General features: G+C 38.0%; 1 protein-coding gene across 1 annotated transcript; it reads right to left on the bottom strand.

The window, feature by feature from the left end:
- Positions 1-466: 466 nt before the first annotated feature.
- IDO1 (indoleamine 2,3-dioxygenase 1) lies at positions 467-16,394 on the bottom strand. The gene is made up of 13 exons (XM_004606923.1): positions 16,296-16,394; positions 14,259-14,354; positions 13,722-13,841; positions 10,771-10,889; positions 8,504-8,518; positions 6,374-6,473; positions 5,540-5,657; positions 4,490-4,541; positions 3,997-4,145; positions 3,411-3,419; positions 2,604-2,941; positions 1,876-1,913; positions 467-548 (listed from the first exon to the last, which is right to left on the bottom strand). The coding sequence occupies exons 1-13, from the start codon at positions 16,392-16,394 to the stop codon at positions 467-469; spliced, it is 1,335 nt and encodes a 444-aa protein (XP_004606980.1).
- Positions 16,395-60,948: the final 44,554 nt, after the last annotated feature.

Raw genomic sequence — 60,948 nt, 5'->3', positions numbered from 1 at the left:
GGAAGGTGGGTGTGGGTGGGGGAAGCGGCTGGCTCTGGGCTATGCGCTTTCTTTGTGTGTGGCCCTGGCACGTGGGAATGGAGAGCAGGAGGCGAGTTCCTGGCCAGGAGCAATGCAGAAGCATCTCCTAGTTGCACTGTTCATGAAGAGCCGAGGCCTCCGTCCACTGAGGAACAGTGTCGGTTGAGAAAGCTTTATTGGTGGTGAGTAGCGGGAAGAGGGCCCTGGAGTTAGCACACCACTGGCTTTGGCAAAAGAAAAGCTTTATGGCGGGCGGAGAGGTGCAGTGAACCCAGACGCCTGACTTGCACCCAGCCACCGTGTTTGATCACTGGCATCACATGTGTTCTTGAGTCCCGCCAGGAGTCACCCATGAGTCCAGAGCCATGGGAATTAGCCCTGAGCACCACTAGGTGTGGCCTGAAAACAGAACAGAAACTTTACAAGGACAGAAATGAAGCCCATTTTAGAAAGTGGTTTGTGGAATGGTGGGCTCCAGAGAGGTCCACATCGTCTCCGGGCTGGTCCAAGGCACACTTCCATCACATCTGCAAACGAAAGCTGAAGGTTTCAGAGTGTGGACTCAATCTGTCGTTACCTTAGATTTCTGTTTTGTATTCTTTCTGGGGTGTGTGAGACCCTGTAGTGTCGGGAATCGCTGGCCTCTCCACGCGAAGCACAGAGGAGGGAAGGCTCTTACCTTGCATGCAGCTGACTGGTTAGATCTCCAGCACCGCATAACCAGCACCGCCAGGAGTGACCTCTGACCACCACTGAGTATGGCCCCCAAACAACTACAACAACAACAACAAAATAATAACTTCATTTACGTAACAAATCTCTTCCGTCCAACTATGTCACCCAAAAGTTGCTGTTTGCCGCAGATCTCTTGTGATCAGAAATCCATGGTTTGATGCTTTGGGCAGCTGGCAAAGCTATTGTCAGGATGACAGCAAAAGAATCAGGATGAGGGCCTGGGAGAGACAGTGCGAGGATTAAGGCTCCTACTTCGAGAGGACCTTGATTCAATTCACAGCACCACCTGTGATCCCCCAAGTATCACAAGGAGTGATCTCTGAGCACAGAGTCAGGAGTAGCACCAGGGACCCTCTAGTTGTGACCCCAGCTCCCCCAATGTGAACAAACAAAACTCCAGGTTGTGTGTTGGTGATCAAAGCTGTTCTTCTCTGGCGAGATCTCCCTTAGGCACCAGGCGCAGCTTCTGAGTCTGGCTTCATCCTCCTCCTCCAGCTCAGTCTGAACGGCTCATCACCAGGGGATCGGGAGAGCGGTGAATAGGTTCCATTAGTGCCCACAAAGATCCCCCTCATGTCACTCAATTTGTCCTCAATCTCAGGAATGTGACGAACTGGGTGTTTCGGATTTGTTTTGGTTTCGGCCAGGCCGCCCCTGGGGGTATTCAGATGCTACTCCTTTCTTTGTGCTTGGGGACCCTTGCAGAGTGGGGACTCAAACCAGGTCTTCTGCCTTCAGAGCAGCACTCAGCCCACTGGGCTACCCGTCTGGCCTGCCCACCATCATTCTAATGATGAAAATTCATTCTTTTATTGAATCACCATGTGGAAAGTTACAAAGCTTTCAGGTTTAAGTCCCAGTTATACAATGCTCAAACACCCATCCCTTCACCAGTGCACACATTCCACCACCAAGAATCATAGTATACCTTCCCCCATCCCCCCACCACCCCAGCCCCCAACCCCATCTGTGTAACTGATAAATTTCACTTTACTTTCACTTTACTTTGATTACATTCAATATTTCAACCAAAAAAACCTCACTATTATTATTTGGAGTTTCTCCCCCCTAAAGTTGGACCTGCTGAAAAGGAAGCATTTGATAAGGCACTTGACTTACCCAAGCTGGATGTTAATTTCTCTTATTTGCTCCTCTACCTATTTAATTAAATGTTTTCTTTAGCACTTTTGTGTTTTCATGAAATTTTTCTTGTTAACCAGAAAAATCAAGGCAACAGTGTACTGTTCATGTGTGCACTGGACTCCCTCAAATACACTTCAAACATAAGACTGTGGAGATACCACAGGGGGCAATGTGTTTACTTGCATATTGCTGAGCCAGATTCAGTCCATAGTGTTGAAAAATGTATGTTTAATAAATGTGAAGAGAGCCAGGAACTTGAGGTCCTGGGAAACAATGTAGTATATCTGATATCAGAAGTATATCATGTCATAAGAGTACACACAAGTAAATAGCAATCATAAAACAGTGTTGCTGTAGGGAAAGTATAGATAGCTACAAGTGTCTAAAAGTAGCATATTTTTAGTGATTGCATTAAAAATAATACTAAGACTTTTTATTACATATGAATTTTATTAAGCTTAATCATTGATATTATGATATGGATACAGATTTAAATAGTTATAATATGATTGTTCTTCATTGTTTTTTAACAAGGAACAGATATTCAATAGTGATTTTGAAATTTAACACAGTGTTGCATATTTTTATTAGTGAATCTGTTATAACTGTCAGTGGGATTAATATATACAGATAAATACGTAGATATATATTTTTGGTATCGGCAAAAATGTACCATCACTAATGTCACATTAAAATTTCTTCACCTCGAACATCTCAGTTCTACTTTTCACAGTCTTTAAAAAAGTCATGATGTTTGTGCCTCCAGTTCCTTTATTTGTTGGTTCTGCTGACTCTTCAGATGTTTTCTGTGCCTTGGACTGCAGGCGTGCAGGTCCAACAATGTACTTAGCTACAACATTTAAATGGTAGTTTCTCAAAGACACCATAGCTCTCACACACTTATTATAAGTGTTCTGCAAACTGGCGTTATCTACTGAAAGGACAAACTTACGGACTGAGGGGCCTGTCTCTAATGATTGAAGAAAGTTCTGATGAGCTGGAGGCATATATTTTCTCATTTCCTGGAGGAATAGACCAGATTCTAAATAGACAGAACAAAGACAAATGAGTATAAAAGCTTTTTTTTTCCAGTTGGGAGGCTGGGGGAGGCTAAGTTAGGTCAGGGTGAAACAGTCACCAATGCTTAAGGCCAGAATTTACAGCCATTCTATTAGTGCTGAGGCTAATAGTCTTGCTAGTAATAATGGAAACTCCAATGAAATGCATTTGATTCTGAAAAGCAGATGAATTATATCATTCTTTTGTGACTATTTTAAAAACACTTATGTTTCCTTTCTCACTTTTCTTCTATAGTTGTTTCTTCTAGGAAGATGATGATAAAGAGAGTATATGTAATGTTGTCCTGAAAAATCATAGTACTAAGTCTAGAGTTTTTAAGAGACAATTTTGAGATGAGGGAATAAAGTAAGAAATAAGTATTATATCCAGCTCAAAACTATATACTTTGACCAATGAATATAAGTTCAGGAAAACAGAGTAAAGAGAAATACCTTGTGGAACTTGTTTTTTTTATCCCTTTCTAAGTTTCTAATAGTGTCTCATCTTCAAACATTACTTTATATATGTCTCATATTTAAACCTTGATGCATGCATTGTCCCCAACTGCCAATTCAGCAAGAAGACAGAGCCAGTACTCTCAAGGTTCTCTCACTGAGATCTCCCCTTCCTAACTTAAGCTGCCTGTCCTCTCATTTGCCTGTGACTTTCACTTCCAGAATCAAATTCTACATTTTCAGGACATGTGATATTAGCTTCACCACCATAAACTGGGCTTATGCTTGTAATCAAATGCCAAGATTGACAGAGTGATAGACCTCATTGATTCCTAGATGTTTATGGGAAGAAGCCCCTTCTGCTGCTTCATCTGTGAAATGGAAAGAAGGTAATGTAACAAATTCTCTAGTGAATAGCATCAGAAATCATTATTTGAGATGCTGATGGGAAGACTCACTTTAGATATTAAAATGCTACTTTATCAGAGATGGAATATGGCATGCATAAAATTAGAACACAATCCATAGCAATACAAATATGTACTATTGAATAGAAGATAATTATTTGCCTGTTTCTACTCACCTCCATCTGCATCCTGTTTGATGCCCAGCAGAATATCAAAGCACTGAAAGATGCTGCTTTGAGCTGCACTGCCCCCTGAAAACTTCTTTGGTGTATCCCAAACACCTTCATAGAGCAGGCCCTCTGACAGCAAGGGATTTCCTTTCCAGCTACGTCACGAGAAAATAATGTTTTTTATGAATTGTCAAATTTCATATATAAAATCTTACAAGTGATAATTAATAAACTGAAAAATGAATTATATTTTGTTTTTCCACTCTTTTATGCATAAGAATGCATAAAATGGTTTTGAACTCACTTGTAATGAAAATTCTGTGAACCTTCACATTAGCAAGACTTATTCTCCTCTCTTTAAAAGGTCTAACTATGTTCTCTCACTGCAACCACCACTTCCCACATCCCAATGAATGCTTGACTAAGTAGTAAGTCAGGGAATAAGACAAATTCTTAATATTAATTGTATAAAATAAAAATCTCAGAAAATATTACATACCCTGACAAGTATATGCGAAGAACATTGAAAAAGAGGTTTGGGTCCACATAATCTGTAAAAAGATGAGATCGCTTAATTATAAGAGCAACATGAGATACATAATGCTGGGTGGTATGGAATTGGAGGGAGATATAGGAATCAAATGTCAAACCACTAATAGTGAATTTCAATATAAACTTCAGGAAAGATTTTAGGTTGGACTGAAAAGGCAAACTCGAATGCCCTGCTTTCTGCTCGCTGAACCTCCTGTTCCCTTGTGTCTACTGAACAAGTGCTACCGTAAGACTAATCCACTGTTCGGGCTAAGAGCCAGGGTCCACCTGTCACTCATTGTCCGTGACTAACTAAACCATCAACTGTCTTTAAAGCTCCTTCACATACTTATAGACAGAGAAACTGCTTACATAAACAATGCCAAGCAAACAAAAATAAAACCTCAGCAGTTTCATGCACTGGGAATTTTTTTACAAAGTTTGCTCGTATCTTTGATAAAAGGTCAGTCTTCTTGCTCTTAGTAACTCAAATTCCAGTATTAAAGTCATATTTGTTCAAGTAAGGTAAATTTCCTTTTGAAAATTATTGTTCACATATTGTTTGCATTATTCTTTCATTGGTGCTAAGTTTGTAATAAAATTTGAGCTCACTCTTTTCTGTTTCTTGGTCATCTCCTGAAAAGTAGAATTTGTTCAGAATTTCTATCCAGTAGAACTTGAATTTTTCAGAATTTAAAACAAACTGCACATTTGACAATTGTCTCCAAATGGTGTTTTGTGGAGCAAAGGGATATTCACATACTTAAGAATTCTGACTTTCTTATTTACTACCTATTCAATCTTACTTCATTTTTCTCTCCAAATGTAAACACCTATCCATATAAAATGAGAGCACAAGGAAACGTACTACAAAAAAAGTGTAATTATTTACTGTGGTTATATACAGTGAAACTATAGTATCTGAGTTAGTGCCTTTAAGTCCCACAGTATTCCATACCTCACATAATCAGAAACATTCCCCTCTCAAACTAGACGGTTTTTTGGCATAAATACTTGCCATGAATTTGGTGAAATACTTCAAGAGCTTTGTGCAGACAAGAAGCTATTTCACTCAGTGCATTTTTCAAAGTATTCTGATCTTGTTCTTGTACTGCCTTGAATATACTGGGGATTACCTTTAGAAAAAAAGAAAAGTACTCATTTTACATTTCTAACACTTAAAATTGCTATAGAACAAAATTCTCTTATGTCTTTCTCCTTGAATTAAATTTGTTATTTTCATTTCTTTTCCTTTCTTTTTTTTCCTTTTCTTTTTTATTTGAGGGGGGGCGGTGTTTGGCCACACCCTGGGGGTGCTCAGAGTTTACTTCTGGCGGGCTCAGGGACCGTATTGGATGCTGGGGATCAAACCCAGGTTGGCTGCATGCAAGTCAAGTGTTTTACTCCCCATACCATGTCTCCAGTTCCTCCATTTCTTTCTTGTGCTGAGTGCTCTACAATGGTTTAACTAATTTCTTTATAGTTAGTTAAGCTTTGATTGCCTTTATTCATTTCTTATTTAGAGATGTCCACATAGCTTTATAAGTTTCTATCTCTAATATCACAACCATTGGATTTATATCACAATTCGTAATCCAAATATTAAATTGCATTAGAGGTATTTATTATCAGAGTTTCAAATTTGATTCTTAATGTATGTCCCTTACGTTTTACATTTTAGGTGAAGAAAGAAACAAAATATTTATTTACACACAATAATACCCCCTCTAAGAAATTAAGCAATTGAATTCTGTATTCAAGTTTTTTAGAAGTTAATATAGTTTGATTATTAAATGTTTACAACAACAATATGTGAGACAATATACAATGTTTCCAGTAGGGAGGGGCATACTTTGATTGCAGTTGCAGCTGCTATTTCCACCAACAGAGAAACCAAGAAGAATCCTCTGCTGCACTCCCCACCAGGAAACGAGAAGAGAATGTCCATGTTCCTAAGAAAATCAGGACAGGAAGTGAATATATTAACAAAATATATATATATATATTTAAACAAAGCATATTTGTAAAAAGCTTTTTGGTTTTCAAGAATTTCCCCATTTTTCCAAAATCATCTTGTGAGATAAGTTGGCGAGTTTTACTAGTTGTCTACTAGTTGTCTACTAGTTCTATCAAGTATTTGGAGATATTGATGTTAGGTCAGTTGTCTAAGATCAACAATATATTGATCTGAGACTTTAAATCCTATTCTAGAATTCCGAACTAAAAATTTGAAGACTCTTTTCCTCCAACATCTTTTTTACCCCCTCAGACATTAGTGCTGTATATGTTAATTATTTTGTTGCCTTTTTTCTCCAATGCAAGTATATTTACATTTTTCATTTTCTCTATGAACTTGGTTCCGTTTCTCAGTGATTTATCTATCTTGTGAAGTTAAGGAATTCAAATAGCTAATTAGAACCTATTTTTTTATTGTTAGTTTGTGAGCATGGACTCAGTAAATATGAGTTTTATGGTGGGTAAACAAATACATGGTCTCTGATATTAGACAACTTCTGTAGTTAATTTGCCTTGTGAAGATGTTAGACCCCAATATTCCATGTTTCTGCCTCAGTGTTCTCTTCTGCAAAATTAGACACAGTGTATAATTTTCCCATTGGAAAATCTTTAATAACATTTCTTTTATTTTAATGTATTATTTTAAAAATTCTTTCAAGTCACAGGTTAAATATAATTAATTTTGTCAATACCACTGTATCATGCTATTTCTTTAATAATTTAAAATGATAAATTATACTGTTAGCATCCTTCAGTCTTGATAGTATATCAATAGTTTTGTCACTCCCAAACTTTTACAAGTTCTATTTCCTCCACTATGAGCATTCTCGTATTTTCCTTCTCACTTATTCCTCCTCACTCTTTTGATCTATCTTTGGCAGTTAGGGAATTCAAATAACTAATTAGAATCTATTTTTTTATTGCTACTTTGCAAGCATTGACTCAGTAAATATGAGTTTTATAGTTGTAAAAAAATATATTCTCTACCTTAATTTCTTCCTTCATCCCATTTATTTGTTTAGAGCACCCAGTTTTGAAATTTTTAACTTATTTTTTTACTATTGTTGCAATTAAAAATTTTATGTTTCATTTCCTCTCCATTAGTCCAGTTTCACCCAGGCATATTTATCTAAGATATTTACCTTTACTTTCCTAGTGCCTAAGCACTAGGGCTACAAAGTGCTAAAAGCACTCTGTTTAATACAAAGTAAAGAATTATAAGGACTAGATGAAAAAGGACAGAATTGTATTTCTGGTCACTGAAGTTACTAAGTCACAGACATAAAGACATATAACATTTTGTATTTATGTCTATTAATTGTACATTTTTATATCAAGAAATTTTTAGTAAATAATTATAGCTATATTAGACACCCTGCAAATCGAAGATGAATGTGATGACAAGTGATACAAATGATATTAGGCACAGTTATTGCACAATAGTATATATAACTAAAATCCACACTATTTTCTCTTTAAACAATTACTTGTTTTTTTTACTTTGTCTGAATTCAATAAATCTTTACAAATAAACAAAGAATATTGTAAAAAATTTACTTGAAAAGCAAATATCTTGGGGCTGGAGAGATAGCATAGCGGGTAGGGCATTTGCCTTGCACATGGCCAACCTGGGTTAGATTCTCAGCATCCCATATGGTCCCCCGAGCACTGCCAGGAGTTATTTCTGAGTGCAGAGCTAGGAGTAACCCCTGAGCATTGCCAGGTGTGACCCAAAAAGGAAAAAATATATTTATCATTTGTTTTGTTTAGTTTGGAGATCAACCCAATTGTGTTTAGGGCTTATTCCTGGCTCAGGATTCAGGGATCATTCCTGGTGGGGCTCAGCATGTCATAAGTAGTGCCAGGGGCCAAATTGGGTCCGGTTGCATGCAAGGGAAACTTCTTGCCCACTGTGCTATTGCTTTGGCTAAAACAGCTCATAACCCAAATAAGAATCAGTACTTACTCATAAGCCATAGGTCTTATGAAAGCAGCCACAAAACAATGAACCGATTGGAAGGAAAAGAGAAAAACAGTTTAAAAATCAAACAACTAGGTCACTGCTGTTAGAATAAATTCTACTGCAATGCTCCATAAAAAAGGCAAGATGCAATCAGATAAAATATGTGCTTTTTGTATTTCTTAAGTTGGCACCCCAAATGCTTAGCTTATAATTTTTAGATGAATTAAAAATGAAGATATTGGACACAAGACTATAAAATGCATAAAAGAAAACATCAGCAATGAAGTCCATAACATCAACATCAGAGTTGTATTTGGAGACATTTGATAAATGAGAGCAATAATAAGCAATTGCAACAGTATCAAATCAAAAAGCTCTTTCATAGCTAAAAAAACTATCACAAAACCAAAAAGGCAACCTGGGAATGGAGAGAAGATCTTTGCACACCATGCATCTGACAAAGGCTAATTGTCAAAAGTCATCTATACATGGTTTTTTAAAAAATAACAACATGTAAACAGTTTACATACATAAGGAAAAAATGCTGAACGTCACTCAGTATTAAGATAACAAAACTGGAAGTCACAGTGATGTCTCACCTCAGTTCTAAGGTCAAGGCTTATTTTTAACAATTGCTGGAATTTCCAAGTATTAATGAGAATGTGGAAAAAGGAAATCTGATAAACAGTTGCCATGAAAGCTAATTGGTATAGTTATTATGGAAATTGATGTGCACATGACATAATTTTTTAAAATAAAATTTCCATAACAGCAGGAATACTGCTGTTAGAAATTTAATTAAAAATTATAAAAACAGGGGGCTGGAGTGATAGTACAGCAGGTAGGGTGTTTGGCTTGCACACAGCCAACCCAGGTTCGATTCCCAGCATCCCATATGGTCTCCCGTGCACCGCTAGGAGTAATTCCTGAGTGCAGAGCCAGGAGTAACCCCTGAGCATCAACGGGTGTGACCCAAAAAGCAAATATATATATATATATATATATACACAAAAATCTACTTTAAAATGATAATTTATTCCTGTAGTCACAGTTTCATTATTTGAGATGGGTAAAATATGTAATTTGCCTACATGCCATTAACATAGTAATGAATAAAAAACTGTGGTATATCTAATCAGTGAAATACTATTGTTCCCTTTGAAATATGCAATCACACCGCCCTTTGGTACAAAATATATAGGACTTGAGGTGATTAAGCTAAGTAAAATGGGTAAGAAAGTGGAAGACAATTTGTGGAGACTTTTACTCCTATATAGAATATGAATTGCTAAAGCAAAGGATTTGGCAAAAACTAAAAAAATTCTCTCTTAGACCCAGTGAAAATTATGGTGATTACTATAGGGAAAAACAACAGAGGTGTGAGTAATGAGTATAGAGGTCTTTTTGATGGTGGTTGGCAGTGAAACTTTGACAGTGCAAGTGGTGACAATTACACACACCTGTAGGGACATGAAACTACCACACTGAAGAATTCTGTAATATATTGCAAACCAATGATAAGCTAATTGAATAATAAAAAAATGAAACATTAAAAGTTAATTTAAAAATTGTTTTGCCAAAGGAAAACATATATAAATAAGCAAAAAACAGGATTTTGCAACCTAGTTTAGCTAAAGCTCTTTATTTGGTGGCATTTCTGTGTCCATAATATTCCTCTAGTTTTGTACATACAAATCTTATGTTCTTCATGATTATATTATCTCATTATTTTGGACTCCATTACTGAATGGTTATTAAGCTACTAGATACTGAGCAGACATTTTCACCTCTAAGTTTAGCTGACTCTCAAATAAAACTAGATATTTAAAAATTGAATATGTAGCACCCCAGAAAATAATAATCAAAAGAATTCTGCCAAGAAATAGTACATGCTCTATTATTTTATCAATATGAAATCTAAACACCAGTAAAAAAATCAGAATTTATCTGCTAAAAGAAAGGTAAGAGAATTAAATGAAAAGAAACACAAGGTAAATCTCAGTATTTATATAAAATTTTGTGTATAGTAATATGTGTATATATGTGGTAGAAAAACAATCACATTAGTCTTTTACAGTCATACATTTTTTATTTAATAATTATGTACATTTGTCTGCTAATACAAAAATATCTGCAGCTAAAAGTATACTGGACAAAGTAAGCACACTCGAACAGCATTTAAAAACTGTGCTGTCAATATTAACCCAATGATCTAGACATTTGACTTAAATATATAGTTCTTTTATTCCTCTCACATCACTTTTACATACCCATTTGGATCCTTTTTCTTCCAGTTTGCCAAGACACAGTCTGCATAAACCAAAATAGGAGGCAATCCAAGTTTCTTAGAGAGTTCGCAGTAAGGAATAGCAATATTGCTTGGAAGAATCTAAGTAAAATGTAAGAGTGATATTTGAAGTTATTACATTTTTCTTACAGTTGCTATCAAAATATTTGTTTAATATACTGTTATTTTAAGAGTAAACAAATATATTTTCTCTTTTATCTAGTTCATAACTTAATCCTCATATTTCTTAAAAGTTCACATTTTAAATCTCTGTTGTGAGCATATACTGTTCGTAGATAGAAAAAGGAAGTCGAGAATACGAAGAATATTTGCTGTACTGAAGACCTTCTAATGACCTATGAATTACCTGCAATCAATAACTCATCTATCCTTTCTGAGGATATGGGTAAACCATATTTATTATTTATATGTAAGGGATGTATTATTTACAAGTAATATAAAGACAGAATTAGAAATCTAAAATAAACTAAAAGTTACCTGTAATTAGGATTTTTGGAATATATGTACTATAAATATAAGTTTATATTGCTCCTAAGAGAAACTTTTTTTGGATGCTTTTTAGAAAACTATCACCGCAGGATAATAGTGATGCTACACTTGGAAGGTTTACTTGTGTCAGAAGTAAACCTTCTTAGGCAAAATATGTTTTTTACTTGTGTCCCTTCTTAGACAAAATATGTTTTTTATTAGACTATTTTTTGTTTTGTCTGTGTGCTTTCTCTTTTCTAAATTTCTTGTTTGTATATTTGTTTTGTTTTTGCCCACCCAGCAATGCTCATGGATTTCTCCTCGCTTTGCATTCAGGAATCACTCCTGTTGATGCTTGAGGGACCACACAGGATCCCAGGGATCAAACACGGTCAGCTGCATGAAAGGCAAATGCCTTATCCTCTGTATTATCTGACCCCTCTTTACTAAGATTTTCTTAAATATTTAAAAATTAATTATATATTTTTTCCATTTCCAACTCCCGAGTTTCTTCAAAAGTTATGTTATATGAAAAAATTATTAAAATATATTTTTAATTCTGATCTTCAATCTTATATGGATATTAGTGCATACATATAGACATTTATATATGATTACAACTCACATTCTGGGATTCATATTTTTTATAGTCTTTTTTCCCCTTCTAGTATGCTTTTCTCTGCTTTGGATAGGCTCTGCCAGCCTCATAAGAGGTCATTCAAACAACTATTTAACTCTTTTGCATTCTCCCTGTTTTGCACCTTGCATATACTGCCTTTTATGTATGCACTTTTATTTGTTTTTTTTTTTTTGCTTTTTGGGTCACACCTGGCGATGCACAGGGGTTACTCCTGGCTTTGCACTCAGGAATTACTCCTGGCGGTGCTCAGGGGACCATATGGGATGCTGGGATTCGAACCCGGGTTGGCCGCTTGCAAGGCAAATGCCCTACCCACTGTGCTATCGCTCCAGCCCCTGTATGCACTTTTAATCATTGTATCACTGTCATCCCGTTGATCATCGATTTGCTAGAGCAGACCCAGTAACGTCTCCATTCATCCTTGCCCTGAGATTTTAGCAGCCTCTCTTTACTTGACCTTCCCAACGGTGCTGCATTAGAGGCTCTTCAGGGTCAGGGGAATGAGACCCATCATCATTACTGTATTTTGCATATGAATACAACATTTTAAAATATACAACGCTTATGTAGGTAGTAAGTCTCAGACTCTTGAAAATCCTGGGAGACTAAGTTCTAAATGTTAAACTAGGCTGTAAGATGAAACCTTTTTCTGTTAACCACAGAATCTATATATATGCAACTTAATTATAAGGAAGTGTGTTCTGTAATAATGTAGAGCAACTTCTTCCTCTTTCTCAGGTACTTGATGATGACTAATCACAAATGGGCTATTCATATTATATTTTTAAGCGGGGTTGGAAAGCAAAGGAAGATAAAATACAAATTATTTTTATCAAAAATTAAAAATAATTTCCATTAAATGGTAAAGCTTTCTGGAATAGATTGTATTTCTTTTTATGATTTAAAGGTTAACATAAAGTCTGTATTGAATTCAGATTTGATTTATTCTGAAAGTAGTTAACTTAATTATACTAAGTTAATAACATTATTTAGTCTCCAATATCCAGTATCTGTAGAATTATTAATGGAGGAATGTCTTGAGAAGGCATTGAAATAGCATTAAGAATTGAGCTTGTAATAAAGGAAAAAAGAATGAGCAAGGCAAGAGAGGAGGAGGAAGATAAAATTAATTAATGAGCTTCAAGAAAGAGGGGAAGACACAGAATGATACTTTGAGTCAGGGAGAAGTTGGTCAGAAAGTCATGCTCCTTTCCCTCTGCTGATTGAGTTAGTTTGCCTGAGATAGTATGAGATGATATTGCTTTAAATCTAAAGTTATCTACTAAGACTAGAATAGAACTAAGAAGTTCCATGTTTATTGACATAAGGAAGAAACTGAGAAGAAACATAAAATGTTCATGTCTCCCAATGGTATAGCAAGAAAATACTTTATATTCAAAACCATTGATGCAACAATCACTGTAACAGTAAAATAGTAGAAAGAAGCAAAATATTTGTAAAGACAATGAAATAACATCTAGTAAGTGAATAAAAGTTATAAAGTGATTTTAAATGATGTCTAGGGAGATTGTGTAACAAACTAAAACATTTTATGTTTAAATACATTTAAACAAAAGATGCAAGACATGTCCTTATAGATGCACAGAACATCTATATAAGAAAAAGAATAAAGGTTGAATAATAATAATTTTTTTAGTTCACATTAATTCAGTGAATATATTCCTCCTTTCTATTACCCAAACTGAAAAAAGGAACAGTTTTAATACTTTGAGATTCTTTTCAGCTGCAGATATATTGGATATAAAATTGTCAGGCAGAAAAACAAATGTAAGAAAATTCCAGACCTTTCGCACATCTCCATCACCTCGATTCCACACATATGCCATGGTGATGCACCCTAGCACCAAATGTGCAAGGCGCTGTGACTTGTGCCCTTGTAGGTCATCAATGCTGAGTTTTGGCAACTGAGAATAAATGGAGAGGTTGACTCAAATTAATCACAAATCACGAATCACGAAATCCCGTTGATTGTCCAATTTTCGAGCAGTCTCAGTAACCTCTCCATTCATCCTATCCCTGATATTTTAGAAGCCTCTCTCTACTCTGCCTTCCTAACGATACCACATTGGAGGCTCTTTCGGGGTCAGGGGAATGAGATCCAGCTTGTTTCTGGCTTTGGCATATGGATACACCATGGGAAGCTTGCGAGGCTCTCCCATGTGGGCAGGAAACTCCCAGTAGCTTGCCAGTTTCTCCCAGAGAGACAAGTAGGTTATAAGTAGGTTATTAATATCCAAATTAATATGAATAAGGTAATAGCTCTCAAAACAATTTTTAGATATGATATAGTAGAAGAAGTCTAATGAGGTGCGTATTCAAACCTTCTCAACATTTGCACGTAGTTCTCCATTCTGAATCAATTCGGGAAGATTTTTAGCAATGAGAATCCAGGCATCATAAGGATAAGGTAGCTCTTCCTTGAAAGAGAGACAAAGGGACTTTTATTTACAAGTTAAAATTCTTGAAAAACAATCTTGCCTCTCAGAGATTGCCTCCCTGCCTCAAAACTCGTTCTCTGCAAGAGTTTCTGGTATCACACCTGCTTACCTCTAAGCCAGTTGACTTTCCAAAACCTCAGGGCTCTGACCTTCATGCTTCTTTCCTCTCCATGGTACTCTCATCTGATTCATTTGGGAAATCACCTCAAAAGTCCCACAATAAAATTTTCCCAACTATTTCAGTCTAAATTCATATCCCTATGAGTCCTATGGATCAGCCCTTTTCATATTAGTAAGTAATGTCAAAAATGGGAACTCAAAGCTGAGAGTTCATGTAAGTAGGGTTCTCTGTTTGCTGTGGTTTAGACAGGAGTTTCCAATTTAAAGACAATTTCTCTTTTTATGTCTCACAACCCCAAAGTATGAAATTTATTATGCTTTTAATTCTGTATGGGTCTGGTATATTATTTATTGAATATGTAGGAACACGAAATTTATATTTGAATATGTATGATGATAAAATAAATATATATTTGAATATATGTATATATTTGATTAAAAATAAGAGACACAAGTAAATACAATTAGAGAGATCTATATTTATCTTACTAGACAGAGAGGAAAGAAAAAGAAAGGCAAAGCTTTTTACCATTTTATTCTCTTGACAGAATAGTAATTCTCAGGTCAGAGACTCTGAACCCACATTAGTTAGACTCACATTCTGTCTCTACTATTGCCAGCTCTTCGAGTTGGGGCAGTGTCTGAAGCCTTGGAGCTGGAGAAATAGTACAGTTGGGTAGGGTCTTTTCTGTGCATATGGCCAACTTGGGTATGATTCCTCCAAGTCCCTGAGTGATCCCTGAGCTCGGAGCCAGGAATAAGCCCTGAGCACTGCTGAAGTGCCCGCCCACCAAACAAATGCATATGTAAAGTCTGCTTGGCTCCATTTTCTCACTAGAAAATAAGGTTAATATCACGTACACCTTTCAGAACCTTGTGAATATGGAATGCTATTTGTAAATTGAAGGGCCAGAGTACAGTGGTTTGGGCATTTGCCCTGCACATGGCAGAGCAGGGCTTCGATCCCTAGCACGATTTAAGGTCTCTGAGTGAGCCAGGAGCGATTCTCTGAGCCCAGAACCAGTCCTGAGCACCTCAAGGTGTGACCCCCAAACAAAACAAATTTGTAAATTTATTTTATAAGATAAATAATTGATGGATAGTGAAATATTAATTAGCTACATTTTCATGAAATTATTGTAAAAACAACTTAGAGAAGTGTATTTCCTAAAGAAAAAATATAAAGGAAGTTTGCAATAAAACTAAACAATATATTTCCAACTTTCAGTTGAACTGTATGTAAATAACAAGTAAATTTACTATAACACATAGTAAGGAGTGTAAAATATCAAAGCCTAATCAAACTTGGAATAAATATCTTGCAAAAATTAAATTTTGTCACATAGTAAAAATGGGGTTTCTTTCAAGATTCATTCATCACTTTTTAAAAAAGTGATTATTTCATCAAATTAACTTTATATTTCCTTAATATAATTTTTTATATTTTGCATTTAACTAAATAACCTTTATTTACAAAGTAATTGATAGATTTATGCATACAATGCATACAAAATTTTGACACCAATCCCACCACCGGTGTCAACTAACCAGTATATTAATACTTTCCTAATTTCATCATATCCCATAGCTTGCTAGGCAACACTTAAGTTTGAAGTGAATCTACATCTAAATTTCTAAACAAAAAATTTCTAAAGCTAAAGGTCCACTTATTAAACTCTGCCCCCAAGTGGCACTACTTTGTCTATTTGTTCAGTAAAAAATTGTTCACTAGAAGTTCATTTGTACAGGGAAGTAATGGTTAGAAACTATTTTTGTCTATATTTCCATGCTCTCACTTACTAGTGGCGTTGGCAGAGCGAATCCCAGAGCTTCATCTATATGATAGTCTTCCTCGATTTTCCAGTAACTTTCCACAGGAGGTGCCATCTCATGTGCCATCTTGCAGCCTACTCTTCTGGCCCTCCGAAGCCTCTCAGATGTTTGGGAGCATCTATTTATTATAGAAGTTGCTGTAGCCAATGACCACACCTTATGACATAAGCAGTAAGAAATGACTTTCACTTTTGGAATGGTTTCATTTTCTACTTTCCTTATTTGTAATTTGATAACTACTAGAAAGAGAAAATAATCTCTATTCCTAGGGAGGATTAACTGAAAGTTTTTTTTCTGTGACAAATCTTTAACACGTCATTTGTTTACTACAATAAAGGATATCAGAAAAACCTCAACTGAGATAAAACCATGAAAGTCAATGACCAGAACATAACATTTTCATGTTTTAGAGATTCAAACCTTTCAATAACATTTTAATTAATTTAAATAAAACTTTAAATTAAATATTAATTAATTAAATTTAACCCATTAATTAATTTGATCAAGATTAAAGTTTAGACTACAATTTATTTACTTAGCACCATCACTGGTTTTCTTAAAGTTCCTAGAATTCTTTGAACACATAATTATCTTGTTTTGAAAGTCATTAAAATGCAATATGTTGTACAAGGAGTTTTCAAAGACTTTGAAGTAAAAAATAGTAGGAATCCATAAGAAGTTTTTAATCTTTTTAACTCATCATTCTTTGTTTCCTGCAGTCACATAGTCACTTTTTATATTCTTAATAAGTCTACTTTAAGAAGATCCTCCAGCATGTCTACCTCCAGACTGCACTCACAGTGCTCAGGGTTTATTCCTAACTCCGTATTCAGAGATCACGCCTGGTGCTGCTTCGGGACCATGTGCTGTGCTGGGAATCAAATCTTCTCAGTTGCATGCAAGTACCTTAACCCTGTGCTATCTCTAGGCCCATGCAAAGATTGTTAGTGTAAGAAGTCAGAAGACATACATTTCCTTTTGGTTGTCAAAGAAGAAAAGAGAAAGAATTACTATTTAGTCCATTCAAAGACTGCAGTTTGTCACCCACCTATCATAAGGACTGTGATAGTCTTTGAGAATAGTTTTTTTAAGGGTTACTTTTATTTTACACTATAGTTATTTTTAAGAGAGTTTCACAAATCAGCCATGCATTTTGTTACTTTGTTTCATCTATTGCCTTGTTGCTTTAAATGAATGTTTTACAAGCATACTTTTGAAATCAAAATCAAATTAAAAATAAGTAACAACTAAAAATATGGTGTGTTGTTCTATCATGTCTAAATGGAAGACAAAAATACCAGTATCAACACTGAGAATTAGAAAATGTAGGTTATTCTATAATTTACCATTCTTTGTACTTTATAAATTGTTCAAAACAAAAGAATTCAACATTTTATATGTATACATACATATATACACATCTATACATAGGTATACACCTATATATGTTTATATGTACATATACACATACACATATTCCTAGCTTCACAACCTGTGATTTTATAAATTATGCATAATTTATACATGTATGTTGGGCTGGAGAGATAGCACAGTGGGTAGGGTGTTTGCCTTGCACGAGGCCTATCCTGGTTTGATTCCTGTGCCCCCTTCAAAGAGCCCAGCAAGGTGCCGAGAGTATCTCGTCTTCCCAGCAGAGCCGGGCAAGCTACCATGGCATATTCGATATGCCAAAATCAATAACAACAGGTCTCACAATGGAAACATTACCGGTGCCCGCTCGAGCAAAATGATGAACGATGGTATGACAGTGACAGTGTGGATGTTATGCATATAAGTAATTTGAATAGATAATGTAAGTCCTCAATAAGGCTCTCTTGTGCCCTAATACTGGATTAATACCTCAAACAAGAAATTATTGATTACTCCAAATAAAAACATTAATTATTGACCTCACCACTGACTCACATGTTACTGTTTCTTGTTGCCTGGCAATGAGTCTTATCAATGGATACTCCGTAGGTAAGTCTTGGTCATCAGAAATGTTTACTCCAAAAGAGATGAACGAGTTGTAAAAATGTCTGAGATACATCAGCTCTCCGTTGAGACCTTTGGGGTGAACTTAGAAGCAGGACAGGCTCAGTCCATGTCCTGCCAAAGCCTGGGAAGCTGCATTAATACCCCAGCAGCTGTTGCATAACCGAGGCCAGTCTCCACTGCCCCTTGACTGGGCTCCACAGGGGTGCCAACAATGCCAAACATGTTAGGTACTCTGGGTTCGTTGGCTGAAAACTCCAGAGTTGGGGTGAGTGACTTCCCTCCCAACCCCCACTGTACTTTCAAAAACCCAGGCAGCTACAATACGTTCCACCAAGCTGTCATGTAAGCTTTCTGCCTGTTAAATATTCTGGATTTTCTGGATTGTGTGGCTGCGAATGAGACATCGCCAAACAACATCTCCACACTAACAACATCCCAGTAGGAGTGCACCAGATTGGATGGGAATGTAATGTAGAAGCCAACTAAGCTCAATTAACACAAATATTAACACAAAATACTCATCTAGCAACAACAGATGAATAGACCTTCAGATAAGGACTTAATCTCCCTATGTTGAGATATAACACTTTTCATAAATTATTTTTACTGAGGTATTTTAGATAATTCAATTAGCCATTTCATGGTAACATGCAATATAAAATAAATTATGTGGAGCCCGCTTCAAGGGCAGGCTTGAGTGTTGTTTGGGAAAATGGTGACAATAATAGAGGGAAGGTGACAGGGGCAGTGAAACCAAGATTGAAATATTGAATGCCTGTAACAAACCTTCATGAATAACTTTGCAAACCACAGTGTTTAAATAAGGTAAAAAAAACACAAAAAGATGAAATAAATTAAAAATCTTTACTCCAATCACTGTCACTGTATCACTGTCATCCCATTGTTCATCAATTTACTCGAGCAGGCACCAATAACATCTTCATTCGTCCAGACCTGAGATTTTAGCAGTCTCTCCTTACTCGTCTTTCCCAATGATTAGAGGCTTCTTTCAGGGTCAGGGGAATGAGACTGTAATTGTTACTGTATTTGGCATATCGAATACACCACGGAGAGCTTGCCAGACTCTTGGGTTTAAAGATGAAAATAAATAAATTTTAAAAATAGACTTTTTTTCTCTTGCAGATTACATCATTGTCACATTAGACATTCTATTTTGTATAATTTATCCTGCTACTTTTAAGATTGATTTGTCTACTTATTCAAAAACAAGATATGTACTAAGTTTCTCATATTATTGTGTTTAGCACCTCTGGGATATACTTCCTATCTTCTCTCATTTATCTGATTAATATTTTCTAAAGTCTTCTAATCTGTATAGCATAATATATTACTCATTTACTGAGCACTTTCATCTCATTCTGTCTGTTTGAGATTTCAACTTTTTCCGTACCAGCCATATCATTATGTATGTATCTCTCACACTTGTAAAGACCAATTACTTTTTCTTATTACTGTTGTATTCCAGAGTTGGGCTGGAGTGATAGAACAGCAGGTAGGGCATTTGCCTTGCACACGACCAACCCGGGTTCAATTCCTCCGCACCTCTCAGAGAGCCTGGCAAGCTATAAAGAGTATCTCGCCCGCACATCAGAGCCTGGCAAGCTACCCATGGTGTATTTGATATGCCAAAACCAGTAACAAGTCTCACAATGGAGACATTACTGGTGCCCACTCGAGCAAATCGATGAGCAATGGGATGACAGTGACAGTGAATTCTATACACTAAATTTTCTAAAATATAAAATTTCAATTAAAATTGAAATAAAAGTCTGAGAAAAGAGTACAATGGCTCAGATGTTTTCCTTGTCTCTTTTAAGATCCTTTCTGTTTGTCATAAGACAATGCTAATATATCTTTGTGTGGTTTTCTAAATTTATTCTACATAGAGTTTATTGAAATGTGTTAATAGTTGTTAATAATACAATAGTATTATTGATAAAATTGGGGAAAATTTTAAGAATTTCTTCTATAAATGTACTTCAAGTTTTTTGATTTATCTAATCTCTGTATTAGTTTCATTACTTGTGTGCTGATATGAGATATACTGTCCCACAGAACACTATCCTTCATCTTAGTTTATTGTTTGATTATTTCTGATCTTCATGTTGATAATCTCAGTTGATATATTATTAAGTTATCTGATTAACTTTTCTGTGTATTCACTTTTTAACCGCTAAAACTGATGTTTCAGTTCTGAAATGTTTCAACATCTGAATTTCTAGAAATTCAAAGAAAGGTAAGAAAAACAAAGGAACTAAGAAATCAATTAGATCAATTTTTAATACCATATATAAAAACTGGGCTGGAGTGATAGCACAGTGGGTAGAGCGTTTGCCTTGTCCTCAGCCAACCCGGGTTCAATTCCTCAGTCCCACTCAGAGAGTCTGGCAAGCTACCAAGAGTATCCCTCCCGCACAACAGAGCCTGGCAAACTCCCCATGGTGTATTTGATATGCTAAAAACAGTAACAACAAGTTTAAGAATGAAGACATTACTGGTGCCCGCTCAAGCAAATCAATGAATAACAATGGATGAACAACGGGACAACAGTGCTATCATGCTACATAAAAACTATAAATTCAAATAGTTTTAACATTTGAATATTGCACTGTAGCACCGTTGTCTCCTTGTTCATCGATTTGCTAGAGTAGGCACCAGTAACGTCTCCATTGTGAGACTTATTGTTACTGTTTTTGGCATATTGAATACGCCACGGGTAGCTTACCAGGCTCTGCAATGCGGGAGGAGATACTGTTGGTAGCTTGCCCGGCTCTCCGAGAGGGATGGAGGAATCGAATTCGGGTCAGCCTGGGTGCAAGGCAAACGCCCTACTCGCATTATTTCCAAATATAAAGTACATTAAAGAAAACATATCTGATACATGCTAGGAATTCAATAGCAGAAATGTAATTGCCAACTCTATTGGCAAGAGAATAAACAATATCAAATACAAATCATTTAGACAATAACAAGAAGGGCTACAGAAACAAACCAGCATTGTAACAATTTAAAGAATTTGTTTTTAAATCACATATCTGTTGAAGGTTAACACCCAAAGTATATCAATAATTCTTCAAACAATAAAGTAAATACCTCAGTCAAAAACAGGAAACCGGGGGCCAATCCTCCTGGCCCTTGTTTCTATTGTCCTTGGATATTGATCTCATACTATGTTTTATTTATATCCTATAAATGATGAGTCTAATCATTCTGTCTGTCCCTCTCCTGCTGACTCATTTCTACTCAGCATGATATTCTTGAGGTCCATCCATTTATAAGTGAATTTCATAGTTTTATATTTCCTAACAGCTGCATAGTATCCCATTGTGTAGATGTACGATAGTTTCTTTAACCAATCAACTGCTGTGAAAGAAGGCAGTTGGGATGGAGAAGAGACCACCATGACAAAGATAATTGGAAATGATCCCCCTGGATAAGAACTGCGTGCTGAAAACAGGTAAGGGAATAAACATGATAATATCTCAGGATCTGTACTGCAAAGCGTATTGCCCCTAAGTGGGGGGAGGGGGTAGGAGAGAGACAGAGAGACAGAGAGAGAAGGAAAGTGCCTGTCATAGAGACAGGCAGGAGAGAGGGAAACTGGTGACATTGGGACAATGGTGGTGGGAAATGTACACTGATGGAGGGATGGGTGTTGGGAACTGTACGGCTGTAACAGGACCATGAACAGCTTTGTAACTGTATCTCTCCGTGGTTCAATTGGCAATTTAAAATATTTTGTTAAGAAGTTCAATATATAACCTCTCCCAATACAATTTACTATTGATAGTCTTTTCTGCAGACTGGAGTGATAGGGTTCTATTCCTCTATCCCTCTCAGAGAATCCGGCAAGGAACCGAGAGTATCCGATCCACATGACAGAGCCTGGCAAGCTACCCATGGCGTATTGGATATGCCAAAAACAGTAACAATAAGTCTCACAATGGAGACATTACTAGTGCCCGCTCGAGCAAATCAATGAACAATGGGATGGCAGTGCTACAGTGCTATAGTCTTTTTTGCATTTGGATCAAATTATTTTATTTTATTTTTATTTTTTAAATTATTTTTAATGAATCACTGTGAAATACAGTTACAAAGTTTTCATATTTGATCCACCACTAAACCCCCACATACTCCCCTCCCAATCCCCCTCTGCCTATGTGGCAGACATTTTTCACTTTACTCTTTCCTTACTTTGATTACATTCAGTTTTCAACAGGAATCTCACTATTATTATTTGGAAGTTTTCCTCCAACAGTCAGACATGCTGCATGGCATCAATAGATTGTATGTTTTCATTTTTTCAGAAAAGGTAGCGGTTCAGAGATGTCCCAGTCCCGGAGCCATGTTAGTTGCTGCTCAGTGTCTCCGGGACTCCATCTGGAGAAGGCGTACTGGCTGTACCTCCTCTGTCTGGGGCTCCCCAGTGTTGCTGGCCTGGTCTGCTGTTCGGAGCATTCTCCGGCCTGCATGGCTTACCGGAATGCCTGGTTTCTTCTCTCTGGATCAAATTATTTTAAAGTTAGATAATTTTTAATCAAAAAATTTCAATTCATAGAATTTAAGTAATATTTTCCCCTCCTGAGTCAAGGGTAATAGCAACAATAGTGAAAATGTGGAATTAACCTAAATCTAGATTAAGGTATTGTGGCATATTTACTCAACGTAATGCACTCATCCATTAAAAAAATTGTGCCTTGGGATAAAATAGATGGAACTTAAGTTTAAAGTAAATATGCAGCACTGTTTACAATAGCCAGAATCTGGAAAAAACCCGAGTGCCCTAGAACAGATGACTGGTTGAAGAAACTCTGGTACATCTATACAATGGAATACTATGCAGCTGTTAGAAAAAAATGAGGTCATGACGTTTGCATATAAGTGGATCAGCATGGAAAGTATCATGCTAAGTGAAATGAGTCAGAAAGAGAGAGACAGACATAGAAAGATTGCACTCATCTGTGGAATATAGAATAATAGACTATAAGACTAACACCCAAGAATAGTAGAAATAAGTACCAGGAGGTTGTCTCCATGGCTTGGAGGCTGGTCTCTCATTCTGGGCAACTCAGAGAAGGGAACATCAAGTAAAATGTGGTTGGAGGTCATGTGGGAAAAGGATGATGCGGGTCGAATATAGACTAGAGACTGAACACAATGGCCACTCAACACCTTTATTGCAAACCACAACACCTAATCAGAGAGAGAGAACAAAAGGGAATACCCTGCCATAGTGGCAGTGTGGGGTGGGGGGAGACGGGACTGGGGAGGGGGGGAGGGATGTTGGGTTTACGGGTGGTGGAGAATGGGCACTGGTGAAGGGATGGGTTATCAAACTTTGTATGGGGGAAACATGAGCACAAAAATGTATAACTCTGTAGCTGTACCCTCACGTTGACTCACTAATTAAAAATAAACTATTAATAAGAAAAAGAAAGAAAAAATTCAAGGATTAAAAAAGAACTATCTGGTAGCCTAACTTATATGATGAATATATGTATTGATAAAAACAAATTAATAAAAATAAAATAAAATAAATAAAAAGACAACAAAACCTACTTATTAATAAACTATTAATAAGAAAAAGAAAGAAAAAATTCAAGGATTAAAAAAGGACTATCTGGTAGCCTAACTTATATGATGAATATATGTATTGATAAAATCAAATTAATAAAAATAAAATAAAAAGACAACAAAACCTACACTTGGTGACAATTATTCTGGAACGCAAATGGAGGATATAAGGAGTGAGAGAGTTAGTATAATGGGTAGGGGCTATGATTTTTATGCCAGGTTTGATCTGCAACACTGCCTGGTTCATTGAGCAATACTGAGAATGATCCTGGAGCACAGAGCCGGAGTAGCTCCTGGGTGAGATGAGGTAATTCTAAAGAACAAAGATGAAAGATGGGAGAGATAAGAGGGATGGATAAGAAAGGAACATCTTTGGTAATTGATTAGCACTGAAACTTAGTGGTGAGTGTTGAGTATTTTATATTTATAGAGCTGTGAATCTAACGTTCTGAAACAACATAATATTTGAAGCCCATAATAGACAATAAAAATAATTAGCAAAAGAAGCTGGAGAAATAGCACAGAGGATAATTTGCTGTCGTTATTGTTGCTTATTGTGGTTCAATCTTTAGCACCATACACGATCCTCTGAGAGTCACCAGGAATGATCCTTGAGCACAGAGTAAGGGATAAACCCTGAGTACGGCTAGATATGGGTCAAATACAAAAAAGAAAAGATAAAATTGTGTTTGAGTATTATGGAATTTGACTTGAGGTGAAGAGATAAGTCTGAAGCTAATATATGATATAATATTTCAATGGCAGCACTGTTGTCCTGTTGTTCACTGATTTGCTCAAGTGGGCACCAGTAACATCTCCATTGTGAGACTTGTTACTGATTTTGGCATATCTAATACGCCATGGGTAGCTTGCCAGGCTCTGCCGTGTGGGTGGGATACTCTCGGTAGCTTGCCGGGTGTGAGGAATAGGCTCAGAACAGACCACCGGAATTAATTTAGCTTTCTTAAGACTCTTTTTACAGGAACCTGCATCGCAAAATAACTGGTTTTTCTGCCCCTGAGTAAGGAACTCAGATACAGGCACCTGGAGTTGCAAGTCACGAGAAGGGTGGTGGTTAGACCAGATAACCAGATGCCTCTCACAAGACCCATGACTGCCCTAAAAACCAGGACATTCCTAAGCACTGACGCAAATGCTGATCTCTAAAACTATAGGCTATGGGTGATGTCCTTTTAAATGGATTGGTTAGGAAAGTATGTATTCTTACAAATCTGTTGGCTATGAAATGCGCGGGCTCTGCTGTAACAGCCGGTGAAGGCCTATATAAGATCTCCTTTGGAGAAGTTCGGGGTCTTGCCCAACCTGCTGACCTGCATGTCTGCATAGGTGGCTCGACCCTGGCTAGCCAGTCTTACAATAAACTGTGCTTGCTGTTTGCAGTCTCTGGAGTCTCTTTGTCATTAAAGGGAGATCTCGATCCGTGCTCTAACACTGAGCTCTCCCAGAGGGACAGAGGAATTGAACCAGGGCTGGCTGCGTGCAAGGCAAATGCCCTACCTGCTGTACTATTGCTCCAGTCCATTTCAGTGGTAAGGTGCCAAAAAGAATTAAGCAATATTGAGGATAGAGGGAAAGTAGTAAGGCTGTAAGACTAACAAAATTGATGCTTTATATTGAAGCAGAGGTGATTTCTGAGATTCTCACAAGTCAACTATGGCAACAGATGTATACTAGGGCTAAATTCTTGAACATGCAACATATCAGCTACATAGATTTTAATTTACAGAGGAGTCCCCAATTTGAATTAATGTTCTGATGTCAGGGAGTTAAATGTCTTAATGCTTTTGAACAAATACCTTAATTTGCCTGATTTATTAAGCCCCTAAAATTATATTGCTCATTCTATGAGATGTCACTTACTAAGATATAGAATATTATATTGATAAGCACTGTACTTTTTATAGGATAATAAATGATATTTAAATAAAGTTGAAGGTATCAGAAAATAACTAAATATTTATTAAGTCAAAGGAACCATAAAATAAAGTGCTATTCAAACTACACATGTAAAACTTTGCCCTGTTATGAGAAAGAAAAAAGAAAGACAATTCCCTTGTTCTAGACTGGGAATGTGGCTTACTACACACTTTAATATAAAATAGCTAGAATATAATTATTTATGTGTAAAACTCTTTAAAATTTTTTAAACGAAGATCTCAAGAAACCTATGGGGAGGTCAAGGGCAACTTTCCTTCATTAATGCTGACCACTAATAGGGAAATGGGTGACTAGATTCTTAATGCACTAGAGCAGAGAGACTTTTTAGAGCAGTCAAGTGGAGATATAGTAGATGGAAAAAGAGTTTCAATTTTTATGAGTCATCAGCTAGAGAAGATGGATATCATTCAGGAAGAAGAAACTATGATAGAAGAAAGAGAAGGAGAGATGTGATCTATGGAGACCACCAACAATAAATATCAGAAAATGGGGTATAGAATAAAGAAGTGAAACTGTGTTCCTAGTGATGACCAGAAGAGATGACTTTAAAATCATAGCATCAGTGCTTACTTTGGGGGACAGAGGTAAGAAAGTTGTATTGTGTGCAGCTGTTGCAATTCTATACCTGTTCAGTACCAGAAGTAAGCCCTGAAAAACAGTCAGGAAAAATCCCTGAATATTGCCATGTGTGGCCCAAGTACCCGCCGTCAAATAAAAGCAGGACCTTTAGGCTTTTTCTTAACATTTCTAATATATAATTTCCAGGACCAGAATGAGAGTAAGGAAGGAAAGGTGCTTCCCTTGCACACAGATGACCTGGATTCAATCCTTAGCATCCCAGATGGCCCACCCAACCCTGCCAGAAGGGATTCCTAAGCACAGAGCCAAGAATTAGTGCCACGAACTGATAAGTGTGACCCCAAAACCAAAACCAAGTAAAATTTAATATAGCTCTGCAACTGAATTTTGATAAAAGTAATAATACCCAATTCACAATATCAGATGAGATACTTACATGAAAGTGATGTATTACAAGATATTTTACAAAAGAAAAACTTGTTATTATTGTTTTTTTCTTACTATATAGTACATCAAAATATATACAAAATACTATATTTTATATAGTATATAAAATAACATATACCTGAGAAAATATCAAGAAGAAAAGGAGTTAATTAAAAAGGAAAGAAAAAATAAAGATTTCCGAGATAGTTGATTCATCTCAGCAATTATTCAAGAAATAAACTGGAAAGCACCACTGCATTTAGGAACAAAGAAACAATCTGCTCTACAAGAACAGTCTCACTGTTCCAGTACTATTTGGGCTGATTGTTTTTGACAATTCAGAATTCATTTTGAAACTGAAACTAAGTTTATCTAACACTGTCATCAGCAAATATACAAATGATATCATGCAATTTTAACAGAATATCTTTTTTCTTTCTGAATAGTCTTTTGTACATTTTCAAACAGCCCAATGTCAAGTAAAAGAGAAATTTTAAATTCTTTATTGTGTACTGGTACTATGATTTATGGGAAAGCTAATTGCAGAGCTCAGATTCCTAACCTCCAAATCTGCTGTTAAGAAAGCAGTTCCCTTGGTACAGTTATATTCAACCAATTCCCTCTTCAGAAAGATGTCAAGCAAATCCTCATGAAAGGTATGCTTATTGTTGTCCTTACTCTACCTACTGTAGAGTAATTCTATGGGGTTAATCAGAACAGCACAAAGTTCTAACTGACATTATCCCAGTTTAAAAAGTATAGGAACCATAATTAAATAGTCTGAGAGACTATTCATTTCTATCTTTCTATTCATTACTCACCTAAACTCACTGAGTTTCAGATATTGAACTTGATGCTAAAGCAATACAAAGTTATATATATAATTTATAACAATATATAGTATATATAATCTTGTATTTGGGCTGGAGTGATAGCACAGCAGGTAGGGCATTTGGCTTGCAGGTGGCCAACCTGGGTTCGATTTCTCTATCCTTCTCAGAGAGTCCAGCAAGCTACTGAGAGTATCTCGCCCTCACGGCAGAGCCTGGCAAGCTACCCATGGCATATTAGACATGCCAAAAACAGTAACAAGTCTCACAATGGAGATGTTACTGGTACCCGCTCGAACAAATAGATGAGCAATAGGATGACAGTGACAGTAAATCTTATATTTAAACAAATGCTAGGTAGGTGCATAAGTAAAACTAATACCTAGGAAGAACTTAGTATGTTACTTGAATAAGGTCCTAGTTGAGTGTCTAATTTTGAAGAAACAATAAGAGTCCATAGGAGTAAGTTGGTGGATGTCAGGTAAAGAAAGTTTGAACTCCATTTCATTTATAATCCAGATCTCTTGAAAGTTATTGTGTGGCACTAAGGATGTTCACTTATTCACAAGTAAAATGAGCACAAACTTTCTGAGCAACCAAGTTCTTGACGGAATATTTATACTTGAAAAACTAAGCATACAATTGATAGTTAATATCAGATGGAAATACAATCACTGAAGCAGGGATATTAGAGTACTACAAATATCAGAACCCACCTGAAGTTTTATATGCATCTAGAATTCTCCCCTACATTCTACTCACCATCAGTCTTTGAAATATCTACATGTGGTAAATATATATCATTGAGTTCACTCCATTGAGATAAAGATCCTTTGCTAAATTTTATATGGATCAGATTCCTATCAGAATACTGGGTTAGCCATGATCAAAAGTCTAATACATTTTCTTTGTTCTTTTCAAACAAACACAAATTTGTCTCTGGTGTTAAAAAATCTATGTTTTCATGGTTACATGCTTATAAATAGACATATTTCATTCACAGGAGTTATTTTGTTTGCCTATTCATTTTGATCAGAATTTTTACTCATATTTGTTTCATAATTTCCACGGCAATTTGTAATTAAAACTCAGAACATTGTGCCTGAGACACTGCATAAATAAATCTAATGATATGAAATTATTTGAATTTCTTTATTTACATAGATTAAAATCACATGGCAATCAATGATTACAAATAGACTTTTATTTATTTTTTCTGATAATTTAATTTGTCACTCCTTTAGTGATTTTTAGAGTAAGTAATATGAAATAAATTTGTTGAATTCCTGACTGGGATGGTGGGTGGGCAGGCTGAGTGGAATGGTAATATTCCATTTTGTATATGCACCATAATTTCTTTATCCAGTTATCTGTTTTCAAGCACTTGGGTTGTTTCCAGATTGTGGCTATTGCAAATACTACTACAATGAACACATGAGTGCAAATGTCATTTTTGCATTATGTTTTGGAGCCCTTGGGGTATATTCCAGAAAGTGGAATTGCTAGGTCTATACAGGACCAATCCCTAGTTTTTGAGGAATGTCCATGTTGTGTTTCAAGATGACTGGACAAGTCAACATTCCATCCAGCTGTGAGTGAGGGTTCCCTTTTCCCTCCCATAGACAACAAAACTAGTTATTGTTCTTTTTTGATATGATCCAGTATTTTTTTCCAATTTGCCCAACCACGTTTTCATTTCCTCATATAATGTTCTGGACTTCTTCGATCCCTGTTTATAAATAAACTGTGCATTTTTGAGGGTTTATTTATAGGTTTTCAATTCTATCTCAATGCATTGTATCTGTTTTAATTAATTCCAGTGGGACACTATACTTTATAACCACAGCTTTTTAGCATGACTTTATGTCAGGAAATTTGATTCCTTCTGAAGCAGGAAGGCAGGTGGACAAAGAGCAATGAGTCTTGGGGAATAATAAAACCATCTAGGCCTAAGTCTGTCAGGACTCACTTGTGGACACAGGAACTAAAGGCTGATAAGACCTTTAGCTGGCACCAGCACAAACTTCCCTTCCCTTCCCTTCCCTTCCCTTCCCTTCCCTTCCCTTCCCTTCCCTTCCCTTCCCTTCCCTTCCCTTCCCTTCCCTTCCCTTCCCTTCCCTTCCCTTCCCTTCCCTTCCCTTCCCTTCCCTTCCCTTCCCTCCCCTCCCCTCCTCTTCCCTCCCCTCCCCTCCCCTCCCCTCCCCTCCCCTCCCCTTCCCTCCCCTCCCCTCCCCTCCCCCCTCCCCTCCCCTCCCCTCCCTTTCCTGTCCTGCCCTTCCTTTCCCTGCCCTGCCCTTCCCTTTCCTGCCCTGCCCTTCCCTGCCCTGCCCTTCCCTGCCCTTTCCCTCCTGTCCTTTCCCTTCCCTGCCCTTTCCCTCTCCTTCCCTTCCCTGCCCTTCCCTTCCCTGCCCTTCCCTTCTCTTTACCTCCCCTCCCCTCCCCTCCTCTCCCCTCCCCTTCCTTCTCTTTCTCTCTTCTCCTCCTCCTTTCCTCTTTCCCTTCCCCCCTCTGCTCCCCTCTCCTGCCCTCACCATACTTTTTACAAGTAAAGTTTCTACTGAATTTGACTATCTTGTCTTTGCTTTCATTCTTAATTATCTGAGGGCAAGAATCTGAGAACTTTATAATACAATCTCCACCAAATTGCTATGGAAATTGAAAGAAATTTTATAAATACAGAGTGTAACTAGAGTTCAGCTTTCCAGAATCCCAGGCTAGAAATTATCAAAATCTCCATTCTGTATGTGTAACATGATTCATGAATATTTCATTTATTTTTAGTTCATTAGAAAGAAAAGACCTAGAAATCCTAAATCTTTTTTCTTTAGGATTTTATATATATATGTATGTGTATGTGTATATATATGTATATATGTATATGTATGAAGCCTAGAAAAAAGAATATAAAGTAAGTAAAAAATTTTGGATAGTACTACAAACACGGACTTCCCTTCTTTGTTATTTCATGCGAAACGATGGTGACATAAAGTACTTGGGACAGTCTGAGTCATATTGTTCAGTCCTGTGACTTGGCTAACATATACCCCTTAGGAGAAATTTCCTTTCCTGAGCTCATAAAAAAAATTGCCTGGCAAACTGAGTCTACTCGATTAGTAAATTTCTACAAAACACTTTGTTTTAGTTTTACTTTTATTTCATCTGTTAGAGAACTGTAAGCCTCTCCCTTTCTGGGAAGAAGTGGAAGTAGAAAAATTTCCTTCAAAGTTTTCCTGAATTGCACCATCAAGAGATATTATGATGTAAAAAATCACCAATATTACAAATACTCAAGTGGGAAACATTTATCACAGATATTGCTAAAGAGAATAAGTAGATTTTGCTTTCCTTTAATTTAAAAGCAAGTAATGGTTGGAGGGTTTCTTTGTGCCATTTATTCCAGAGATATTGTTTAAGCAAGTCTGTTGTTTAGTATGATTATTTACTCCAAAATCTTCCCACAGAAGATAAAATCAAGAGAATGAATAATCTAGCTTTCTGGTTTTGTAGAGAAGTGGCTGGTTTATTCTCAAATATTTGGTCTCACAATTTCTACAAGCTCTAAACATCCCCAGACCCAGACTCTAGAAAATTTATACAACTCAGTTTCATGTTTACAAATATTTCATATAAATTCTTTGCCATGTTATGTTTTACGTGTGTGTGTGCATGCTCATAAATGCACATTTGTGTATGAAAAAAGTAATTTTTCTTTAGACAAAAAGAATACTAGAATGTTAGCTTGGCAGAAGAGGAAACAACTTAGATAGTTTCCAGCATGAAATTAGATTAGAATAGAACAAGAATCCTTATATGTTATGTTGAAGACTTCACATTTCAATCCTTGCAAACAGGTAGGTATCAGATTTTCTTTGCTTTTGGCTTGAACTGAAATATTGACTCTTCCTGGTTCTTAAGCCTGCCGGATTTCAGGTCTGCAGAGCATTGATAGTGCTCCCGGGCCTTCAGATCACTGACTCACAAATCATGATCATGAGAATTCTCAGTCTCCAAATTTAAGTGAGACCAAGAGGCAGAGAACTGCATTCTAGATCAGACCAGGTCCTCAAAATGCATCCCACACTAAAACACAAAAATAATCACAGAGTCACACTTATAACCCCTTACAGGAAATGAGCGATAGCACAGCGGTTGGGCGTTCGCCATTCACGCTGCCGACCCGAGTTCGATTCCTCCGCCCCTCTCAGAGAGCCCGGCAAGCTACCAAGAGTATCAAGCCTGCGCGGCAGAGCCTGGCAAGCTACCCATGGCGTATTCCATATGCCAAAAACAGTAACAATAAGTCTCACAAGGGAGACATTACTGGTGCCCGCTCGAACAAATCGATGAGCAACGGGATACAGTGACAGTGACAGTGACAGGAAATGAACCAAGTAATCACTCAACAGTTCCTGGAGAAGCTCCATGGAAAGGAGACAGAATAGAAAACAACTTCAAACTTGGCCCCATGTACTGAGGGGGGGATGAAACAGGAGCAGCATAAGCAAATAACTCTGATAGGGTGTGGAAAAGTATTTAAAAAATAAAATATAGGTGAAAAAAATCTGTATCTCCAGCTTTCTAAACCCCAAATGATTGGGAGGCTTTAGCTGGTTCTGACGGGTCTCTAGAATGGTACATGACAGGTGCAGCCCCTAAGTACAAGGCAGTGTGAGGTGTACAGGTGAGAAGAAAAGCAAGGATTTTTCCCATGTTGCTACTAGCTAAGGATGAATATACGTGTAGAGTCAGATAGAACACCTGCTACAAAGACTAGAATAATTAGCTCAATTGTGTGTAGTTTCCCAAACTTAGGGACTGTGATAACAAAGTGATGGTGAGTCACTGAGTGCTGTGAGGAGTAGGTGACAGCATTCGTCTCTACTTGGAAACCTCAACAGCAGCCCGGAGCAAACGACCTCTGTCCCACATGCTGTCCTCATACACTGGTGAGAGAGAATTTTGTCTAGGAGAAACCATTGTTAATAGCATTGTAAGCCTTGACATTAAAAAAAAAACCACTAATACAAATTTTTTTTAAAGATTTAGTGAATTCTATGCTGTCACGCAGGCTTACATGAAATCAGACCCCAAGGCCCGAGCAGCACTCCAGACGCAAAGCAGAAGCAACATTTCCAACCGACATTAAGAGGAAAAACAGAGCCTGGAAATTCATGTGGGCGCCATGATAGTGGGTCTTTATGGTGGTTTATAGTCCCAAGTTTTTTAATATTTTCAAAAGTGAAATGTTTCTTGAAAAGCAAGAAGGAAACTCCCCAGCCTGGGAGGAATTTTGTATAGGAATAAGTTCAGTATGGCTTATTTTGTGGAGTTTTTATAGGAACACTGAGTCTTTGTATTACTTATTATTAATGTTACAGAGAATGTGTGACTTTTATACAGTAGTCTGGCTACTTCAGGGCCTTCTAGGAAATCTTTTTGACACTTGCCTAGCTATTGCCTGTTATCTCTTAATTTTCTGTGAACTTAATGTTTGGGGCAGAATCTATGATCTTGAGAAATTGTTAGCTTCCCATTGTCAGAAAGAAGCCCAGGAATTTTCAGGAATATTTAAAATATGAATTGGAGAGAGCTAAAATAAAGCTGCAAACAGCAGCTGTCAGGGGGAAACTGAGGCTTCCTTCCTCTCTCATTCCACCTTCTCAAAGACGAAACTTGGGCTGCAGTCAGAAGATGGGCTGTGGAAGATATCAGGCTGATTTCTGCTAACTATGGGGCATTGAATTGGGACACTGTGAGTCAGTCGCCCACATCTGTGGTTAACCATCTGCAGTCTCATGGCGTCAAGTGTAGAGGAAACAAATCTGATGAGAATATCTCTGAGTAATAAGGCAGAGGTTGGCTAAGGGAACAACAATAGCAGGCCTAGGAGAACCAAAAAAATAGGCTAGTATATTTTTTCCAAGAAAGGGACCTCTGAGAAGCCTGTTCCGAGAATTGAAGGTCTTCCAGTAAATCGAAAATTGGCCAGGGTTTGTTTTAGACTGATTAACAAAGGCAATACTCCTTTCCAAGCACAGCACACACATGACGTGCTGGAGTGACCTCTTGTCCAGGGGAAAGAAGTATATATATATCCAGGTAACTCAGGTGATCAGGCATCAGTTAGGCAATTCTTCTGACATTCTGCATCAATAATTCACTTTCTTTAGGGTCATAATATAATCTTTCCCTGCCTGTTCCCCTTGTGTCCTATCAGTTTCCTCTTCAGCAAAGGGGCTCCAACTACGGCAGGGGAATGGAACAAAGAAATAATACAGCTGTTTCCTGCTGAAAATGGTCCAAGTTTTCAGCCAGAGCTGAACTCCCCTCAAAGGGTTCTGTCCATGGACCACCATAGGCATCAGATGGAATGTCCAATATGGGCTGCACCAGCATCTGTAACTGACAGGATTTTGAACACAAGACAAATTTTATTTTGTTTTAATGAGCATAAGAAATAAAGAGACCCCCAGACCTATTTAATGATTGCCCTTGCCCTCAATCTTTGAAGTAGTTCTTCAAATGTCTTCATTTTTCTAGCTTTTTTGGGTCATACCCAGCTATGCTCAGGGTTTATTCCTGGCTCTGCCCTTAAGAAATACTCCTGGCAGTGCTCTGGAGACTGTGTGGGAGGCCAGGGTTTGAACCCAGGGCAGCCACGTGCAAGGCAGATGCCCTACCCACTATACTATAGCTCTAGCCTGAGTTCTTCTAACTTCTAAAGCAATTTGATCCTTTGATTGACTTTGTAAAACCCAGTAATTAAGAGTATTCACTCTTTTGTCATATGTGTGACTAAAATAGGGAGAAAAGTACATGAATCTTTTCAGATGGAATAAAAGAAGGGAGCTCTGCTGGGTCTGGGTTTTCTTGGAGATAATTTTGGTGTTAAAGGGTCTTTTTTTGCATTCATTTGTGGAAGACAATATCCAAAGAGAGGGAACAGGGGCAGACAGGACTGGTCAGTATTTGGAAGCTTACCACAAGATTTTCAGGAAGGTTAAGAGCAGTCAGGATAGAGAAGGGACCGGTATGACAGTAATAGTTGGAAATGATCATTTTGGATGGAAACTGAGTGTTGAAAACAGGTAAATGGATATACCTGATAATGTTTTAGTATCTGTATTGTGAACTGTAAAGGCCAGAAGGAAAGAGAGGGAGAGAGGGAGAGAGAGAGGGTGTGGGTGGAAGAAAAGTGGCTGCCATAGAGGCAGGAGGGGGTAGCTGGAGGGGAATCAGAAACTGGGGACACTGGTGCTGGGAAATGTGCACTGGTGAAGGGATGGGTGTTGGAACATTGTATGACTGAAACCCAATCATGAACAATTTTATAGCTGTGTATCTCACTGATTCAATTTTTAAAAATCCAATAAAAAGTCAAATTAAACTAAAGAAGGGTCTTTTCAGAAAAGCAGTTGTAGTTAAGCAAGACAACAACTGAAAAAAAAAAGACAAACCTAACTTTGGATTTAACTGGAAGTTTTTATATCTCTCCATGGGACAAGAATTTGGTTTATACACAATGACAGTATTCCTGAAATTGTTTTTTTTCATTTCTACCTTTACAATTAATGCAACAGATCATTTTTCTTCATTTTTGTGTGTGAACAAATATTTTCTATTGGAAGAAAATGTCAGGGAAGAGAAAAACAGATATGTGTGCAAAAGAGAACATGGGTTTTCCCAGAGTGGTAGAAAGGCTTGTCCTTAGTAAAAGTGGCAGTTATTTTGCTTAAGTGCAGTAAAAATTGGGGTAGTAACTTGTAACTTTAGATTTAGTTAAATTAGAGCAAGGTGGGCTTTTCCCAGGAAGCATTTAATTATATTTTCCAACTACAGGCCTCAAGTCAGTCAGTTTTACTTCCTTAAGCTTACAGGGTCCTTCTCGGTCTTGTAGACAGAAGCCTGGTTTGAGGCTGTCTCTTTAAGATATTGTCCACATATCAGTGTAGTCTTTGAGCCCCTGAGTTCTCCCATGTCATAGCCAGAGTGGAACAAAGTCTGCCCAAGTTCATCTAAGGCCCCCAGTGGACCCACATCTTAGGGTTAGAAATTAAGACCAATCTTGGGGTAGTTGAAGCTTAAACTAAGCAATAGAAGTGTCTGGAGTTACATAGGTCCATCTATAAGATATACCGCGATTCTCTTTCCCTACTGAATTTCAAAAGATACTCAAGTGGCTACTATCACTGTCATCCCGTTGCTCATTGATTTGTTCAAGCGGGCACCAGTAATGTCTCATTGAGACTCATTGAGACTCATTGAGACTCATTGAGAATCTCATTGAGAGACTTATTGTTACTGTTTTTGGCATATCCAATACGCACGGGTAGCTTGCCAGGCTCTGCAATTCGGGCTCCATACTCTCAGTGGCTTGCTGGGCTCTCCGAGAGGGGTGGAGGAATCGAACACGGGTCGGCCACGTGAAAGGCGAAAGCCCAACCACTGTGCTATCGCTCCAGCCCTAAGATCAAGTGTAGTATCAAGTGGCTACTATGTTATCCATATTGTTAGTAGACTGGAAAGTTTTAGTAATATATCTCATTTTCCTGTGTCTATGCAAACAAAGATACTGCCACAAAATATTAAATATGTTAAAGGTGTTAAGAAGAGAGAAGCAAGCACTTTATTCTTACCATAACATGCAGTTAACCCATTTGCCAAAGGCTACATAGGTCAAAAGAAGCTGTGCTGCTAAAACCCATAGAAGCAGAACCTACAGTTTAAATAAAAATATTGTATTTGTTTGGTTCTGCTAATTACACGTGGAGAACTTTGATTTCCAGTAATTTTTAAGTGTCCAATTTTTCTAAAAGCATTATAACACTGTTTCTAGATTTATCGTGAGTCTGGAATATTTACCTAAGTTTATTTTATCATAAACTCCCCCCCAAAAAAAAGCATTCGAACAATACTACACGTAAAATTTGAAGATTTCCTTATAATATAGGGAAGTCTTGAATTTAACAAAGTTTCTGACACACGGAGGGTTAACCAGAACATGAGTTCTTAGGACTTCCATTTACTTTTAGAATATCCACATTATTAGTCACATAAAGTTGAACATTACTTTTCATGTAACAATGCTTCTCATGAAGTTTTATTATACTGAGCAGGAATTTACACTTTATATAGTCACATTTTATGGGCTTAGTACTCTTATCTAAAAAGTTACTTAATAAACTACCTTGAATAAACTTAGTGCAATTTAGTGCAACATTCCCAATACATTAACAAGAAATTAGTAAGCTAGTTTATAATCTCTTATTCTCATTTAATACCAAATATTCTATTTGTGATGAAAATTCAAGTAAAAGAGAGGTTTTCTGGCTGCTTGCATTTCAAAGTGATCCTTTTGCCCATTTTTTCCCCGCAGTTAGTGTTGAAGCAGATTCATTATTAAGCACAAGATTAAAAAATCCTGAGGCTGATCTGGAGTTTTAGCAGCAAGGATGATTTCTTTAAACTTTAACAAGGCAAAATGATGTGGCTTTAGGCTATCAGGATAATTCTGACAGAACCTATTAATCCCTTTTTGCTAAGTAACTCTAGAATTGAAGTTAAAAAATAGCTCAGTAATCAAATATTCCCAGGTGTATTAAATTTTGATTTACTATTTTTTTTGCTTCTCAAACTTAACCTTGTTTGGAAATTATTAGTACAATTGTTTTGTTTTATCTTTGTACTAGTCAAAAATTTTGAAAGATCAAGATGATTTATCTACTTACATAATAGGAGCTAATTCTGAAACTTTAACACTGGTACATAAAATTTTATAACTCTAAGGGCTGGAGTAATGGTATAGCAGGCAGGGCTGTCTTACATGCAGTTGACCGAAGTTCAATATTCAGGTGTAATTTCTGAGTGCAGAGTCAGGAGTAACCCCTGAGTACTGCCAAGTATGACCCAGTAAAAAAGAAGCACCCACGAGACCCAGCCTGCTCCGCGGCCCTGAGCACCCTGTGCTTCCCTCCCCTGCGGACTGCCGGCCGAGTGGCCGGCACGCCAACCCCAGCCCGTTGACCACTGCCGGGTTGTGGGAAACGGCTGTGGCCTAATCGTCAGGGGAGTGGCCTAAGAAAAGTGGGCGTGGTCTCATTACCTGCAGCCGCTAATGCGGCTGCAGATAGTTCCCTCAACGTCCTATCCAAGACTAACACCCTAGCTATTCGCAAGCAGTAGGGCAATAAAACACAAGACTTCACATAAGAATTGAAGGAAACATCTCAGTAGGAGACCAGGTTCTACAAACTTGGCAAGTGGTTGGCAAGTAAAAAGCCAACCACTATTAACTGAGCCTATCCACAATCCTTTTTCGCAATGAAAGGAAACAGGGACACTCATCTTCAAGGGCCCTCTTTCATACCACAACAACATGAAGAAACAGCGAAAATCCCCACTGCAAGCAGAGGACGATCAAAGGAGTCCCGAAACCTCAATGGGCGTTTCCTACAAACTTGACCTCTCTGATAAAGAATTCAGAGTTGAAATCCTCAACATGTTCAATGAACTCAATGCAAAGATGGACAACTTCAGGGAAGACCTGGCAGAAACAATACAGCAGACAGCTGACAAAATACGGGAAGAAATGAGAGCAGAAATAAAAAACCTTCAAAAAGAAATGAAGGATTCCATACATGAAATCAAAAACTCTCTGGCTGCCCTCAGCAATAGGATGACTGCAGCCGAAGACAGAATCAGTATGCTTGAAGATGAGCTGCAAGAGGCCTACAGGCAACAACAAACCATGGCAAGAGACCTCAAAATAGCTCTAGCCAGAATCAGAGTCCTAGGGGATGATTTCAAGAGGAACAACATTAGAATCATTGGACTACCAGAACCACAGGGAACCAACCCCAATGAAAAAGACACAGTCAAACAAATCATTTTGGAAAACTTCCCACAGCTGGACAATGCGGGCATCCAGATTCAAGGCGCCCGAAGAGTGCCAGCTAAAAGAGATCCTAACAGAAAAACCCCAAGACATATCATAGTTACAATGATGGACATCGTTCAGAGAGACACAATACTGCAAGCAGCAAGGTCCAAGAAGGAAATTGCATACAAAGGAGCACCTCTTAGACTCACAGAAGACCTATCAGAGGAAACCCTCCAAGCTCGAAGGCAATGGTGGGATATAGTGAAAAAACTCAATGAAATCAACGCTTCACCAAGAATACTTTATCCGGCTAAACTCTCATTCAAACTAGAAGGAATCGTACACGACTTTGGGGATAAACAACAGCTCAGGAACATCATAGACTCAAAACCAAACCTAAAAGAAGCACTAAAGGGGCTATTGTAAGACAAGAACAACCCCTACAAGCACAACAAACCCTTGCACAAAGATGGCGCAAAATCCCATAACAATAATCTCCCTTAATGTCAATGGTCTGAATTCACCAATTAAGAGACACAGACTGGCAAAATGGATTCAAAAACTGAACCCAACATTCTGCTGCCTGCAAGAAACACATCTGAATAGCCAGAACAAACACAGACTCAAAGTTAAAGGATGGAAAACAATCCTGCAAGCAAACAACTCCCTCAAGAAAGCTGGGGTGGCCTTACTAGTATCGGACAACATAGACTTCAGGTTGAAAAAGATTAGAAGGGATAGTGAAGGCCACTTTCTATTAATCACGGGATGTGTACATCAGGAAGAAATCACACTCCTAAATGTCTACGCACCCAATGAGGGACCAGCCAAATACCTACAACAGCTGCTAAGAGACCTTAAGAAGGACATCTTGAGCAACACATTAGTAGTTGGAGACTTCAACACAGCACTGTCTCCTCTGGACAGATCAAGAAGATTAAAACTCACCAAGGAAATACTGGCTTTGAAGGAAGAAATAGAAGAGAGAGGGCTAATAGATCTATACAGGGCTTCATATCCCCCCAAAAAGGAATACACATTCTTTTCCAGTGCACATGGAACATATTCCAGAATAGACCATGCGCTAGGCCACACAGCATACCTCAAGAGAATCAAAAAGATAGACATTGTACCAGCTATCTTTTCAGACCATGATGCACTGAAGATAAAACTTAATCGTGGACAGATGCAGAAAACCAAATCAAACACCTGGAAATTAAATAGCTCGATATTGAACAATGAGTGGGTCAGGAAGGAAATCAAGGAAGAAATTAAAAGGTACCTAGAAACAAATGAGAATGAAGACACAAGCTACCAGAACCTGTGGGACGCAGCTAAAGCCGTTTTAAGGGGAAAATTTATAGCTCTGCAAGCATATCTCAGGAAGGAAGAAAGGGCCCACATAAATAACTTGACTTCACAGCTCAAGACCTTAAAAAAGGACCAACAAAAGGTGCCCAAACCAAGCAGAAGGAAAGATATAATAAAACTTAGAGCAGAAATTAACGACATGAAAACCCAAATGACAATCCGAAAGATCAATGAAACCAAGAGCTGGTTCTTCGAGAAAATAAACAAGATTGATAAACTACTAGCAAGACTAACAAAGAAAGAGAGAGAGAGAACCCTTATAAGCCGAATCAGAAATGAAAAGGGGGACATCACAACAGAAACCAATGAAATTCAAAAGATCATCAGAGACTACTTTGAAAATCTCTATGCCACGAAACAAGAGAACCTAGAAGAAATGGATAAATTCCTTGACTCCTATAATCACCCAAGGCTGAACCAAAAAGACCTGGAGTACCTGAATAGTCCAATTAACATCAAGGAAATTGAAATGGTAATCAAAACTCTTCCCAAAAACAAAAGCCCAGGTCCAAACGGATTCACTAGCGAGTTCTTCCAAACATTTAAAGAGGACCTTTTGCCAGTCCTTCTCAAGCTTTTCCAGGAAATTGAAGAAACAGAAACCCTTCCAAACAGTTTCTATGAGGCTCATATCTCCCTAATACCAAAAGCAAGCAAAGACACCACAAAAAAAGAAAACTACAGGCCAGTATCCCTGATGAACACAGATGCGAAGATCCTCAACAAAAATTAGCAAATAGAATTCAACAACTCATCAAAAAGATCATACACCACGACCAAGTGGGATTCATTCCGGGGATGCAAGGATGGTTTAACATCCGGAAATCAATCAACATAATCCAGCATATCAACAAAAGAAAAGATAAAAATCATATAATCATATCAATAGATGCAGAGAAAGCATTTGACAAGATCCAGCATCCGTTTATGATGAAAACACTCGCCATAATGGGTATAGAAGGGACCTTCCTCAGTATAGTCAAAGCCATTTATCACAAGCCAATATCAAGCATTGTTCTCAATGGGGAAAAACTAAGAGCCTTCCCTCTGAGAACAGGGACGAGACAAGGATGCCCACTCTCTCCACTTCTGTTCAATATAGTACTGGAAGTACTTGCAATAGCGATTAGGCAAGAAAAAGATATTAAGGGCATTCAGGTAGGAAAGGAAGAAATCAAGCTCTCACTATTCGCAGATGATATGATATTATACCTAGAGAACCCTAAAACCTCTACTAAGAAACTCCTAGAAGCAATAGACTCGTATAGTAAAGTTGCAGGCTATAGAATCAATACTCAAAAGTCCATGGCTTTCCTATATGCAAATAATGAGAGAGAAGAAAGTGACCTGAGAAAAGCAATCCCATTCACAATTGCGCCTCAAAAACTCAAGTACCTCGGAATCAGCTTAACAAAGGAGGTAAAGGACTTGTATAATGAAAACTATAAAACACTACTTCAGGAAATAAAAGAGGACACGAGGAAATGGAAAGACATCCCCTGCTCATGGATTGGGAGAATTAATATTGTCAAAATGGCAATTCTCCCCAAAGCATTGTACAAATTCAATGCGATCCCTATAGGAATACCCTGGACATTCTTCAAAGAAATGGAGCAAGCGCTCCTGAAATTCATATGGAACAATAAGCCCCCACGAATAGCTAAAGCAATCCTTGGGAAAAAGAAAATGGGAGGAATCAACCTCCCCAACTTCCAACTCTACTACAAAGCGGTTGTCATTAAAACAGCATGGTATTGGAACAAAGGCAGAGCTGCTGACCAATGGAATAAGGTTGAATACTCTGACATACACCCCCAATTATATGATCATCTAATCTTTGATACAGGAGCAAGAAATGTGAAGTGGAGCAAGGAAAGCATGTTTAACAAATTGTGCTGGCAAAACTGGATGGCTACATGCAAAAAAATGGGCTTAGACCTCCATCTATCACCATGTACAAAAATCAGATCAAAATGGATTAAAGACCTCAACATCAGACCAGAATCCCTAAGGTACATTGAAGATAAGGTCAGCAAAACCCTCCACGACATTGAAGCCAAAGGTATCTTCAAAGCTGACACGCCACTGGCCAAGCAAGTGAAAACAAAGATAAATAAATGGGACTATCTCAAACTAAGAAGCTTCTGCAACTCAAAAGAAGCAGTGACCAAAATACAAAGACAATCTACAGAATGGGAAAGGATATTTACTCAGTACCCATCCGATAAATGGTTGATAACAAGGATATACAATGCACTGGTTGAATTCCACAAGAAGAAAACTGCCAACCCGATCAAAAAATGGGGTGATGAAATGAACAGAAACTTTTCCAAAGAAGAAATTCGAATTGCTGAGAGGCACATGAGAAAATGTTCAACATCACTAATTATCAGGGAGATGCAGATCAAAACAACAATGAGATATCATCTCACACCACAGAGACTTGCCCACATCCCCAAAAACAAAAGCAACCGGTGTTGGCGTGGATGTGGGGAGAAAGGGACTCTCCTTCACTGCTGGTGGGAATGCCGACTGGTTCAGCCCTTTTGGAAAACAATATGGACGATTCTCAAAAAGTTAGAAATTGAGCTCCCATTCGACCCAGCAATACCACTCCTGGGAATATATCCCGGAGAGGCAAAAAGGTATAGTAGAGATGACATCTGCATTTCCATGTTCATTACCGCTCTGTTTACTATAGTCACAATATGGAAAAAACCAGAGTGCCTGAAAACAGATGATTGGCTAAAGAAACTCTGGTATATTTACACAATGGAATACTACGTAGCTGTCAGAAAACATGAAGTCATGAAATTTGCATATAAGTGGATCAACATGGAAAGTATCATGCTGAGTGAAATGAGTCAGAAAGAACGAGACAGACATAGAAAGATCGCACTCATATGTGGAATATAAAGTAGCTGAGAGGTACAAGCTTACAATGTTGCGATTCTTGGCAGACATTTCTCTGGACTTAGTTACTAAAATACTAAAATACAGAAATCCAAAACTATGCTGCTGCTGGTGCGGCCTCCTGACCTCATATCTCTTCATTCTCAGCAATGGAAAACAAATTACCAAATGCTTTCTTTTCAGCGGATCGACTTTGGTGGGGAGAAGCTCCAAATCAATAATAGTGAATTTTTTGTTTAAATGTTGAATGTAATCAGAGTAAAGTGAAAGTGGAGTGAAATTTACCAGTTGCACATGCGGGGTGGGGGGCTGGGGAGGTGGGGGGAGGGGGGAGGTATATCGTGATTCTTGGTGGTGGAATGTGTGCACTGGTGAGGGGATGGGTGTTTGAGCATTGCATGGCTGGGACTTTAACCTGAAAGCTTTGTGGCTTTCCACATGGTGAATCAATAAAAGAATTAATAAAAAAAGCACCCACGAAATAAATTAACTAATTAGATTATATTTTATAACTCTAGAGACTTGCATGTTTTAAATTAAACCATTATTTTGTGAAATGGTTTTATTTACCAAAATCAAATTATGCCATACTGTTTCTATGCCAGATATTCTAATGATCCCATGTAGAAGAAAACTAACATACACATTTACTAAGCTTTTAGATATCAGCACATATAAACATTTAAACTCTCAGTGTTTATGAAGATATAAGAAAATGTTCTTTGATTTAATTTTGATCAACTTTGTATCTCTATTATTTGTAAAACAGCCTAATTTCGCATCCCTTCAACTTTTCATGGGTACTCTTATCTCACTTTAGTTTCTGAGCCCTAGTTCTGCAGCCATTTGTAAACAAGAGATTCTAACGCTCAAGAGAATTTCAGGTGTTAGCATTTAAATTTTTCCAGTTAAAAATTTAGATTGAGAATTTCAGTTTCTCTTAGGCTCAATATTCAGTTCATATACCTTTCAGTTTACTCATAGTCAAAGAGACTAAGAGTATACTTAAGTAAGGTCAGAGTATATAAAGCACTCAGACTTTTAAAAATTGTTGAGTTTTATAAATCACTCTGATATCCAGTGATGAACTGACTACCAAGATACATGTGGTCACCCACCAAGTGGGATTTATCCGGGGATGCAAGGATGGTTTAACAATCGGAAATCAATCAACATAATGCATCATATCAACAAAAGTAGAGATAAAAACCATATGATCGTATCAATAGATGCAGAGAAAGCATTTGACAAGATCCAATATCCATTCATGATGAAAACTCTCACCAAAATGGGTTTTGGAGGAACTTTCCACAAGATAGTCGAAGCCATCTACCACAAACCTATGGCAAGTATTAACATCAATGGGGAAAAACTAAGGGCCTTTCTTCTAAGATCAGGTACAAGACAAGAATACCCACTCTCACCACTGCTCTTCAATATAGTATTGTAAGTACTTGCAATAGCTGTTAGGCAAGAAAAAGATGATAAGGGCATCCAGGTAGGAAAAGAAGAAATCAAACTCTCACTATTTGCAGACAATATGATACTATATCCAGAGAAGCCTAAAACCTCTACTAAGAAACTCTTAGATACAATAGACTTGTACAGTAAAGTTGCAGGCTATAAAATCAATACCCCTAAATCCATGGCCTTCCTATTTGCAAACAATGAGACAGAGGAAAGGGACATGAAAAAAGCAATCCCATTCACAATCATGCCCCAGAAAATCAAATACCTTGGAGTCAGCTTAACTAAAGAAGTAAAGGACCTCTACAAAGAAAACTATGAAACACTACTCCATGATATAAAAGAGGACATGAGGAAATGGAAACATATCCCCTGCTCATGGATAGGGAGTTTCAACATTGTCAAAATGGCAATACTCCCCAAAGCATTATACAGATTCAATGCGATCCCTATAAAAATACCCATGAAATTCTTCAAAGAAATAGATCAAGGAATCCTGAAATTCACATGGAACAATAAACGCCCACGGATAGCTAAAAAATTTCTTGGGAAAAAGATGATGGGAGGCATCATTCTCCCCAATCTTAAACGTTTCTACAAAGTGGTAATAATTAAAACAGAATGGTACTGGAACAAAGGCAGAGCTGCAGACCAGTGGAACAGGGTGGAATATCCTACACACAGCCTCTAATGTATGATCATCTAATCTTTGATAAGGGAGCAAGAAATGTGAAGTGGAGCAAGGAAAGCCTCTTTAACAAATGGTGCTGGCATAACTGGACAACCACATGCAAAAGAATGGGCTTAGACCTCGACCTGACACCATGCACAAAAATCTGATCAAAATGGATTAAAGACCTCAACATCAGACCACAATCCATAAGGTACATTGAAGACAAAGTTGGCAAAACCCTCCATGATATTGAAGCTAAAGGTATTTTCAAAGATGACACGCAACTGACCAACCAAGTGGAAACAGAGATAAACAAATGGACTATATTAAACTAAGAAGCTTCTGCACCACAACAGATACAGTGACCAAAATACAAAGACAATCTACAGAATGGGAAAGGATATTCACCCAATACTCATCAGATAAGGGGTTGATATCAAGGGTATATAAAGCACTGGCTGAACTCTACAAGAAGAAAACATCCAACCCTATCAGAAAATAGGGCGAAGAAATGAACAGAAACTTTTCTAAGGAAGAGATACAAATGGCCAAAAGGCACATAAAAAAATGCTCTGCATCTCTAATCATCAGGGATATGCATATCAAAACAACTATGAGATACCACCTCACACCACAGAGAATGGCACACATCTAAAAGAACAAAAGCAACTGCTGTTGGAGAGGATGTGGGGAGAAAGGGACCCTTCTACACTGCTGGTGGGAATGCTGACTGGTTCAGCCCTTTTGGAAAACAATATGGACACTTCTCAAAAAATTAGAAATTGAGCTTCTATTTGATACAGCAATGCCATTTCTGGGAATATATCCCGGAGAAACAAATAAGTATAGTCGAAATGACACCTGCACTTATATGTTCATTGCAGCACTGTTTACAATAGCCCAAATATGGAAAAAAACAGAATGCCTTAGAACATATGACTGGTTAAAGAAATGGGTACATCTATACAATGGAATACCATGCAGCTGTTAGAAAAGATGAAGTCATGAACTTTGCATATAAGTGGATCAACATGGAAAATATCATGCTAAGTGAAATGAGTCAGAAAGAGAGGACCAGACATAGAAAGATTGCACTCATCTGTGGAATATAAAATAGCAGAGTAGGAGGACTAACACCCAAGAATAGTATTATACAATACCAGGAGGTTGGCTCCATGACTCTCATACTGGGGGAAAGGCAGCCCGGAAAGAGAAGGGAACATCAAGTAAATTGTGGTTGGAGATCCTGTGCGGGAAGGGAGATGCATGCTGTAAGTCGACTAGAGACTGAACAAGATGGCCACTCAATTCCCCTATAGCAAACCACAATACCCAAAAGGAGAAGAGAACAAAATGTAATACCCTGCCACAGAGGCAGGGTGGAGTGTGGGGGATGGGATTGGAGAGTGGGAGGAATACTGGGTTCATTAGTGGTGGAGAATGGATACTGGTGGAGGGATGGGTTCTCGAACTTTGTATGAGGGAAACACAAGCATGAAAATCGGTAAATTTGTAACTGTACCTTCATGGTGACTCACTAATTTAAAAAAAATAAATTAAAAAAAATGTGAATGCACGCATTTGGAAAGTGAAGTTTTTGAGCAATTTTCTATAATGTTTAAATTGTTTCATATAAAATATTAATATAAATTTAAAAAAATATGTGGTTATCCAGATTCACAAAAACAATACCAATTTGCTATTTCTCTGACCTTCTAAGAATGACAGAAGGACAACAGAGATGGCTCAAGAAAGATATAATCAGCAATTTAGATGAAATGAATATTCAAATGAGATGAAAGGATATTCTATTAAGAATCTTTATCACTCAAATTAGAAATACATAGTGATACAATGCTTTGCAGACAAATAACAACTAAAGAAGTTAGTAAATTAAGTTCTTAATTAAGTTTTTAGTTGAGCTCTGCAAGAAGCACTAATTGCTGTTCTGTAAAAAAATATGAACATTATGTGGAAGTAATGAAAGTAATAACAGTAATGAAGACATAAAACGTGACAAGGAATAAGTGTATAATGAAGTCTTATACAACATACTTTCAGTTTACTTTTTTCTTACTTAAGAGGGGGTAAAGATCTAGAACATCAGAAGTAAACTACATGGCAATTTCAAATAATTGGCAGCTTATCTTTAGCTACCAATAATAGGCAGCTTCCCTTTAGCTACTACATTTAGGGCAGATATCAAGTATATGCCAAAGTAAAACACCAAAGAAACAAATTAAAAATCAAAAATACCCAGAATCCATGTAAAAATGGCAATAAATCCCTTAATTTTTAATTAATATCTATGGCCTAAACTCACCAAATCACTTAGTTTTTAATTTTTATTTAACATCCATGGCTGGAACTCAACAATCAATGACACTAAGGTAGCCAAATGGCTCAGAAAATATAGATGAAGCTTCTGTTTCATATAAGGCAGACATACATCATAAATGGCAATAAAAACATAGGCACAGAGCAAAGGGCTAGAAAACAGTCTTATAACCAAATAGAATTCTAAAAATCTTATGATGATAAAACATCAATAAAAGTAGATTTCAAGTTTACAAAGATTATGAAAAATATATATGAACATTATGATAAAATGATCAAGGTGTTTATGTGTTGGATATTAACCCTAAGTACTTTAGACTTCATCAGTGAATTGCCCCTGTTCCTTCTCTCATGATAGATTACCATATTCTTGCTAGCACCCCAAATTTAGTTAAAGTTTATATTTAACCTTTTCTTTGTGTTTTACCTCTCATTGTTACAGTTCCTCAAGTCGGTCTTAGTTACTTCTATTTGAAGTGCTGTGTATTTGTGCCTGCTTTTTTGTTTCCCCTATAGACTTTTATATTTTACTATAGAGCAATGTTCTTTGGTTAAATACAGAAAGACCGTTAATGCTATCTATGCTCCTAATATTTGGGAGTTGATTGACTCTGATATATATCTACTCTGGGCACTGTAGCACTGTAGCACTGTCGTCCCGTTCATCGATTTGCTCGAGTGGGCACCAGTAACCTCTCCATTTTGAGACTTGTTGTTACTGTTTTTGGCATGTCGAATATGCCATGGGTAGCTTGCCAGGCTCTGCCATGCATTGGTCATAATTACTTGACTCAGGATTCAGTTGCTGTAGTTCCTAACACCCCAAAAGGGAGGTCCCGCCATGGGACTGGGATGGACGCTGGCGAGTCGCAAAGCTACCCAGTATCAAAAGGAGACAGTCTAGAAAGCATAAATGCATGGTTGTGATGTAAGTTGTTATGACTTAAGAAATAGGGCCCCCTCCCCCCCCACACACCCATGGGGAAAGACAGGCTGAACGGGGCTCAGAAGACTTAGTCTGGGATTTACAGTAAAAGCCTTGCTTGCTCTTGGAGCCCAGAGCACTAAGTGTTGGAATCTTTGTCTCTTACTGAGTTTATTCAAACAACTTCAAGTATTGATAAGAAGCAAACTTAATTGTTTAACATATACAACTAGGAGGAAAGACAAAAACAATGTAGCTGTCCCTGGGAGAGAGAGTGACTCCTTGAGTTAATCTCTCCAAAAGAATTGCCTCTGCCAAATGTTTTATCTCTGTAAATGATCAATCACACTTAGATCCTATACCTCAACCCCCCTCAGATGTTCTATAAGTATGATAGCAGCTCTTCATTAAATGGACCATTTTCATTATCAGGCTGTGGTCTCCCATCTCTCTGTTTTTCTGCTGGGGAGAATGGGGACAACTGGATCTCAGCCACCGAATACACGCATCATACAGCACCCACATATTTTTTTGAATTTACATTTATGCACCCAAGAAGTTGGAATATTCATTCATTAAGGTAAGGGTATAAAATATAGAGCCATCAAAATAACAGACGAGGAAAAAATATTAAGAGCACCATAAAAGTAATAGAAAATTTTAACATCTCCCTTTCTGTACAATAAATCAACCACAAGAAATCAATCAGAAAACACTGATCATAAGAGCTAGGTATACAAGATTGTATTAGGGAGAGTCACCCAGCAAAAACAAAGTACACAGTCTTCTACAGTGTACATGGAATATACTTCAGACAGATCACAAGCTGAGACATAAATCAAGTATCCATAAAAGCAATAGTAGACATTATGTTAGTTTGTTTTCATATATCAATGTTTTGAAAGTAGGAATAAACCACACACACACACACACATACACACACAAATCTGTAAAAGAGACATATGTGCAGTCTTTGATGAGCGTGGCCCAGAACCCAACATGCACCAAAAGAATAAATGTGGAACTCTGGTGTGAGCAACCCCACCCCAACCCTGAGGCCATATCTGTGCACACCTGTGGAAGCATATGTCCATACCAGCTCAACCAAACCGGACTTCCAAGGGTAGCAAGTGCCTCTGGAGAACAATTAAAATCATAACCAGTTGTGCGAGAAGTCTTGGAATAGGATCAGCAAATGTGTCATGTCTCTGAAACTGAGTATTAGGAACAATGCAAAAACAAAAAACTCATCCATGTGAGCAGACAGTAACAAAAGACCCGGAAGACCCTCATTACAACAGACATTTTCAGTCTGCCTAAATACTGAGAAAAAAAATACTGCTGATACAACATTATCTAATAATTGTATCTGAAGAGTATCAAAAACTTGAAGGGATACTAAAGTGTGTGTCTTGGTGAAATAAGTAATTGAAATAGAAGTAGAGAATTTACAGAATACAGTAGCAAGTGTCAGCAGCAGAATGAATACAGCCAGGGCACAGAGCCAGAGTAAACCATGAGCACCACCAAGTGTGGCCCCCAAACCAACATATATACTTTATTTATATATGTATACAATTATATATTATATAGAACATATATGATATATCAAAATTTCTTATCTTGCTTTTCAAGAAAACTTTTAATTAAGCTAATGTTGAGGGCTATTGTTTAAAATCCTTATCCACCCCCCTGTAAGATAGCATTGGTTCATCCTTTCTCCCTTGATGCAGAGAGCTTAGGTTTATTGGGTTACAACCACCACAGTACTCCTGAGGCATTCCCATTCCTCTGTGTTTATCTTTAACTTCTATGTGCTCTGCTTCCCCTATCTGTTAATCACCTATCTCCCTAAATCAGACCCTGTACAGATCCTTCTAAGGACTCTGAATTTTGTATTTGTAAGTAAAATACTACTTTTCTCTTTTATTATGTCTTTTGCATAGTTTACTTTAGAGCAATGTCCTTTTGTATAGACACAGGCAGACAATGCTCTGCCTTAATAACTTGGGAGTTAATCGACTCCGAATAATATTTACTCCTGGACATCTGTCATATTTACTTGAGTTAAGCCTCGGTTGCCCTTAGTTCCTAACACCCCAAAAGGAGGGTCCCAATGAAGAAACTGGATGAACCAGGGCAAACTGAAACTGGCATATGCTGGCATAGAAAAGGGACAGGCCAAGCACTATAAAACTTAGAATAAGTTAAGAGCACAGTCATGGACAACTTCTGTCATGACCCAAAGAGAAGTGACTGGACAGGACCCTTCTGGGGTTAGGAAGGACTAATCTGTCCTGAAGACTGTAGCCTGGGATCTATAGTGAAATGTCCCCAGGAAAGCCCCCTATAAGCTTAATATGTCTTTGTTTCCATACAAAATGAATAGAAAGATTATTCAGAAGTAAATTTAATATGACTGTTTAAATTTATACAGGAAAGGAGAAATATGACCTTAGATGAAATCCCGCCCCTGAGTGGATCTCCTAGTAGGATGAGATCTTTGTCTTAGAAGAAGCTTCCCAGTAAGGAAGGGAAGGACTTTATATATGTTGGTTTTGCTATCTGGCCTGTAGGTATTTGCTACCCAGAACTTCGGGGAATTGTGTTGATGACTAAAGCTTTGAGACTAGGCGTGGGGAGACTAGCATGAGGGTCAGGAGGAGAGTGGAATGAGGGGCAGTGTGAGACTCTAATGGGGCACTCAGGGAGAATGAATAAATGGTGGGACCAAGATTGGAATAAATAGTGACTGATCACCAACCAGCCTGGCCCACATTTCCTCTTTCTTTAGTTGATTACCATCAGCTACTGTGGTGGGGAAGCAGCCCCTGAACACCAAACATATCGAGTGCACCCACATATTTAATGAACACACAACCCACCATTATAATCTCTATTTGTTTTATTTCTATCAGATCAAATCAATGAACCTCCACACATTATTACCATTTCATTTATTTGGGGGAGCCTCTTTATTTTGATCTCTTCTTAACACGACCCTCAGGAGCAATGCTGAGGGGACCATTTAGTCCTAAAGATTGGACCAGTCCCCTTGCATACAAAGCTGACACAGCAGACTATCTCTCAAGACCTGATCTTTTCATTTTTGAATTGGCATTTTGATTGTTTCACTTAAGTGAATATTCTTTCATGGCCTTCCATATTTGAGGAAACTTAGGTAGGTCTTCAGTTATGAAAAATAAGAGAATAATGAACTTTGTATTCCTATATTGAGGAAAATTTTGATAGAGGATATATGATCAGGACAAAAGACTTGGACACCTTATAAGCTTATAGTCTACTGTGTTAAAATTAGTCATAACCATAGAAACAAAGGACAAAAGAAGTGGCCTTCATTAAGAAGCATGCCACTTGAGGAGAGTGGAGGATAACACACAGAGGGAAGCGTACAAGGTGGAGGAATGTGGAAAGATGACTGCTGTGCGAGACCTCATCAGCAACAGCACTGTCTACTGCAGTAATGAATATAAAACACAGTGTAACACTGTGGTTACAAAGATATGTTATAGGCATTCAATATTTCAAATGGTATTATAAAATTATGAGATAGGATATATCTTACTGCAGCAAAAATATGTTCCTTTACTTATGTGTATGTAAGCTGAAAAGCTTGCAAAATTGGTGGGATAGTTAATTCTTAGACTATGAGTGACGAAAACAGTAAATAAATTATTTAAAAATAAGTGGTAATGTGCTACTTTCAACCAGTTTTAGAATATGAAAGTGATTTTTCTAAGTGGAAGTTTGAAAAAGAAAAGCAGTGAAATGGGAATAGTGGATAAAATGAGATAATCATACTTATTGGGACTCTAAATATTAACAGTTATGGTATGAAGTTGATTTAAAAGATGATGGAAGATCAGATAAGAAAAGCACATCATGTATGTTTTTTAATTTTTTTTAGTCTGATTTTAAGATGCCATTTTTCTTTTCTTTTTTTAAAAGATTTTTATTAGTGAATCACCATGAGGTACAGTTACAAACTTATGAATTTTCGTGTTTGCATTTCAGTCATACAGTGATCTTTTTACCCATCCCTCCACCAGTGTCCATTCTCCTCCATCAATGTTCCCAGTATCCCTCCCACCACCCCTACCTCATCCCCCACCACCCCACACTGCCTCTGCAGCAGGGAATTCCTTTTTGTTCTCTCTCCTTTTGGGTGTTGTAGTTTGCGATAGAGGTATTGAGTGGCCTTTATGTTTGGTCTATGGTCTACTTTCGGCACGCATCTTCCAACCCAAATGGGTCCTCCCAACATCCTCTACTTGGTGTTCTCTTCTCTATTTCAGCTGACTTTTCCCCCAGCATGTGAGGCCAGTTTCCAAGCTGTGGGGCAGACCTCCTGGTCCTTATCTCTACTACTCTTGGGTGTCAGTCTGGGTGTTAGTCTCCCACTATTTGTGCTTTTTGAAATAGAGTACGTACAAAGTTTTCTGGGGTCATAAAGATGTAAGGCACTTGTCTTGCATACAGCCAACCTGAGTTCAATCCTGGATGTCACAATATGGTCTCCTAACCACTGCCAGGAGTGATCCCTGCACACATAGCCAGGAGTAAGCCTGAGCACTTTGCTTATGGCCTCAAAAAAAAAACAATAAAAAGGTTCCTTGTTATGTAATTGGTAAAATGAATCTCTTTAAATTTTTGGATAGTTTTCTTTCTAGGAATTTAAAATATAGTTTACATTACACCTTTGGAAAATCTGTTTGAGACCTAAATTTAGACTATGGCATTAAATCTGGGAAAGGGAAGAAATGTACTCAAGAAATATTTGGAAAATGAAAGTGAAACCAAGTTATTAAATTTAAAGTGGAAGGAAGCTAAGACAAGACAGGACCAATAGGACACTGTGTGTCCATTCTGAGACCACCTACCCCCGTAATCTGAGACTAATTTTTTAGGGAACAGCCTGAACAACTAAATGCTTTGAAGAAGATAAAATAGAGATGATTTTCATATAAATTTAGTGGCTGGATGAACTGGTGAGAGCCCAAATTAAAACCAAAGTACACATGAACATTAAAGAGAGAACAAAACATGCTGACTTTGTTTTATCTATATATAATCTACAATACCAATGAAGTATATCTAAAGATGTGAAAATATGTACTGGGCAGTTGAAACTACATTTAAAATTTAGGACCAAATGTTAGAACTATCTAATCAGGAGTCATACGTTAGTCAAAGCACAATTTTGTGGTTAAAACCACAGAAGGCTATAACATGGTCATTTAGAAGAAGTTTTTTTTTTTTTAATTGAATCACCATGTGGAAAGTTACAAAACTTTCAGGCTTAAGTCTCAGTTACATAATGCTTGAACGCCCATCCCTTCACCAGTGCATATATTCTACCACCAAGAACCACAGTAAACCTCCCGCCCCCCGCCCCCCAGCTCCCCACCCCGCCTGTGTAGTTGGCAAATTTCACTTTACTTTCTCTTTACTTTGATTACATACAAACAGAAAAACTCGCTATTATTGTATGGAGTTTCCCTCCCAGAGTCGGACCTGCTGGAAAAGAAGCATTTCATCATTTGTTTTCCATTCCTGAGAATGAGGAGATATGAGGTCGTGTGGCCACAGTAGCAGCCTCCAGGTTCTAGATTTCTGTATTTTAGTGACTAAGTCCAGAGGGCTTTCTGCCAGAGGTTGCATCATTGCTAGCTCGTACCTCTCTGCTACTTTATATTCCACATATGAGTGCAATCTTTCTGACTCATTTCACTCAACATGATACTTTCCATGTTGATCCACTTATATGCAAATTTCATGACTTCATGCTTCCTAACAGCTGCATAGTATTCCATTGTGTAGATGTACCAAAGTTCTTTAACCAGTCATCTGTTCTCGGGCATTCAGTTTTTTCCCAGATTCTGGCTATTGTAAACTGTGCTGTGATGAACATACAGGTGCAGATGTCATTTTGACTATACTTTTTTGCTTCTCCGGGGTATATTCCCAGGAGTGGTATTGCTGGGTCAAATGGGAGCTCGATTTCTAATTTTTTGAGAAGCAACCATATTGTTTTCCAGAAGGGCTGAACCAGTTGGCATTCCCACCAGCAGTGTAGGAGGGTTCCTTTCTCCCCACAACCACACCAACAGCAGTTGTTTTTGTTCTTTTGGATGTGAGCCATTCTCTGTGGTGTGAGGTGGTTTCTCATAGTTGTTTTGATCTGCATCTCCCTGATGATTAGTGTTGAAGAGCATTTTTTCATGTGCCATTTCTATTTCCTCCTTGAGAACGTTTTTGTTCATTTCTTCGCCCCATTTTTTGATGGGGTTGGATGTTTTCTTTTTGTAGAGGTCAACCAGTGCCTTGTATACCCTTGATATTAACCCCTTATCGGATAGGTATTCAGTGAATATCCTTTCGCATTCTGTAGATTGCCTTTGTATTTGGGTCACTGTGTCTTTTGTGGTGCAGAAGCTTCTTTTAAAGTGAAAGAAGATGGCAGCCTGGTAAGCATGTTGGGAAATATTTACAAGACAGACAGAACTGACTCCAGCAAAACTAATCAAAAAAGAGTAAAGAAGAAGGAAGATAAGAAGAAAGAAGAGGAATAGGAAGAGGAGGAGGAGAAGGAGCAGCAGAAGTAGAATCAACTTAGAAGTTTTAGTTTATGTATGGTTCAATTGTTAGAACACACACTTTACACACCTAAAACACTCAGTTTGATCCCTATTTCTACTAAGCACTACTAAGACCCTACGGATCTCCATTTTCTGCCACTGCTGAGCATCACAAAAACTGCTAACTCCCCTAGCTCCCAAAGCACTGATCACCAAGAAATTTTGATTTCAGTCCCCAATAAGAGCTAATGATTGCAGTAGAAAGAAGGGCCAGAAAAACTGGTCCACTGTGTAAGAAGCTTGCCACAAGTTGTGAAGAAGTTAGGACAGAGAAAGGTAGGCTGTGACAATGAAACTTGGAAATGATCACCCTGCACAAGAACTGAGTGCTGAAAGAAGGCAAAGTGATGTACGTGATACCCTTTCAGTAAAAGTATTGCAAACCACAGTGCCTAAAATGAGAGAGAGAGAGAGGAAGAGAGAGAGAAAGAGAGAGTGTCTGTCATCATAGAGGCAGGCTGCAGGGAAGGGGGAGGGGAGGAAAATTGGGAACATTGGTGAGGAAATGTACAATGGTGAGGGGAAGAGTTTTGGAACACTATAAGACTGAAATCTATACTTTTGTTGATATGATGGATTATGTTGATTGATTTCTGAATGTTAAACCATCCTTGCATCCCCGGGATGAAACCCACTTGGTCATGATGTATGATCTATTTGATGAGATGTTGGATCCTATTTGCTAATATTTTGTTGAGGATCTTTGCATCGGTGTTCATCAGGGATATTGGTCTGTAATTTTCTTTCTTAGTGGTGTCTTTGTTTGCTTTTGGTATTAGGGAGATGTGTGCTTCATAGAAACTGTTTGGGAGAGTTCCTTTTTTTTTCAATTTCCTGGAAAAGTTTGAGGAGAATTGGCAACAGGTCTTCTTGAAATGTTTGGAAGAATTCACCGGTGAAACCATCTGGGCCTGGGCTTTTGTTTTTGGGGAGATTTTTGATTGCAGTTTCAATTTCCTTAACATTGATGGGTCTATTCAGGTATTCCAAGTCTTCTTTGTTCAGTCTTCAGAGATTGTAGGAGTCAAGGAATTCATCCATTTCTTTTAGGTTCTCCTGTTTTGTGGCGTATAGGCCTTCAAAGTAGTCTCTAATGATCTTTTGTATCTCACTGGTTTCTGTCATGATGTCCCCCTTTTCATTTCTGATTCGATTTAATAGGGCTCTCTCTCTTTCTTTCTTTGTGAGTCTTGTTAGCGGTTTATCAATCTTATTTATTTTCTCGAAGAACCAGCTCTTTGTTTCATTGATCTTTTGGATTGTTTTTTTGGTTTCCATGTCATTAATTTCTGCTCTAATTTTTATTATTTCTTTCCTTCGATCTGGTTTGGGTTCCTTTTTCTGGTCCTTTTCTAAGGTCTTGAGTCGTGAAGTCAAGCTATCTATGTGGGCCCTTTCTTCTTTCCTGAGGAATGCTTGGAGAGCTATAAATGTTCCCCTTAATGCGGCTTTAGCTGCATCCCATAGGATTTGGTAGCTCGTGTCTTCATTCTCATTTGTTTCTAAGTATCTTTTGATTTCTTCCTTGATTTCCTTCCTGACCCGCTCATTGTTCAGCATTGAATTGTTTAACCATATGATCTTATCAATAGATGCAGAGAAAGCATTTGACAAGATCCAACATCCTTTCATGATGAAAACCCTCACCAAAATGGGGTTTGGAGGAACTTTCCTCAAGATAGTCGAAGCCATCTACCACAAGCCTACGGCAAGCATTATCCTCAATGGGGAAAAACTAAGGGCCTTTCCTCTAAGATCAGGTACAAGACAAGGATGCCCACTCTCACCACTTCTCTTCAATATAGTACTGGAAGTACTTGCTATAGCTATTAGACAAGAAAAAGAGATTAAGGGCATCCAGATAGGAAAGGAAGAAATCAAACTCTCACTATTTGCAGATGATATGATTCTATATCTAGAGAACCCTAAAGCCTCTACTAAGAAACTCTTAGAAACAATAGACTTATACAGTAAAGTCGCAGACTACAAAATCAATACCCAAAAATCCATGGCCTTCCTATATGCAAACAATGAGACAGAGGAAAGGGACATGAAAAAAGCAATCCCATTCACAATCGTGCCCCAGAAAATCAAGTACCTCGGAATCAGCTTAACCAAGGAAGTAAAAGACCTCTTCAAAGAAAACTATAAAACGCTACTCCATGAAATAAAAGAGGACATGAGGAAATGGAAACATATACCCTGCTCGTGGATAGGGAGAATCAATGTTGTCAAAATGGCAATACTCCCCAAAGCATTCTACAGATTCAACGCAATCCCTATAAGGATACCCATGACATTCTTCAAAGAAATGGATCGAGCAATCCTAAAATTCATATGGAACAACAAACGCCCACGCATAGATAAAACAATTCTTGGGAAAAAGACGATGGGAGGCATCACCCTCCCCAACCTCAAACTTTATTACAAAGCAGTAACAATTAAAACAGCATGGTACTGGAACAAAAGCAGAGCCGAAGACCAATGGAACAGGGTGGAATATCCCTACACATAAATCCAAATGTATGATCATCTAATCTTTGATAAGGGAGCAAGAGATGTGAAGTGGAGCAAGGAAAGCCTCTTTAACAAATGGTGCTGGACAACTGGACAACCACATGCAAAAGAATGGGCTTAGACCTCGACCTGTCACCATGCACAAAAGTCAGATCAAAATGGATTAAAGACCTCAACATCAGACCACAAACCATAAGGTTCATAGAAGACAAGGTCAGCAAAACCCTCCACGATATTGAAGATAAAGGTATCTTCAAAGATGACACGGAACTAAGCAATCTAGTAGAAGCAGAGATCAACAGATGGGACTACATTAAACTAAAAAGCTTCTGCACCACAAAAGATACAGTGACCAGAATACAAAGACTATCTACAGAATGTGAAAGGATATTCACACAATACCCATCAGATAAGGGGTTGATATTAAGGGTATATAAAGCACTGGTTGAACTCGACAAGAAGAAAACATCCAACCCCATCAGAAAATGGGGTGAAGAAATGAACAGAACCTTTACCAAGGAAGAGATACAAATGGCCAAAAGGCACATGAAAAAGTGCTCTACATCACTAATCATCAGGGAGATGCAGATCAAAACAACCATGAGATACCACCTCACACCACAGAGACTAGCACACATCCAAGAGAACAAAAGCAACCACTGTTGGAGAGGATGTGGGGAGAAAGGGACCCTTCTACATTGCTTGTGGGAATGCCAACTGGTTCAGCCCTTTTGTAAAACAATATGGATGATTCTCAAAAAATTAGAAATTGAGCTCCCATTTGACCCAGCAATACCTCTGCTGGGAATATATCCCAGAGAAACAAAAAAAGTATAGTAGAAATGACATCTGCACTTATATGTTCATTGCAGCACTGTTTACAATAGCCAGAATCTGGAAAAAACCCGAGTGCCCTAGAACAGATGACTGGTTGAAGAAACTTTGGTACATCTATACAATGGAATACTATGCAGCTGTTAGAAAAAAGGAGGTCATGAAATTTGCGTATAAGTGGATCGGCATGGAAAGTATCATGCTAAGTGAAATGAGTCAGAAAGAGAGAGACAGGCATAGAAAGATTGCACTCATCTGTGGAATATAGAATAACAGAGTAGGAGACTAACACCCAAGAATAGAAAAATAGTAGAAATAAGTACCAGGATGTTGACTCCATGGCTTGGAAGCTGGCCTCACATTCTGGGGAGAGGGCAACTCAGAGAAGGGATCACCAAGTATAATGTGGTTGTAGGCCATGTGGGAGAAGGGTGATGCGGGCTGAATGTGGTCTAGAGACTGAACACAGTGGCCACTCAACACCTCTATTGCGAACCACAACACCTAATGAGAGAGAGAACAAAAGGAAATGCCCTGCCTCAGTGGCAGGGTGGGGTGGGGGGAGATGGGATTGGGGAGGGTAGGAGGGATGTTGGGTGTACCGGTGGTGGAGAATGGGCACTGGTGAAGGGATGGGTTCTCAAACTTTGTATGGGGGAAACATGAGCATAAAAATGTATAAATCTGTAACTGTACCCTCATGTTGATTCACTAATTAAAAATAAATAAATTTTAAAAAAAGACTGAAATCTAATCATAAACTTTGTAACTGTATTTCACAGTGATTCAATTAAAAAAATCTAGCATGGCATAAGAAAGTTAAATATTGTCACATTAAAAAAACTATAATTGACAATCAAACTCTTCCTCTTTTTTCTTCTTCTCCTTCTCCTTTTCCTTCTCTTTTTCTTTCTCCTTCTTTTTTCCCTTTCTCCTACTCATAAGAAAATAAAAATGTAAAATACTATTTTACAAAAATCATAAAAAGAAATTGGTGTTTGAATCTTGATTTTTATTAAAAGTACTTTTCTAGGGCCGAGAGCTAGTACAGTTATGTGGCAGATGCTAGCATATGCCCACCTTGGTTTGATTCCCAGCACCCTGTCCCATCCTGAAAATCACAAGGGCAGCCCTGGTCCCCTCTTCTCCAGAGTGGTCCCTGTATCCTGTGACCTCATGACACATACTGCATCATACCCTTGGACCCATGTATTAAACCTACTACCGAGTTTTTTGTTTTTGAATGTGACAAAATTTAACTAACTTTCTTATGCCATACTAGATTTTTTTAAATAGAATCACTGTGAGATACACAGTAACAAAGTTTATGATTAGGTTTCAGTCTTATAGTGTTCCAACACCTTTCCCTTCACCATTGTACATAAAATGAGGCCCCCATAGCCATGCCACCAGACTCCGTGCGAGGCTGTTCGTGACCTTGGACTCTGGACTCAACAGGACCCAGAAGCAGAGATCCTCTGCCTCCTATCCCCCAATCTCTGGTGACCCAGGGATCACATCCATAAACCATACTCTGCCATACCCTGCTGGCACCAGATAATCTCCTCATTGGCCATCCTCCAGATCTCAAATGTTGCTCCTCCCAGATGGGAGTATAAAATGAGACCCTCATAGTCATTTCACCAGACTCCGCGCCAGGCTTTTTTCACTCAGGGCACCCCAGAGGGTGAGCTTGGCAAGCTACTGAGTGTATCCCACCCTCATGGGCAGAGCCTGGCAAGTTCTTCATGCCATATTTGATATGCCAAAAACAGTAACAGTAGGTCTCATTCCCCTGACCCTGAAAGAGCCTCCAATTGCTGGGAAAACTGAGTAAGGAGAGGCTGCTAAAATCTCAGGGCTGGGACAAATGGAGACGTTACAGGTGCCCACTCAAGTAAATTGATGAACAATGGGATGACAGTGATACAGTGTCACCGAGTTTGCCAGTAATTGCTGTTGAGACACCTGGTATCTCATGCCGTCTTCGGAGCTCTTACCAAAGCATAAATAAAACTACTTTTCAATTGGGGGTGCGGATGGAGGGTGGTTTGGGGCCATGCCTCGTTGTGCTGGGAATTAAACTTGGACTGGCTTCATGTAGGAAATGCACTTCATATATTTTCCCTATACTTTTACACCTGTCAAAATATAATTTTTAAAAAGTCTTTTAAAGGTGAGTTATACAAGTCAAGAGTTAGCTTCCAAAACATGTTTACTTGATTAATAAAAAATTAGAAATATGTGAAATTCATATAGGAAAAAGGAATTTTCAAAGGTATAAACCTAGACAGCCCACCATCACCTCCCTGTAAGCTCATCTACTGGCCTTTTTCCAGAGAGTAAGTCACAAATAAATCTTGAAAGAGAATAACAAGCTACAAAAATTTCTCAGACACCTATTCCATGCTGAGTCCTCCAGAGCTATCTCGGGGGGTGGGGGTGGGCCAGGTCTTGTGCGAACAGAAAGCCCCGGCACCCTCTCCCACACCTCAGTGCAGCTACCAAGCCTCCCATAAGACTGCCCAGGTTTCTCTAGAGCAAACTCACCAACAAGGACTTCATCCAAGTAGAAACAAACCAGGTTGGATGGAATGTAATGCAGAAGCCAACCAATCTCAATTAACAAAATCATTAACTCAGAAGGCTTAACTT

The sequence above is a fragment of the Sorex araneus genome, chromosome 1 (genome assembly GCF_027595985.1).
Source record: "Sorex araneus isolate mSorAra2 chromosome 1, mSorAra2.pri, whole genome shotgun sequence".
NCBI lineage: Eukaryota > Metazoa > Chordata > Mammalia > Eulipotyphla > Soricidae > Sorex > Sorex araneus.
The sequence above is the reverse complement of the archived record's forward strand: the minus strand, read 5'-3'. Positions and strand labels throughout refer to the sequence as shown.

Coding starts and splice junctions, on each gene's coding strand:
- IDO1 (XM_004606923.1), bottom strand. CDS start 16,394: ATGGCACATGAGATGGCACCTCCTGTGGAAAGTTACTGGAAAATCGAG. Junction 5,658..6,373: donor CAGCTGCAACTGCAATCAAA/GTATGCCCCTCC, acceptor TTTTTTCTAAAG/GTAATCCCCAGTATATTCAA. Junction 1,914..2,603: donor GTAGAACTGAGATGTTCGAG/GTGAAGAAATTT, acceptor TTAATTAAATAG/GTAGAGGAGCAAATAAGAGA.